The sequence below is a fragment of the Oncorhynchus mykiss genome, chromosome 13 (assembly GCF_013265735.2).
Source record: "Oncorhynchus mykiss isolate Arlee chromosome 13, USDA_OmykA_1.1, whole genome shotgun sequence".
Taxonomy (NCBI): Eukaryota; Metazoa; Chordata; class Actinopteri; order Salmoniformes; family Salmonidae; genus Oncorhynchus; species Oncorhynchus mykiss.
Window position 1 is genome coordinate 1,734,471 of NC_048577.1, and position 57,877 is coordinate 1,792,347.

Here is a 57,877-nt window from a genome sequence, read left to right on the forward strand (position 1 = left end):
TCCTACCTCCCTCTGCCCCCAGCTGTGCCCTCGATACTACACTGCTCAAAAAAATAAAGGGAACACTTAAACAACACAATGTAACTCCAAGTCAATCACACTTCTGTGAAATCAAACTGTCCACTTAGGAAGCAACACTGATTGACAATACATTTCACATGCTGCTGTGCAAATGGACTAGACAACAGGTGGAAATTATATGCAATTAGCAAGACACCCCCAATAAAGGAGTGGTTCTGCAGGTGGTGACTAGACCTGAATCCAATTGAGCACATCTAGGACATCATGTCTCACTCCACGTTGCACCACAGACTGCCCAGGAGTTGGCGGATGCTTTAGTCCAGGTCTGGGAGGAGATCCCTCAGGAGACCATGTGCCACCTCACCAGGAGCATGCCCAGGCGTTGTAGGGAGGTCATACAGGCACGTGGAGGCCACACACACTACTGAGCCTCATTCCTGGAATGACATTGACCTCATCCCGTCAGTAGATAATGCCTGGCTATTCTTTAAAAGTGCCTTCCTCACCATCTTAGCATGCCCCTCTCAAAAAATGTTGAACTAGGAATATAGTCCTTGGTTCACACCAGACCTGTCTGCCCTTGACCAGCACAAAAACATCCTGTGGCGTTCTGCATTAGCATCGAATGCCCCCATCGATGCTCAACAAACTGGATGCAGTCTATCACAGCGGCATCCGTTTTGTCACCAAAGCCCCATACACTACCCACCATTGCGACCTGTACACTCTCGTTGGCTGGCCCTCGCTTCATACTCGTCGCCAAATCCACTGGCTACAGGTTATCTACAAGTCTCTGCTAGGTAAAGCCCAGTCTTATCTCAGCTCACTGGTCACCAGAGCAGCACCCACTCGTAGCACGCGCTCCAGCAGGTATATCTCACTGGTCACCCCCAAAGCCAATTCCTCCTTTGGTCGTCTTTCCTTCCAGTTCTTTGCTGCCCTTGAACGGAACGAATTGCAAAAATTTCTGAAGCTGGAGACTCACATCTCCCTCACTAGCTTTAAGCACCAGCTGTCAGAGCAGCTTACAGATCACTGCACCTGTACATAGCCCATCTGTAAACAGCCCATCCAACTACCTCATCCCCATACTGTATTTATTTATTTTGCTCCTTTGCACCCCAGTATCTCTACCTTGCACATTCATCTTCTGCCGATCTACCATTCCAGTGTTTAATTGCTATATTGTAATTACTTCGCCACCATGGCCTATTTATTTCCTTATCTTACCTCATTTGCACTCACTGTATATAGACTTTTTGTTTTATTTTGTTCTACTGAATTATTGACTGTATGTTTTGTTTATTCCATGTGTAACTCTGTGTTGTTGTATGTGTCACATTGCTATGCTTTATCTTGGCCAGGTCACAGTTGCAAATGAGAACTTGTTCTCAACTGGCCTACCTGGTTAAATAAAGGTGTTCTCAACTGGCCTACCTGGTTAAATAAAGGTGTTCTCAACTGGCCTACCTGGTTAAATAAAGGTGTTCTCAACTGGCCTACCTGGTTAAATAAAGGTGTTCTCAACTGGCCTACCTGGTTAAATAAAGGTGTTCTCAACTGGCCATCCTGGTTAAATAAAGGTGTTCTCAACTGGCCTACCTGGTTAAATAAAGGTGTTCTCAACTGGCCTACCTGGTTAAATAAAGGTGTTCTCAACTGGCCTACCTGGTTAAATAAAGGTGTTCTCAACTGGCCTACCTGGTTAAATAAAGGTGTTCTCAACTGGCCATCCTGGTTAAATAAAGGTGTTCTCAACTGGCCTACCTGGTTAAATAAAGGTGTTCTCAACTGGCCTACCTGGTTAAATAAAGGTGTTCTCAACTGGCCTACCTGGTTAAATAAAGGTGTTCTCAACTGGCCTACCTGGTTAAATAAAGGTGTTCTCAACTGGCCTACCTGGTTAAATAAAGGTGTTCTCAACTGGCCTACCTGGTTAAATAAAGGTGTTCTCAACTGGCCTACCTGGTTAAATAAAGGTGTTCTCAACTGGCCTACCTGGTTAAATAAAGGTGTTCTCAACTGGCCTACCTGGTTAAATAAAGGTGTTCTCAACTGGCCTACCTGGTTAAATAAAGGTGTTCTCAACTGGCCTACCTGGTTAAATAAAGGTGTTCTCAACTGGCCTACCTGGTTAAATAAAGGTGTTCTCTACTGGCCTACCTGGTTAAATAAAGGTGTTCTCAACTGGCCTACCTGGTTAAATAAAGGTGTTCTCAACTGGCCTACCTGGTTAAATAAAGGTGTTCTCAACTGGCCTACCTGGTTAAATAAAGGTGTTCTCTACTGGCCTACCTGGTTAAATAAAGGTGTTCTCAACTGGCCTACCTGGTTAAATAAAGGTGTTCTCAACTGGCCTACCTGGTTAAATAAAGGTGTTCTCTACTGGCCTACCTGGTTAAATAAAGGTGTTCTCAACTGGCCTACCTGGTTAAATAAAGGTGTTCTCAACTGGCCTACCTGGTTAAATAAAGGTGTTCTCAACTGGCCTACCTGGTTAAATAAAGGTGTTCTCAACTGGCCTACCTGGTTAAATAAAGGTGTTCTCAACTGGCCTACCTGGTTAAATAAAGGTGTTCTCAACTGGCCTACCTGGTTAAATAAAGGTGTTCTCAACTGGCCTACCTGGTTAAATAAAGGTGTTCTCAACTGGCCTACCTGGTTAAATAAAGGTGTTCTCAACTGGCCTACCTGGTTAAATAAAGGTGTTCTCAACTGGCCTACCTGGTTAAATAAAGGTGTTCTCAACTGGCCTACCTGGTTAAATAAAGGTGTTCTCAACTGGCCTACCTGGTTAAATAAAGGTGTTCTCAACTGGCCTACCTGGTTAAATAAAGGTGTTCTCAACTGGCCTACCTGGTTAAATAAAGGTGTTCTCAACTGGCCTACCTGGTTAAATAAAGGTGTTCTCAACTGGCCTACCTGGTTAAATAAAGGTGTTCTCTACTGGCCTACCTGGTTAAATAAAGGTGTTCTCAACTGGCCTACCTGGTTAAATAAAGGTGTTCTCAACTGGCCTACCTGGTTAAATAAAGGTGTTCTCAACTGGCCTACCTGGTTAAATAAAGGTGTTCTCTACTGGCCTACCTGGTTAAATAAAGGTGTTCTCAACTGGCCTACCTGGTTAAATAAAGGTGTTCTCAACTGGCCTACCTGGTTAAATAAAGGTGTTCTCTACTGGCCTACCTGGTTAAATAAAGGTGTTCTCAACTGGCCTACCTGGTTAAATAAAGGTGTTCTCAACTGGCCTACCTGGTTAAATAAAGGTGTTCTCAACTGGCCTACCTGGTTAAATAAAGGTGTTCTCAACTGGCCTACCTGGTTAAATAAAGGTGTTCTCAACTGGCCTACCTGGTTAAATAAAGGTGTTCTCAACTGGCCTACCTGGTTAAATAAAGGTGTTCTCAACTGGCCTACCTGGTTAAATAAAGGTGTTCTCAACTGGCCTACCTGGTTAAATAAAGGTGTTCTCAACTGGCCTACCTGGTTAAATAAAGGTGTTCTCAACTGGCCTACCTGGTTAAATAAAGGTGTTCTCAACTGGCCTACCTGGTTAAATAAAGGTGTTCTCAACTGGCCTACCTGGTTAAATAAAGGTGTTCTCAACTGGCCTACCTGGTTAAATAAAGGTGTTCTCAACTGGCCTACCTGGTTAAATAAAGGTGTTCTCAACTGGCCTACCTGGTTAAATAAAGGTGTTCTCAACTGGCCTACCTGGTTAAATAAAGGTGTTCTCAACTGGCCTACCTGGTTAAATAAAGGTGTTCTCAACTGGCCTACCTGGTTAAATAAAGGTGTTCTCAACTGGCCTACCTGGTTAAATAAAGGTGTTCTCAACTGGCCTACCTGGTTAAATAAAGGTGTTCTCAACTGGCCTACCTGGTTAAATAAAGGTGTTATCAACTGGCCTACCTGGTTAAATAAAGGTGTTCTCAACTGGCCTACCTGGTTAAATAAAGGTGTTCTCAACTGGCCTACCTGGTTAAATAAAGGTGTTCTCAACTGGCCTACCTGGTTAAATAAAGGTGTTCTCAACTGGCCTACCTGGTTAAATAAAGGTGTTCTCAACTGGCCTACCTGGTTAAATAAAGGTGTTCTCAACTAGCCTACCTGGTTAAATAAAGGTGTTCTCAACTGGCCTACCTGGTTAAATAAAGGTGTTCTCAACTGGCCTACCTGGTTAAATAAAGGTGTTCTCAACTAGCCTACCTGGTTAAATAAAGGTGTTCTCAACTGGCCTACCTGGTTAAATAAAGGTGTTCTCAACTGGCCTACCTGGTTAAATAAAGGTGTTCTCAACTGGCCTACCTGGTTAAATAAAGGTGTTCTCAACTGGCCTACCTGGTTAAATAAAGGTGTTCTCAACTGGCCTACCTGGTTAAATAAAGGCGTTCTCAACTGGCCTACCTGGTTAAATAAAGGTGTTCTCTACTGGCCTACCTGGTTAAATAAAGGTGTTCTCAACTGGCCTACCTGGTTAAATAAAGGTGTTCTCAACTGGCCTACCTGGTTAAATAAAGGTGTTCTCAACTGGCCTACCTGGTTAAATAAAGGTGTTCTCAACTGGCCTACCTGGTTAAATAAAGGTGTTCTCAACTGGCCTACCTGGTTAAATAAAGGTGTTCTCTACTGGCCTACCTGGTTAAATAAAGGTGTTCTCAACTGGCCTACCTGGTTAAATAAAGGTGTTCTCAACTGGCCTACCTGGTTAAATAAAGGTGTTCTCAACTGGCCTACCTGGTTAAATAAAGGTGTTCTCAACTGGCCTACCTGGTTAAATAAAGGTGTTCTCAACTGGCCTACCTGGTTAAATAAAGGTGTTCTCAACTGGCCTACCTGGTTAAATAAAGGTGTTCTCAACTGGCCTACCTGGTTAAATAAAGGTGTTCTCAACTGGCCTACCTGGTTAAATAAAGGTGTTCTCAACTGGCCTACCTGGTTAAATAAAGGTGTTCTCAACTGGCCTACCTGGTTAAATAAAGGTGTTCTCAACTGGCCTACCTGGTTAAATAAAGGTGTTCTCAACTAGCCTACCTGGTTAAATAAAGGTGTTCTCAACTGGCCTACCTGGTTAAATAAAGGTGTTCTCAACTGGCCTACCTGGTTAAATAAAGGTGTTCTCAACTGGCCTACCTGGTTAAATAAAGGTGTTCTCAACTGGCCTACCTGGTTAAATAAAGGTGTTCTCAACTGGCCTACCTGGTTAAATAAAGGTGTTCTCAACTAGCCTACCTGGTTAAATAAAGGTGTTCTCAACTGGCCTACCTGGTTAAATAAAGGTGTTCTCAACTGGCCTACCTGGTTAAATAAAGGTGTTCTCAACTGGCCTACCTGGTTAAATAAAGGTGTTCTCAACTGGCCTACCTGGTTAAATAAAGGTGTTCTCAACTGGCCTACCTGGTTAAATAAAGGTGTTCTCAACTGGCCTACCTGGTTAAATAAAGGTGTTCTTAACTGGCCTACCTGGTTAAATAAAGGTGTTCTCAACTAGCCTACCTGGTTAAATAAAGGTGTTCTCAACTGGCCTACCTGGTTAAATAAAGGTGTTCTCAACTGGCCTACCTGGTTAAATAAAGGTGTTCTCAACTGGCCTACCTGGTTAAATAAAGGTGTTCTCAACTAGCCTACCTGGTTAAATAAAGGTGTTCTCAACTGGCCTACCTGGTTAAATAAAGGTGTTCTCAACTGGCCTACCTGGTTAAATAAAGGTGTTCTCAACTGGCCTACCTGGTTAAATAAAGGTGTTCTCAACTGGCCTACCTGGTTAAATAAAGGTGTTCTCAACTGGCCTACCTGGTTAAATAAAGGTGTTCTCAACTGGCCTACCTGGTTAAATAAAGGTGAAATAAAAATAAATACATTTTAAAAAGCTGTACCAAACGGCTAGCGTTGTCCTGGTAACCATAAAGAGGGGACACAGACACATATCATTATGGATGCTGATGTCACTGTTGACATAAAGTGCTTTACAGAAACCCAGCCCAGACCACGATAGAGCAAGCTGTATGCTAGACCAAACCAAAGCTGTATGCTAGACCAGACCAAAGCTGTATGCTAGACCAGACCAAAGCTGTACCGTCTGGTGTTCAGATCTGGAGAGACTCTCCTCTGCCTCGTCAGCATGTTGTTGAAGCTCCCCAGAGGATCCACGATAGTCATGTGTCTCTCCTGTGTGAACGAGAACATCAAACAGCTGGTAAATTTATGACCATCTACTGCAATCACAGAGTCTTACAAGAGGCATGAATATGTATTAAAAAAAGTGCCTATAATGGCCACTTTCCTCATGATTTCCTAAAATATTGTTTGTGTTGCAAATGTAAAAAGGGTCTTTCCACAAAAAGGGTGCCTCTTGCGTCCCTTTGACAATTTAAAGTAGAAATTATGCACCAATGTTGAATTCTGAAAAGCCTGTTAGATGAAGTGCACTTTAAACGTGGACTACACGAATATTTCACTAAATCTAATAGAAAAGTCACAAAAATATATGTACCAATGACGGATAGCACCGTTAACAATGTATTGAGTACTGAACAACATATTCAAGTGTAGAACTTCAGTAGAATGCCCCTTTCAAACCCCACATTAGTTCAACAAATGCATATTTTGTGCCCGTTTTTAAGTCAGTGCTCACTGGTCTTACTCGAATCTTCAGCCTCATCCTTTTTCACTCCCAAAACGTCTTCCTCCTCCACTTTAATTGAGATAGCCTCCTCTTCCTCTTTTACTCCAAAAGGTTCTTCCTCTTCTTTCAAAATTACGGCATCTTCCTCCTTTTTGATTCTGAAAGCTTCTACCACCTCCTCCTCTTCCACAACCTCTGTCCCATATTCCTCTTTCACTGTAATATCATCCTCTTCTTCTTTCAACGTGATAGCCTCCTCTTCCTCCCTTTTCATCCTGAAAGCTTCTTCCTCTCCTCTCACCAGAGCTTCTTTCTCCGTCGAGTTTAGTGAGCTCATGTTCCGGGCGATTAGCTTAGTGCAGTATAAATGTACCACATTAGCTAATTTAACAAGCAATCTACGTTTCAATGAACTAGTAGATAGGTAAACAGAATTGTGTTTAAAACACAAAGAGTAATATACATAAGATTTGTCTTAAACGCTTCAATGTTTCGGTTTAATGTTCGCTAGCAAACCACCACGTTGGTGGAAAAAGAAGCCTTTTGTCGTTGTTGAAGAAGCCTCCCGCCCGTCCACTAGATTGTACGTCACGCAAGAAGCATCACCTGAAATACTCATATCGCCATCTGCTGACTGGAGTGGGTAACGCAGTTTGGAAAAAATATTAATTACAATGTTTATTCTGGCAAGCAATGTCATAAGAAGTCATTTTAAAACAATCAGATGTTATGTTTTCTCTTCCTTCTTACAGCCAATACTTTAATCCAGGGCTGGCCTGCCCATTAGACAGGATTAGGTGACAGATTGACGAGGGTGGCATATTCCTAACTAAATTGGCTCATCATCATCGGTAAGAACACATAATAACACCTCACATTATGCTGCCCAAAAATAATGAAAACTTCTCTCACCCAGTGGCATATGGGCTATTGAGGTGAGTGTTGCTGTTGCCACATGAAGCAGTGCCCGCTTTGTTTAAGGACAGATAGGAGGTGGACAGACAGGGCTCTACCTTTGTAGAGCACAGGCCCCTTTGCCCTTCCAGTCTCTGAAGTGCCCTTTGGGTGGTGGTATAATTTGTATTCATTTTTGGTCATCAGTTATTCTGAACCCACTGCCTGCAAGTCATTGTTAAATTCACCTACCTGAATATCTTACAGGTAGACCCTCTCTCACTCTCTCTCATCATGTCACAAGCTGTCAGGCTCCAAGAGGAAGGGCAATAAAAGGCCCCAGCTCACTCAACTGCCCCTCCCCTCTCCAACAGCCATCAACCTAGAACATCCTAAAGACAGAACATCTAAAAGATAATCTGGGAATTGTAAGATTAGTGGAATCTGTGTGGGTAGCTGGACAGGTAGGATGACTGACAGTGAAGGTGAACAGGTGGTCACGTGTCAGGTGACAGAGGAATGGATGAGACTGAGGCAGGAATTCCTTTAACCATAAAGTGGCATATTTACTGAGTAGTGTGGATTCATGGACGCACAGAACTTCTGGATCAGATGGAGTTAAGGAAGAGAAAGCAGCGAGATCAGGCAATGGCAATTTCCTCCTTTTATGGAGTTGAGATCTGTCGGACATTTCCACCTGACCTAATTAAAGCGCCCCTGGCCCAGCTGAGTAAATGGCAATGAATGAAAGGAGTATTCCACCAAGTCCATGGGCCTTTTCTACAGGAATCCTTTTTTCCCTCATGGAGCTTTTCATAAGTGAGGTGAATATTCAATGTGATGTTTGTACAGTGCATTCGGAAAGTATTCAGACCCCTTGACTTTTGCCACATTTTGTTAAGTTACAGCCTTATTTTAAGATGGATTTAAAAAAATGACATATTCTGAACTGGTTCTCTATCAGCAATCTACACAATAACCCAATATGAGAAAGCAAAAACAGGTTTTTAGAAAATGTAGCTAATTTATTAAAAGATAAAAAGCAGAAATACCTTATTTATATAACAGTAAGTATTCAGACCCCTTGCAATGAGACTGTCAGAGCAAAAACCAAGCCATGAGGTAGAAGGAATTGTCCGTAGAACATCGAGACAGGATTATGTTGAGGCACAAATCTTGGGAAGGGTACCAAAACACTTCTGTAGCATTAAAGGACCCTAAGAACACACTGTGGCGAAGAAGGCGCAACAGAGCCTCTTCAACATCAGGAGGCAGAAGAAATGTGGCTTGTTGTCACGAATCCCGCCGAAGATGGTGCCTCTTCCTGTTCGGACGGTGCTCGGCGGTCGTCGTCGTCTACTAGCTGCCATCGATTCCCTTTTTTTGTTTCTGTTAGTTTGGTCTGATTGGTTACACCTGTTTTGAGTTGAGTTTTGTTTCAAATCAAATCAAATGTTGTGTCACATACACATACACATGGTTAGCAGATGTTAATGCCAGTGTAGCGAAATGCTTGTGCATTTAAGGGCACTAGGCCCATCGGCTTTTGTGCGGGCTGGTTTCTCTGTTCGTTTTGTGGATGTGTTATTGTCTGTATTTCTCCGGACTGTTTGTGTCCTGTTTTTTGGGCCGGTCATTGTATGCGCCTGGTGTTTTGGCGTGACCTACTTTTCTCCGGAATAAACACAGTGTTCCTTTACCCTCTGCTCTCTGCGCCTGACTCCGCACCCACTACTCCTAGAAGTCGTAACACTTGTCACCTAAAACCCTCACACAGTTTTACACAATGCACAATGAAAGCATCCTGTCGGGCTGTATTAACGCCTGGTACGGCCGAGCCTCTTCAACATCAGGAGGCACAAGAAATTTGGCTTGTCACCTAAAACCCCCACACAGTTTTACAGATGCACAATGAAAGCATCCTGTCGGGCTGTATTACCACCTGGTACGGCAGGCAAGAAATTTGGCTTGTCACCTAAAACCCTCACACAGTTTTACAGATGCACAATGAAAGCATCCTGTCGGGCTGTATTACCACCTGGTACGGCAGGCAAGAAATTTGGCTTGTCACCTAAAACCCTCACACAGTTTTACAGATGCACAATGAAAGCATCCTGTCGGGCTGTACTACAATACAAGCCATAGAATATTGGTTGTAATTTCAGTTTAATCCACCAGAAAAGACAGAACACATAAAACTTCAAAAATTCTGGTTATGCCTCCCGGGTGGCGCAGTGGTTAAGGGCGCTGTACTGCAGCGCCAGCTGTGCCATCAGAGTCCTGGGTTCGCGCCCAGGCTCTGTCGTAACCGGCCGCGACCGGGAGGTCCGTGGGGCGACGCACAATTGGCCTAGCGTCGCCCGGGTTAGGGAGGGCTTGGTCGGTAGGGGTCTCCTTGTCTCATCGCGCACCAGCGACTCCTGTGGCGGGCTGGGCGCAGTGTACGCTAGCCAAGGTGGCCAGGTGCACGGTGTTTCCTCCGGCGCATTGGTGCGGCTGGCTTCCGGGTTGGATGTGCGCTGTGTTAAAGAAGCAGCGGCTTGGTTGGTTGTGTATCGGAGGACGCATGACTTTCAACCTTCGTCTCTCCCGAGCCCGTACGGGAGTTGTAGCGATGAGACAAGATAGTAGCTACTACAACAATTGGATACTACGAAATTGGGGAGAAAAAGGGGTAAAATTAAAAAAAAAAATAAAAAAAAACAATTCTGGTTAAACTCAAATATACTAATTGGTAAAAAAAAATAATAATAATTGAATACGTAAATTATATCATAAATAGGAACTGGTGGAGTTGTCACACATGCAGCTAACAAAAATATATGGAAATGTCTGCACTACCCAAAATTACAACCAACTAATTGCAGCATTACCACAAAAATGGTGTCAAGGGGAAAAAGTAAGAAACTTGTCTGCATTAAAGACCAAAATTGGTTAAAGAAAACTATGAATGACGCAAGATTCAAAACTTGGAACTTTTCAATTTGAATTATTATACAAAATTATTTCAACCAATACAATGTTCTATATATATATACAATGAACCTCTGCAGATTTAGCTGCGAAGAGACAGAATCATTAGATCATTTGTTTTAGTACTGTAATTATGTAGCTTGTTTTTGGTCACATGTCAAGGAATGACAACATTTACCTGGAGCTAACTCTGCAGACAGCACTACTGGGGGATTTGAAAAGTCATAGTCAATTGATCAATAACATAATAATACTTTTAGCAAACATGTTTATTTTTAATTTACTATCCGCAGCAACTATGAGAATATAAAGGTCAATAACTTTTGTGAAACAGCACAGTTAAAAATATATGGCAAATAGAAATCAAACGGGGTGGTCTTCAGAGATAGATGGGAGAGGTTTAGGGTAACTGGATGATCTTCAGAGATAGATGGGAGAGGTTTAGGGTAACTGAAGGATAGGACTGGATGGTCTTCAGAGATAGATGGGAGAGGTTTAGGGTAACTGAAGGATAGGACTGGGTGGTCTTCAGAGATAGATGGGAGAGGTTTAGGGTAACTGAAGGATAGGACTGGGTGGTCTTCAGAGATAGATGGGAGAGGTTTAGGGTAACTGAAGGATAGGATTAAAAACAAACTAAATATAACTATTGTATAATACATTGTGTCTGTAAAATGTCCATAGTATGTATGAGCTGGACGTAGAAGCCTAATAGTTGTTGTGCATTAGTTTCCTCCAATCAGGGAAGGGGTGATAGGGTTAGTGGAAAACAAAGGAAAATATATGTCTATACATACAGTGCCTTTAGAAAGTATTACAAATGTATATGTATTTTTAAACAGAAATAACTTATTTACATAAGTATTCAGACCCTTTGCTATTCGAATCGAAATTGAGCTCAGGTGCATCTTGTTTCCATTAATCATCCTTGAGATGAGGTGGAAGGAATTGTCCGTAGAGCTCCGACACAGATCTGGGGAAGGGAGACAAAAAAAATACAATTATGACGCATTGAAGTTCCCAAAGAACACAGTGGCTACCATCGTTCCTAAAAGGAGAGGTTTGGAACCACCAAGGCTCTTCCTAGAGCTGGCCGCCTGGCCAAACTGAGCAATCAGGGGAGAAGGGCCTTGGTCTGGGAGGTTACCGAGAACCCGATGGTCACTCTGACAGAGATCTAGTGTTCCTCTGTGGAGATGGGAGACACCAACACTCACCTAAATAGCCCATATGCCACTGGGTGAGAGAAGTTTTCATTGTATTTGGGCAGCATTATATGAAGTGTTATGTGTTGTTCGTGATGAGCCTTGGTCAATTTAGCTTGGAGTATGGCACCCTATTCTATCTGTCACCTAATCCTGCCTAATAGGCAGGCCAATCCTGGAGGAAAGTATTGGCTGTAAGAAGTAAGAACATAACATCTGGTTATTTTTAAATGACTTCTCATGACATTGCTTGCCAGACAACATTGTAATTCATATTTTTCCAGTTTGCGTTACCCACTCCAGTCAGCAGATGGCGATATGAATTTTTCAGGTGATGCTTTCTAGTGGACGGGCGGGAGGATTCTTCAACAGAGACAAAAGGTTCCTGATTTACCCACGCGGTGCTTTGCTAGCAAACCTAAAAATTGAAGCTCTTTAGACCAATCTTGTGTAAATTACTCTTAGTGTTTTGAACATAATTACCTATCTACTGGTTCATTTAAACGTAATTTGCTTGTTAAATTAGCAAATGTGTTACATTGATACTGCACTAGGCTAATCTCCCGGAGCATAAACTCACTAATCTAGACGGAGAAAGAAACTGGTGAAAGGAGGCAAAGAAGCTTGAAGAATGAATAAGGAGGCTATCACATTGAAACAAGAGGATGATATTACAGTGAAAGAGGAATATGGGAACGAGGTTGTCAAAGTGGAAAAAGAGGTAGGGGCTTTCAGAATCAAAACGGAGGAAGAAACGTTTGGAGTAAAAGAGGCGAGTGTCTCAATAAAAGAGGAGAGTGTCTCAATAAAAGAGGAAGACGCTTTGGGAGTGAAAAACGAGACTGAAGATCCGATTACCACCAGTGAGTACTGTCTTGTAAACAGGGGCACTATGCAGTTGTTTAAATATATATTTTTTAAATGGGCATTATACCGAAGTTCTGCACTTTTAGTATGTTGTTCAGTACTGTAGGAATTGTTTAAGGGGCGTTCTGCCATTGGTACATATATTTTTGGAACTTCAAAATTAGATTTATTGAATTTTCCATGTGGTCTATATTAAAGTGCACTTAATCTAATACAACAGTCTTTTAAAATATAATATACAGTGCATCATTTATACTTAAAATGTCGAAGGGGCGCAAAAGGCATCCATTTTGTGGAACGGCCATTTAACATTTGCATCACAGTGGTGTGGGGGAAAAGTACGCAATTGTGATACTTGAGTAAAAGTAAAGATACCTCAATAGAAAATTACTCAAGTAAAAGTGAATCACCCAGTAAAATACTACTTGAGTAAAAGTCTAAAATGTACTTAAATATAAATCATTTCAAATTCCTTATATTAAGCAAAGCAGATGGTGCCATTTTCTTGTTTGTTTTTATTTTGATGGATAGCCAGGGACACACTCCAACCCTCTGACAATCTACAATTGAAACGTGTGTTTATTGAGTCCGCCAGATCGGAGGCAGTAATGATTTACCAGGGATGTTCTCTTGATTAGTGTGTGAAATGGACCATTTTCCTGTCCTGCTAAGCATTTGATGTTCTCGTTCACACAGGCGAGAGACATGACTATCGTGGATCCTCCGGGGAGCCTCAACAACCTCATGAAGCTGAAGAGGCAGAGAAGAGTCTCTCCAGATCAGAACACCAGATGGTACAGCTTGGTCTGGTCTAGCATACAGCTTTCTCTATCTGGGTCTGTGTTTCTGTAAAGCACTTCATGACAACAGTGACATCAGCATCCATAATGATATGTGTCTGTGTCCCCTCTTTATGGTTACCAGGACAACGCTAGCCCTTCCTCCCTCCTGGAGTCCCAGTGTCGTGCCTCTCCCGGGATGAAGAGGTTGTCTGTGCTGCTGGTGGACTGCAGGACAAGAACGGGGCTGAGTGGAACTGTGAGAGGAGGAGAAGAGAAGAAAGGATCAGATTTGACTCATCAAAGTAAGTGCTGTTGTTTAGTTTGAACAAATACAATAGATCTGCCCACTGGTATCTGTTACCAGGACAACCAGCAGAGTTCTGTTAGTTGATATGAAGATGGACTGGTATCTGTTACCAGGACAACCAGCAGAGTTCTGTTAGTTGATATGAAGATGGACTGGTATCTTTTACCAATAGGGCTGTCCCCGACTAATAAAAAATATTGTTTGACTTAGTCACCTGTTCTTTTGACCAATCGATTGGTACACATTTTAAACGTGTATTTCTATATATACACTACTGTTGAAAAGTTTGGGGTCACTTAGAAATGTCCTTGTTTGTGAAAGAAAAGCACATTTGTTGTCCATTTAAAATAACATCAAATTGATCAGCAATACAGTGTAGACATTGTTAATGTTGTAAATGACTTTTGTAGCTGGAAACTCCAGTTTTTTTTAATGGATTATCTAAATAGGCGTACAGAAACCCATTATGAGCAACCAGTGGGAGGCCCCGGTGCACAACTGAGCAAGAGTACAAGTACATTAGAGTCCAGTTTGAGAAAAACGCCTCACAACTGGCAGCTTCATTAAATAGTACCCACAAAACACCAGCCTCAACGTCAACAGTGAAAAGGCGACTCCGGGATGCTGGCCTTCTAGGCAGAATTGCAAAGAAAAAGCCTTATCTCAGACTGGCCAATAAAAATAAAAGATTAAGATGGGCAAAAGGACACAGACACTGGACAGAGGAACTCTGCCTAGAAGGCCAGCATCCTGGAGTCGCCTCTTCACTGTTGACGTTGAGACTGGACAGAGGAACTCTGCCTAGAAGGCCAGCATCCAGGAGTCGCCTCTTCACTGTTGACGTTGAGACTGGTGTTTTGCGGGTATTGTTGAGGACTTGTGAAGCGCCTGTATCTCAAACTAGACACTCTAATGTACTTGTACTCTTGCTCAGTTGTGCTCCGGGGCCTCCCACCCCTCTTTCTATTCTGGTTAGAGTCAGTTTGTGATGTTCTGTGAAAGGAGTAGGACACAGCGTTGTACGAGATCTTCAGTTTCTTGACAATTTCTCACATGGAATAGCCTTCATTTCTCAGAACCAGAATAGACTGACAAGTTTCAGAAGAAAGTTCTTTGTTTCTGGCCATTTTGAGCCTGTAATCAAACCCACAAATGCTGATGCTCCAGATACTCAACTAGTCTAAAGAAGGCCAGTTGTATTGCTTCTTTTAACCAGAACAACAGTTTTCAGCTGTGCTAACATAATTGCAAAAGGGTTTTCTAGTGATCAATAGCCTTTTTAAAGGGATAAACTTGGATTAGCTAACACAACGTGCCATTGGAACACAGGAGTGATGGTTGCTGATAATGGGCCTCTGTAGACAATAATGGGCCTCTACGTAGATAATCCACAAATAATCAGCCATTTCCAACTACAATAGTCATTTACAACATTAACAATGTCTACACTGTATTTATGATCAATTTGATGTTATTTTAATTGACAAAAGGGCATTTCTAAGTGACCCTGAACTTTAGAAGGGTAGTGTACCTCCCAACACGATCCATGTTGGAAACAGCATTCTGCATGAATTCCGACTCTTTCAACTTGCAGCAAAAACAATTCTCTGAAATCTAATTGGCTAAACGTTGTTTAACACGGTGAAGTTCGGTTTCTGTGCAAATCCTCAGACACTCGTTTCATCATTCTACATTCTGTATTGGCTATACAACACCTGGTGGTGTCCAATGGCCACTTATCGTTTTGAAACCTAGCTGGGTAGCCAATGAGCTGGGATTTCCAGCAGTATGTGAACGCCGTTTTGTAGGACAAACAGCCATCATGCTAGAGCTGTGCGCAACAGAGTTCATTCTCTGGTGAAAGGAAACCAGATGCACGGTAGTTTACGTTTCACAGCTGTTCGTTCTCTTCTACAGACTTCTCAAATCTGAGATAGTTAAACATGGCTACTAAGAGTGGAAAAGCTAAATCAACGTATAAACATGTTGATGATATTATTGCAGAAATTGAGAGTGACACAGAAGGAATGGATGAGGACTCTGTGAGTGATCTGAGTTTTGATTCCAGCGAGGATGACATGTTTTTGGAAGGAGAAGATCCAGTTTTCGATCAGTAAGTAAAACATGTTTTTGCTTCTCATGCTAATGCAGTTGTTTAAATGGTTGCATATTAATTAGAGATTTTTTTTATTGATTTATATACGGTGGGGAGAACAAGTATTTGATACACTGACGATTTTGCAGGTTTTCCTACTTACAAAGCATGTAGAGGTCTGTAATGTTTTATCATCGGTACACTTCAACTGTGAGAAACGGAATCTAAAACAACAAATCCAGAAAATCACGTTGTATGATTTTTAAGTAATTAATTTGCATTTTATTGCATGATATTAGTATTTGATCACCTACCAACCAAAAATATGAGAGAGGCCTGTAATTTTCATCATGGGTACACTACAACTATGACAGACAAAATGAGAAAGAAAAATGAGAAAATCACATTGTAGGATTTTTTATGAATTTATTTGCAAATTATGGTGGAAAATAAGTATTTGCCTCATCTTTTTAAGTGGGAGAACTTGCACAATATATATATGTTTACAAATTACAGGCCCCTCATCTTTTTAAGTGGGAGAACTTGCACAATTGGTGGCTGACTAAATACTTTTTTGGCCCACTGTATATACACTGCTCAAAAAAATAAAGGGAACACTTAAACAACACAATGTAACTCCAAGTCAATCACACTTCTGTGAAATCAAACTATCCACTTAGGAAGCAACACTGATTGACAATACATTTCACATGCTATTGTACAAATGGAATAGACAACAGGTGGAAATTATAGGCATTTAGCAAGACACCCCCAAGAAAGGAGTGGTTCTGCAGGTGGGGGCCACAGACCACTTCTCAGTTCCTATGCTTCCTGGCTGAGGTTTTGGTCACTTTTGAATGCTGACGGTGTTGGCTAGTCATTGTGAGTGAGGGTCTGTTTGTATGTATGAGAACGACCCATAGCCTATGTTTCTGTATATATGTATGTATATATAATATGTGTGTGTGTGTGTGTGTGTGTGTGTATATATATATATATATTTAATTGTATGGTGTAGAATGTAGGCAAACACAGCCAGCATGCTTCCTCCAATCAGTCTACATTAGAGGGAGCCTGGTCTACCAGCTGCTGCTCCACCCCACATGAAATAGCCTATTTGAGGCAGGCCCACAACACAGTGAAATGGAACAGCACTTTGTGCCCTGTACTCATATATATATATAAATAAAATGTGTGTGTTTATTATACCTGTTGATGCAGGGCTCATATGTGAAACTATTCTAACTGAACATTTTCTTTCACAGTGACACTGACTCCGACTGGGAGCCCCCAGTGCCAACTTGTCCATCCCCCTCTGAAGCTGGTTCATCCTCTGGCTCCACACCTCCCGAGCCGTCTAGAGGACCGACAAAGAAGAGGAAGAGGGGAAGTGTGCCACCCGATAACAGAGGGAAAAAAAGGCATTGGCACACCGTCCTAGAAGACGATGTGGAGCCACCCCAACCAACTTTTAGGCCGAAAAGGAAGCCAGGACCTCAGCTAAACATGACTGCTACGTACAGCCCCCTTCAGCTTTTTCAGCTGTTCTTCACCCAATCCGTTGTAGAGTCGCTCGTGTCTAACACGAATAAGTATGGGAAGATGAAGCAAGCAGGCAAAAGGGTAGCATGGAAGCCCATATCCACGTCAGAGTTTTTCTGCTACCTTTCACTGGTCATCTACATGGGGCTGGTGAGGCTGGAAAGCCTGAAGGACTACTGGAAAACGTCATCTGTCTACCAACTGCCTTTCCCCTCGACAGTTATGTCCTGCAAAAGGTTTCTGGATCTCTCCCAGGCGCTTCACATCAGTGACCCAAAGGTTGATGAAGAGAACGAGAAGAAGAAGAAGAGGGGCACAACGAGGTTCGATACGCTGTGCAAAATCAAACCTCTCTACCACAGCATCGTCGAGGCCTGCAAGACGTACTTTCAGCCAGCCCAGAACGTGTCAATCAATGAGAGGATGGTGGCCTCAAAGGACAGAATTGGCCTCCAACAATACATGATAAACAAACCAACCAAGTGTGGTCTCAAGCTGTTTGTGTTGGCTGACTCTGCGTGTGCCTACACGTGCAATTTCTTGGTCTACGAGGGGAAGAAGAGTTTTGCTACCGGTAAGGAACTCAGCTATGCCTCTGTAATGGTGTTATTGGATTTTCAACTGCTCGGGAAGGGCTACAAACTGTTTGTGGATTACTTCTACACAAGCCCTACCCTGTTTGTAGAGCTTAGGAAGCGGGGAGTGTGGGCTTGTGGCACCATTCGTACCTCCAAGGTGGGCTTCCCGAAGACGAAGGTGAACAACATGCCTAAGTGGGCTGAGCGGGGGACCATGAGATGGATCCGTAAAGATGGCCTGCTGTTTGTGAAGTGGATGGATGCCAAAGAGGTGGTGATGTGCTCCACTATCCACAAGTCCTTCAGTGGAGATCACGTCGTCAGGCGTGTGAAGGACGCTACAGGGGCATGGACCACCAAAAATGTCCCCATTCCAACTGCGGTAAAGGACTTCAACAAGAGCATGGAAGGTGTGTACCTATCAGATGTGCTGACGGGCTATTACAATGTTCTCCACAAGACAATGAAATGGTACAAGACCTTCTTCTATCATTTCATCGACATCGCCGTGGTGAATGCATTCATCCTACACAAGGAAATGGCGACGAGCTGTGGAAAGCCCTTCCTCTCACAGAAAGCCTTCCGAGAGCAGCTCATCAAGGAGCTGGCTGGCCACAGCACCACTGCACCAAGTCCTGTCCCTTCTGCTCGAGAGCAGCTCATCAAGGAGCTTGCTGGCCACAGCACCACTGCACCAAGTCCTGTCCCTTCTGCTCGAGAGCAGCTCATCAAGGAGCTTGCTGGCCGCAGCACCACTGCACCAAGCCCTGTCCCTTCTGCTCGAGAGCAGCTCATCAAGGAGCTTGCTGGCCGCAGCACCACTGCACCAAGTCCTGTCCCTTCTGCTCGAGAGCAGCTCATCAAGGAGCTGGCTGGCCACAGCACCACTGCACCAAGTCCTGTCCCTTCTGCTCGAGAGCAGCTCATCAAGGAGCTTGCTGGCCGCAGCACCACTGCACCAAGCCCTGTCCCTTCTGCTCGAGAGCAGCTCATCAAGGAGCTTGCTGGCCGCAGCACCACTGCACCAAGCCCTGTCCCTTCTGTCCCTCCTGCCACAAGTGTTCATCTGCCCAAATATATTTGTGCAGGCATGGATGTGCCTAAGGGTCAAAGGGGCTCAGCATGGAGGCGTTGCTGTGTTGTCTGCAAGATGAAGTCCCCTATCACATGCCCCACATGCTCAGTGACCCTCTGCTTTACATCGGAGAGAGACTGCTACGGCATCTGGCATCAGCAGCAGAATATTGTCTAGAGCTTTGGCAAAGTGGGTGGGGTTTTATCCTTCCTGTTTGGCCCAGTCTCATCGGATGGGGCCACAGTGTCTCCTGACCCCTCCTGTCTCAGCCTCCAGTATTTATGCTACAGTAGTTTGTGTCGGGGGGCTAGGGTCAGTTTGTTATATCTGGAGTACTTCTCCTGTCCTATTCGGTGTCCTGTGTGAATTTAAGTGTGCTCTCTCCAATTCTCTCGTTCTCTCTCTCGGAGGACCTGAGCCCTAGGACCAGGCGTCAGGCCTACCTGGCATGATGACTCCTTGTTGTCCCCAGTCCACCCGGCCGTGCTGCTGCTCCAGTTTCAACTGTTCTGCCTGCGGCTATGGAACCCTAAACTGTTCATTTTGACTCTTGAGGTGTGTAGAAAAAAGCCAAAAGAGATCAGACCCCTCCCCCAGTAGCCGGTCCAGATCCAGAGCCACATCCATGGGCTCTAAGACCAACTATTGACTGGGGAATGCGGGAAGAAACTGCCACAAACAGCAAGTGACCAGCAGAGGGAGCCAAATACACAGGAACTACAAGTACTGGACATTAAACAAGAACCAACCTACAGGAAGACTGAGGAGGAGTGGTAGGAACAGATCTACCAAACCAACGCCCCCAACGGAAGAATACTTATGGGCATCAGTGCTGAAGGAATTAACATTGGACTAAGTGCTACTTAATCTTGAGCTGCAAAGAAAAGTGGCAAGGACATAATGTAATGGCACACTGTGTTAAGATAGATTGCACTCCCGAACATCTTCCCCCAAACTGAGTGTCTAAAAGAGGTATAAAATGAGGAGAGATCAGTGCCTAGACATGATCCTCAACCCATATGATTTGGATATCATAGAGAATCATCAGACCAGGTAAATTACTTGTACTATACTCTGTTTGTATTGACTACTTTGACATCAAGGCACGAGCTAAACTATTGACTGGTATATCTTAAAGAATTGTGTTGTACACTGGAAGCTCACTCCACTTAAAAAGAGTAAGAGAACAGGGTTGTGGAAGAGAGAACTTCACCACCTCAACGGAGCGAGGCGTAGAGAACTCTTGGGAGCAACAACGTTCCATCTTTGGGAGTGCCAGAGACCATCGCAGTTTGGCGAGATTGGAAAAAAAAGCCCAGAAATAGTTAAAGCCTCGTAGTAGCCAAGGGTCGACAAAAGGAAATCAATATCTAAACAGTAGGCAGTAAAAACCATAGGAAATTCGGACTAAATAAGAAGATTATAAGTCGTATAAACACCAGAAAATATTACTACTCTTATAGAGACCAGGGGAATAGAGCTTCAAGGTGAATATTACTACTCTTATGGGGACCAGGGGAAGGACCAAGGGGAATAGAGCTTCAAGGTAAATATTACTACTCTTATGGGGACCAGGGGAAGGACCAAGGGGAATAGAGCTTCAAGGTAAATATTACTACTCTTATAGGGACCAGGGGAAGGACCAAGGGGAATAGAGCTTCAAGGTCAATATTACTACTCTTATAGACCAGGGGAAGGACCAGGGGAATAGAGCTTCAAGGTAAATATTACTACTCTTATAGAGACCAGGGGAAGGACCAAGGGGAATAGAGCTTCAAGGTAAATATTACTACTCTTATTACTACCAGTGGAAGGACCAAGGGGAATAGAGCTTCAAGGTGAATATTACTACTCTTATAGGGACCAGGGGAAGGACCAAGGGGAATAGAGCTTCAAGGTAAATATATGGCTGTTTGCTTTGTTTAAGAGTTATAAGAAGTGTTTTAAGCGAATTATATTTGTAATATTACTTGGCATAGCATAGCGCATTAAGGATTGATTGAGCATTATTGATGTATTAGGAAACTGTAGAACCATTGAATTGTAATAATGTGTATAGAGTGACTTAATAAAAGCTTGAAACTTTGACAACTAGGCCAGATTAACGATCTGGAGAGCAAACGCCTTTGACACTCTCACTGAACAGAAAGTGACCCTGGTTATAGGTTAAAGTGATTGCACTAAAGAATATTTCACTGTGTGGACAATAATATATTTTTAAGAGAGTCAAAACATATACCAATACTAGTTTCCAAGTGACTACTAGCTGACGAGCATAATAACTAACAGAAGATGAGTTATTAGGTATTGATATATAAAAGAAGACCCAAGGTAAGGGAGTATAGGAAGAATCGATAAACATAAAGTACTCCTCTATCCAAGACCCCACACTAGACCGGGAAAATAAGGGAGTGACAACGTGAACGAAGGAACAAACCCAACTCACGCGAAGGGCCATTACGAAGAAATAGAAGGGTTGGTAGGGCCGCACGGCTAGGCCCCTGTTACACCGCAGTAACTAAAATCCTAAAGTACTCTGCCCAGCCAGAGGACGGGATGGAGGCCTATGCTGCAGGCGACGGGCAAAAGTCAACACCTTGACAGCTGTCCTGTTGCACCCTCTACAACCACTGATCTCCACCCGGCACAGCCAGAAGAGGACTGGCCACCCCTCATAGCCTGGTTCCTCTCTAGGTTTCTTCCAAGGTTTTTGCCTTTCTAGGGAGTTTATCCTAGCCACTGTGCTTCTATACCTGCTTGCTTGCTGTTTGGGGTTTTAGGCCGGGGCTATATAAATAGATTTGATTTGATAGAGGACTGAGGGTCTTCCAAATATTATTTTGTAAATGTTTTTTTCCCCAAAACAATCCCGTTTTTTTTCCCCAAAATTGTTTTCAGATTTTTTTTGGGGGGGGGGTTGTATTAGAATACCATTATATATAGACTGAAGGAGCCGAGATGTGTGGGGATGATCACTTTGACGGAGACTGGTATAGCAGGTGTGGGGATGATCACTTTGATGGAGACTGGTATAGCAGGTGTGGGGATGATCACTTTGATGGAGACTGGTATAGCAGGTGTGGGGATGATCACTTTGATGGAGACTGGTATAGCAGGTGTGGGGATGATCACTTTGATGGAGGCTGGTATAGCAGGTGTGGGGATGACCACTTTGATGGAGGCTGGTATAGCAGGTGTGGGGATGACCACTTTGATGGAGACTGGTATAGCAGGTGTGGGGATGATCACTTTGATGGAGACTGGTATAGCAGGTGTGGGGATGATCACTTTGATGGAGACTGGTATAGCAGGTGTGGGGATCACTTTGATGGAGACTGGTATAGCAGGTGTGGGGATGATCACTTTGATGGAGACTGGTATAGCAGGTGTGGGGATGATCACTTTGATGGAGACTGGTATAGCAGGTGTGGGGATGATCACTTTGATGGAGACTGGTATAGCAGGTGTGGGGATGATCACTTTGATGGAGGCTGGTATAGCAGGTGTGGGGATGATCACTTTGATGGAGACTGGTATAGCAGGTGTGGGGATGATCACTTTGATGGAGACTGGTATAGCAGGTGTGGGGATGATCACTTTGATGGAGGCTGGTATAGCAGGTGTGGGGATGATCACTTTGATGGAGACTGGTATAGCAGGTGTGGGGATGATCACTTTGATGGAGGCTGGTATAGCAGAAGAGAATTGCAAAAGGAATAAAGTGTTGGAACTGTGGATGAGAACACGATGCGACACCCTTGGAAGGCCCAAATAGGGTGAAAGAGTGTAACAGTTTAACTTTCATCCGTCCCCTCACCCCGACCCGGGCTTGAACCGGGGTCCCTCTACACACATAGACAACTGACACCCACGAAGCATCGCTCCACAAAAGCCACGGCCCAAGCAGAGCAAGGGGAACAACTACTTCAAGGCCTCAGAGCGAGTGGCGTCACCGATTGAAACGCTATTAGCGCACACCACCGCTAACTAGCTAGCCATTTCACATCGGTTACAAGAGCAGTCTGATTCAGTCAGGCCACCTGATGGCACTCTGATATCCTGTTTCCATGGACACATCTGAAATCCGGCTACCTGATGGCACTCTGATATCCTGTTTCCATGGACACATCTGAAATCAGGCTACCTGATGGCACTCTGATATCCTGTTTCCATGGACACATCTGAAATCCGGCTACCTGATGGCACTCTGATATCCTGTTTCCATGGACACATCTGAAATCTGGCTACCTGATGGCCCTCTGATATCCTGTTTCCATGGACACATCTGAAATCCGGCTACCTGATGGCACTCTGATATCCTGTTTCCATGGACACATCTGAAATCCGGCTACCTGATGGCACTCTGATATTCTCTGATATCCGGGAATGAACCCGGGTCTGTGTTAACGTCTCTAGCACTGCGATGCCGATTAAGATGAGCAGTGTAAGGTGCTACCATGACCACTGCATCATCTACCTCCTGCCTATGATCAGTTTAATATCGAATTATTACTGTGCGTGTAAATGTCCTCGTTGATTCCTGCAGCTGAACTATTCCTGGAATTAAAATACTTAACATCTGAGGAGCTACATGGACTCTCACGCTGTCCCGCCCTCTCAGGCCCCACATAGGATTTTGAGGTTTTCGAATAACTGAGGGTTTAGGAATATGTACATATATTCCCCCATAGTGGAATTACTTTTCCTGAGTGAATTGTTTCAACCCCGTTCAATTGGTGGCGATAAAACAGCTTTAGAGCCAATAAACTCAAAGAATAAGTCAGCAACCTATCGGAGGTGTTCGGTGAGAGAAAGGCGGGTTGAGGTTGCCAGGGTTACAGTAGGACATAAAGTGTTGTATGCCGATAGCAGTGAAGAGAGTGGTAGAGGAAGATGGGTACAGGGTGAGGGATCCCGAGAGGATCCCTGTGAATAGGCAGAGATCAAGGGGAGAGTGATGGGAAGAATTTGTGCTTCAGTAAAGGTGGGCTTTTTTTTTTTATAGCATTCATAGCCATGGTTGTCAACTGTACTACAGAACTGGATCGGAGGTCACAGGAGGTTGTTGGGGGCTGCGACAGAGAAGTACTCTGGATTGCGAGGATTTACTGCAGAACAGTTGCAGGGGGTGTTGAGTGGTAGTGTTCCGTCCTCCCAGACCGTTGGCCTGGAGTACGATTAAATAGTGGAATGGGTTAATAGTTGTCAGGGAAACGTTCCTTTTACACAATTTGTGTTACCGAATCAAGAATTGAATGTTGGTTGGCCGTAAATGGCCTCACACACCAGTACAGCAGGTGGCGGTATACGCACCTTAAACCCGGATGAGCGCCGCCAACCAAATCCTAAAGAAGAAGAAGTCAACCACCTCGGTATCTTGCTAGGCAACAAAGCTGAAACATTGGTGCTCTTCAGACGCTTTCGGTGATTATTAGCCACTGTGTTTTAAACTCATTTTTTTGTCGTCTAGTTAGTTACTACCCCTTTCGTTTAAATATTCCGTTGTTAGTCATCTAGCTAGCTGGTTAAGTTAGGACTAGTATTAGACGAGTTGCTAATGCTAACTAGCTAGCAAGTTAGCATCCCCGACCATGAGCTCACTAAGCTATTCCACCCATGAGGAGGTCTGCTGGACGGAGAAAGAAACTCTGGTGAAAGAGGAGGAGGAAGAGAAATATGTTACAATACAAAAACAAGTAGAGGGTGAGGCTGTTGCCGTGAAAGAAGAAGAGAAAGACGTTTCAGTGAAAGAAGAGGAAGACGCGTTCAGAGTGGAAGAGGATGTTACAGTGAAAGAGGAGGATGTTACTGAAGAGATGGAGAATGCCGTTTTTGGAATGAAGAAGGATGAGGGGGAGGTTACTGTGAAGGAAGAGGAGGAAGACTATGCCGTTTTTGGAATGAAGGAGGGGGAGGTTACTGCTACTGTGAAGGAAGAGGAAGAAGCTTTCAGTGTAAAAGAGGAGGAGGATGTTAATCTGAAGGAGGAGAATGCAGTTTTTGGAATGAAGGAGGAGGGCGAGATTACTGTCTCAGCAAAAGAAGAGGAAGAAGCTTTCAGAGTGAAAGAGGAGGAGGATGTTACTCTGAAGGAGGAGAAAGAGGAGAATGCCGTTTTTGGAATGAAGGAGGAGGGGGAGATTACTGTCTCAGCAAAAGAAGAGGAAGAAGCTTTCAGAGTGAAAGAGGAGGAGGATGTTACTCTGAAGGAGGAGAAAGAGGAGAATGCCGTTTTTGGAATGAAGGAGGAGGGGGAGATTACTGTCTCATTGGAGGAGGAGGAGGAGGAGGAGGAGGAAGAGGAGAAAGAAGAAGAAGAGATGACAGGAGATCTGATTAACGACGGTAAGTACTGTCTTAATTGCAGGTTCAAACCCCCGAGCTGACATGGTTCAAATCCCCGAGCTGACATGGTTCAAATCCCCGAGCTGACATGGTTCAAATCCCCGAGCTGACATGGTTCAAATCCCCGAGCTGACATGGTTCAAATCCCCGAGCTGACATGGTTCAAATCCCCGAGCTGACATGGTTCAAATCCCCGAGCTGACATGGTTCAAATCCCCGAGCTGACATTGTTCAAATCCCCGAGCTGACATGGTTCAAATCCCCGAGCTGACATGGTACAAATCCCCGAGCTGACATGGTACAAATCCCCGAGCTGACATGGTACAAATCTGTCATTCTGCCCCTGAACAGGCAGTTAACCCACTGTTCCTAGGCCGTCATTGAAAATAAGAATTTGTTCTTAACTGACTTGCCTAGTTAAATAAAGGAAAAATAAAAAGAGTAAAGTTATTATTTTGTATTTATTATAGTTATTATCAATGGTAGTATTATTAGGTCCTTGGTTGTTTAGTTGTAAGGTAAGGCAGACTGATCTGGTTTAAAATGAAATATATATTGGACCTTTATTTAACTATTTTCAATGACGGCCTACAGTGGGTGAACTGGTCTAGGAACAGTGGGTGAACTGCCTTGTTCAGGGGCAGAATGACAGATTTTTACCTTGTGAGCTCGGGGATTCAAACTTGCAACCTTTCGGTTACTAGTTCCAACGCTCTAACCACTAGGCTGTTCTTAAACATGACGTGAAGCTGAGTTCCCGGGAAACGTCTCTAAAGAGTCTGTTATTATTCACAATAACATGGGTTTGACTGCTTTATTTATTTCGTAAAATGGTTACATGTTATAAAGTTGTTATTTTCTATGTTATTTTAATCTTTATTTAACTAGGCAAGTCAGCTAAGGACAAATTCTTATTTACAATTACGGCCTACCCCAGCCAAACTCTAACCCAGATTGTGTAGCATCCATATACTGGGTGGTGGTGGTGTAGCATCTATATACTGGGTGGTGGTGGTGTAGCATCTATATACTGGGTGGTGGTGGTGGTGTGTAGCATCTATATACTGGGTGGTGGTGGTGGTGTGTAGCATCTATATACTGGGTGGTGGTGTGTAGCATCTATATACTGGGTGGTGGTGTGTAGCATCTATATACTGGGTGGTGGTGTGTAGCATCTATATACTGGGTGGTGGTGTGTAGCATCTATATACTGGGTGGTGGTGTGTAGCATCTATATACTGGGTGGTGGTGGTGGTGTGTAGCATCTATATACTGGGTGGTGGTGGTGGTGTGTAGCATCTATATACTGGGTGGTGGTGGTGTGTATCATCTATATACTGGGTGGTGGTGGTGGTGTGTAGCATCTATATACTGGGTGGTGGTGGTGGTGTGTAGCATCTATATACTGGGTGGTGGTGGTGGTGTGTATCATCTATATACTGGGTGGTGGTGGTGGTGGTGGTGTAGCATCCATATACTGGGTGGTGGTGGTGGTGTGTAGCATCTATATACTGGGTGGTGGTGGTGGTGTGTAGCATCTATATACTGGGTGGTGGTGTGTAGCATCTATATACTGGGTGGTGGTGGTGTGTAGCATCTATATACTGGGTGGTGGTGGTGGTGGTGTGTAGCATCTATATACTGGGTGGTGGTGGTGGTGTGTAGCATCTATATACTGGGTGGTGGTGGTGTGTATCATCTATATACTGGGTGGTGGTGGTGGTGTGTATCATCTATATACTGGGTGGTGGTGGTGGTGTGTATCATCTATATACTGGGTGGTGGTGGTGGTGTGTATCATCTATATACTGGGTGGTGGTGGTGGTGTGTAGCATCTATATACTGGGTGGTGGTGGTGGTGTAGCATCTATATACTGGGTGGTGGTGGTGGTGTGTAGCATCTATATACTGGGTGGTGGTGGTGGTGTGTAGCATCTATATACTGGGTGGTGGTGGTGGTGGTGTGTAGCATCTATATACTGGGTGGTGGTGGTGGTGGTGTGTAGCATCTATATACTGGGTGGTGGTGGTGGTGGTGTAGCATCTATATACTGGGTGGTGGTGGTGGTGGTGTAGCATCTATATACTGGGTGGTGGTGGTGGTGTGTAGCATCTATATACTGGGTGGTGGTGGTGGTGGTGTGTATCATCTATATACTGGGTGGTGGTGGTGGTGGTGTATCATCTATATACTGGGTGGTGGTGGTGGTGGTGTAGCATCTATATACTGGGTGGTGGTGGTGGTGGTGTATCATCTATATACTGGGTGGTGGTGGTGGTGTGTAGCATCTATATACTGGGTGGTGGTGGTGGTGGTGGTGTGTATCATCTATATACTGGGTGGTGGTGGTGGTGGTGGTGGTGTGTATCATCTATATACTGGGTGGTGGTGGTGTGTATCATCTATATACTGGGTGGTGGTGGTGGTGGTGTAGCATCTATATACTGGGTGGTGGTGGTGGTGTGTAGCATCTATATACTGGGTGGTGGTGGTGGTGGTGTGTATCATCTATATACTGGGTGGTGGTGGTGGTGTGTAGCATCTATATACTGGATGGTGGTGGTGTGTATCATCTATATACTGGGTGGTGGTGGTGGTGGTGTGTAGCATCTATATACTGGATGGTGGTGGTGTGTATCATCTATATACTGGGTGGTGGTGGTGGTGTGTATCATCTATATACTGGGTGGTGGTGGTGTGTATCATCTATATACTGGGTGGCGGTGGTGGTGTGTATCATCTATATACTGGGTGGTGGTGGTGTGTATCATCTATATACTGGGTGGTGGTGGTGTGTATCATCTATATACTGGGTGGTGGTGGTGGTGGTGTGTATCATCTATATTCTGGGTGGTGGTGGTGTAGCATCTAGATACTGGGTGGTGGTGGTGGTGTGTAGCATCTATATACTGGGTGGTGGTGGTGTGTATCATCTATATACTGGGTGGTGGTGGTGGTGTGTAGCATCTATATACTGGGTGGTGGTGGTGTGTAGCATCTATATACTGGGTGGTGGTGTGTAGCATCTATATACTGGGTGGTGGTGGTGGTGGTGTGTATCATCTATATACTGGGTGGTGGTGGTGTAGCATCCATATACTTGGTGGTGGTGTGTAGCATCTATATACTGGGTGGTGGTGTGTAGCATCTATATACTGGGTGGTGGTGGTGGTGTGTAGCATCTATATACTGGGTGGTGGTGGTGATGTGTAGCATCTATATACTGGGTGGTGGTGGTGGTGGTGTGTATCATCTATATACTGGGTGGTGGTGTATCATCTATATACTGGGTGGTGGTGTGTAGCATCTATATACTGGGTGGTGGTGGTGGTGGTGGTGTGTATCATCTATATACTGGGTGGTGGTGGTGGTGGTGGTGGTGGTGGTGTGTATCATCTATATACTGGGTGGTGGTGGTGGTGGTGTGTATCATCTATATACTGGGTGGTGGTGGTGGTGGTGTAGCATCTATATACTGGGTGGTGGTGGTGGTGGTGTATCATCTATATACTGGGTGGTGGTGTGTAGCATCTATATACTGGGTGGTGGTGGTGTGTATCATCTATATACTGGGTGGTGGTGGTGGTGGTGGTGTGTATCATCTATATACTGGGTGGTGGTGGTGGTGGTGTGTATCATCTATATACTGGGTGGTGGTGGTGGTGGTGTAGCATCTATATACTGGGTGGTGGTGGTGGTGTGTAGCATCTATATACTGGGTGGTGGTGGTGTGTATCATCTATATACTGGGTGGTGGTGGTGGTGTGTAGCATCTATATACTGGATGGTGGTGGTGTGTATCATCTATATACTGGGTGGTGGTGGTGGTGGTGTGTAGCATCTATATACTGGATGGTGGTGGTGTGTATCATCTATATACTGGGTGGTGGTGGTGGTGTGTATCATCTATATACTGGGTGGTGGTGGTGGTGTGTATCATCTATATACTGGGTGGTGGTGGTGTGTATCATCTATATACTGGGTGGCGGTGGTGGTGTGTATCATCTATATACTGGGTGGTGGTGGTGTATCATCTATATACTGGGTGGTGGTGGTGTGTATCATCTATATACTGGGTGGTGGTGGTGGTGGTGTGTATCATCTATATTCTGGGTGGTGGTGGTGTAGCATCTAGATACTGGGTGGTGGTGGTGGTGTGTAGCATCTATATACTGGGTGGTGGTGGTGTGTATCATCTATATACTGGGTGGTGGTGGTGGTGTGTAGCATCTATATACTGGGTGGTGGTGGTGTGTAGCATCTATATACTGGGTGGTGATGTGTAGCATCTATATACTGGGTGGTGGTGGTGGTGGTGTGTATCATCTATATACTGGGTGGTGGTGGTGTAGCATCCATATACTTGGTGGTGGTGTGTAGCATCTATATACTGGGTGGTGGTGTGTAGCATCTATATACTGGGTGGTGGTGGTGGTGTGTAGCATCTATATACTGGGTGGTGGTGTGTAGCATCTATATACTGGGTGGTTGTGGTGTGTATCATCTATATACTGGGTGGTGGTGGTGTAGCATCCATATACTTGGTGGTGGTGTGTAGCATCTATATACTGGGTGGTGGTGTGTAGCATCTATATACTGGGTGGTGGTGGTGGTGTGTAGCATCTATATACTGGGTGGTGGTGTGTAGCATCTATATACTGGGTGGTGGTGGTGTGTATCATCTATATACTGGGTGGTGGTGGTGGTGTGTATCATCTATATACTGGGTGGTGGTGGTGGTGTGTATCATCTATATACTGGGTGGTGGTGGTGTGTATCATCTATATACTGGGTGGTGGTGGTGTGTATCATCTATATACTGGGTGGTGGTGGTGGTGGTGTGTAGCATCTATATACTGGGTGGTGGTGGTGGTGGTGTGTAGCATCTATATACTGGGTGGTGGTGGTGTGTAGCATCTATATACTGGGTGGTGGTGGTGGTGTGTAGCATCTATATACTGGGTGGTGGTGGTGGTGTGTAGCATCTATATACTGGGTGGTGGTGGTGGTGTGTAGCATCTATATACTGGGTGGTGGTGGTGGTGTGTAGCATCCATATACTGGGTGGTGGTGGTGGTGGTGTGTAGCATCTATATACTGGGTGGTGGTGGTGGTGGTGTGTAGCATCTATATACTGGGTGGTGGTGGTGTGTAGCATCCATATACTGGGTGGTGGTGGTGGTGGTGTGTAGCATGTATATACTGGGTGGTGGTGGTGGTGGTGTGTAGCATCTATATACTGGGTGGTGGTGTGTAGCATCTATATACTGGGTGGTGGTGGTGGTGGTGTGTAGCATCTATATACTGGGTGGTGGTGGTGTGTAGCATCTATATACTGGGTGGTGGTGGTGGTGTGTAGCATCTATATACTGGGTGGTGGTGGTGGTGTGTAGCATCTATATACTGGGTGGTGGTGGTGGTGTGTAGCATCCATATACTGGGTGGTGGTGGTGGTGGTGTGTAGCATCTATATACTGGGTGGTGGTGGTGTGTAGCATCCATATACTGGGTGGTGGTGGTGGTGGTGTGTATCATCTATATACTGGTTGGTGGTGGTGTGTATCATCCATATACTGGGTGGTGGTGGTGGTGGTGGTGGTGTGTAGCATCTATATACTGGGTGGTGGTGGTGGTGTGTAGCATCTATATACTGGGTGGTGGTGTGTAGCATCTATATACTGGGTGGTGGTGGTGGTGTAGCATCTATATACTGGGTGGTGGTGGTGGTGGTGGTGTGTATCATCTATATACTGGGTGGTGGTGGTGGTGGTTGTGTGTAGCATCTATATACTGGGTGGTGGTGGTGTGTATCATCTATATACTGGGTGGTGGTGGTGTGTATCATCTATATACTGGGTGGTGGTGGTGGTGGTGTGTAGCATCTATATACTGGGTGGTGGTGGTGTGTATCATCTATATACTGGGTGGTGGTGGTGTGTATCATCTATATACTGGGTGGTGGTGGTGGTGTGTATCATCTATATACTGGGTGGTGGTGGTGTGTATCATCTATATACTGGGTGGTGGTGGTGTAGCATCCATATACTTGGTGGTGGTGTGTAGCATCTATATACTGGGTGGTGGTGGTGTGTATCATCTATATACTGGGTGGTGGTTGTGTGTAGCATCCATATACTGGGTGGTGGTGGTGGTGGTGTATCATCTATATACTGGGTGGTGGTGGTGGTGTGTATCATCTATATACTGGGTGGTGGTGGTGGTGTGTAGCATCCATATACTGGGTGGTGGTGGTGTGTATCATCTATATACTGGGTGGTGGTGGTGTGTAGCATCTATATACTGGGTGGTGGTGGTGGTGTGTAGCATCTATATACTGGGTGGTGGTGGTGGTGTGTAGCATCTATATACTGGGTGGTGGTGTGTAGCATCTATATACTGGGTGGTGGTGGTGGTGTGTAGCATCTATATACTGGGTGGTGGTGGTGGTGTGTAGCATCTATATACTGGGTGGTGGTGTGTAGCATCTATATACTGGGTGGTGGTGTGTAGCATCTATATACTGGGTGGTGGTGTGTAGCATCTATATACTGGGTGGTGGTGGTGGTGTGTAGCATCTATATACTGGGTGGTGGTGTGTAGCATCTATATACTGGGTGGTGGTGGTGTGTATCATCTATATACTGGGTGGTGGTGGTGGTGGTGGTGTGTATCATCTATATACTGGGTGGTGGTGGTGGTGTGTATCATCTATATACTGGGTGGTGGTGGTGGTGTGTAGCATCTATATACTGGGTGGTGGTGGTGGTGTAGCATCTATATACTGGGTGGTGGTGGTGGTGGTGTGTAGCATCTATATACTGGGTGGTGGTGGTGGTGGTGTGTATCATCTATATACTGGGTGGTGGTGGTGGTGGTGTAGCATCTATATACTGGGTGGTGGTGGTGGTGTGTAGCATCTATATACTGGGTGGTGGTGGTGGTGGTGTGTATCATCTATATACTGGGTGGTGGTGGTGGTGTGTATCATCTATATACTGGGTGGTGGTGGTGTGTATCATCTATATACTGGGTGGTGGTGGTGGTGGTGTGTATCATCTATATACTGGGTGGTGGTGGTGGTGGTGTGTAGCATCTATATACTGGGTGGTGGTGGTGGTGTGTAGCATCTATATACTGGGTGGTGGTGGTGGTGTGTAGCATCTATATACTGGGTGGTGGTGGTGTGTAGCATCTATATACTGGGTGGTGGTGGTGTGTAGCATCTATATACTGGGTGGTGGTGGTGTGTATCATCTATATACTGGGTGGCGGTGGTGGTGTGTATCATCTATATACTGGGTGGTGGTGGTGTGTATCATCTATATACTGGGTGGTGGTGGTGTATCATCTATATACTGGGTGGTGGTGGTGTGTATCATCTATATACTGGGTGGTGGTGGTGGTGTGTATCATCTATATTCTGGGTGGTGGTGGTGTAGCATCTATATACTGGGTGGTGGTGGTGGTGTGTAGCATCTATATACTGGGTGGTGGTGGTGTGTATCATCTATATACTGGGTGGTGGTGGTGGTGTGTAGCATCTATATACTGGGTGGTGGTGGTGTGTAGCATCTATATACTGGGTGGTGGTGTGTAGCATCTATATACTGGGTGGTGGTGGTGGTGGTGTGTATCATCTATATACTGGGTGGTGGTGGTGTAGCATCCATATACTTGGTGGTGGTGTGTAGCATCTATATACTGGGTGGTGGTGTGTTGCATCTATATACTGGGTGGTGGTGGTGGTGTGTAGCATCTATATACTGGGTGGTGGTGTGTAGCATCTATATACTGGGTGGTTGTGGTGTGTATCATCTATATACTGGGTGGTGGTGGTGGTGTGTATCATCTATATACTGGGTGGTGGTGGTGTGTATCATCTATATACTGGGTGGTGGTGGTGTGTATCATCTATATACTGGGTGGTGGTGGTGGTGGTGTGTAGCATCTATATACTGGGTGGTGGTGGTGGTGTGTAGCATCTATATACTGGGTGGTGGTGGTGTGTAGCATCTATATACTGGGTGGTGGTGGTGGTGTGTAGCATCTATATACTGGGTGGTGGTGGTGGTGTGTAGCATCTATATACTGGGTGGTGGTGGTGGTGTGTAGCATCTATATACTGGGTGGTGGTGGTGGTGTGTAGCATCCATATACTGGGTGGTGGTGGTGGTGGTGGTGTGTAGCATCTATATACTGGGTGGTGATGGTGTGTAGCATCCATATACTGGGTGGTGGTGGTGTGTAGCATCTATATACTGGGTGGTGGTGGTGGTGGTGTGTAGCATCTATATACTGGGTGGTGGTGGTGGTGGTGTAGCATCTATATACTGGGTGGTGGTGGTGGTGGTGTAGCATCTATATACTGGGTGGTGGTGGTGGTGTGTAGCATCTATATACTGGGTGGTGGTGGTGGTGGTGTGTATCATCTATATACTGGGTGGTGGTGGTGGTGGTGTATCATCTATATACTGGGTGGTGGTGGTGGTGGTGTAGCATCTATATACTGGGTGGTGGTGGTGGTGGTGTATCATCTATATACTGGGTGGTGGTGGTGGTGTGTAGCATCTATATACTGGGTGGTGGTGGTGGTGGTGGTGTGTATCATCTATATACTGGGTGGTGGTGGTGGTGGTGGTGGTGTGTATCATCTATATACTGGGTGGTGGTGGTGTGTATCATCTATATACTGGGTGGTGGTGGTGGTGGTGTAGCATCTATATACTGGGTGGTGGTGGTGGTGTGTAGCATCTATATACTGGGTGGTGGTGGTGGTGGTGTGTATCATCTATATACTGGGTGGTGGTGGTGGTGTGTAGCATCTATATACTGGATGGTGGTGGTGTGTATCATCTATATACTGGGTGGTGGTGGTGGTGGTGTGTAGCATCTATATACTGGATGGTGGTGGTGTGTATCATCTATATACTGGGTGGTGGTGGTGGTGTGTATCATCTATATACTGGGTGGTGGTGGTGTGTATCATCTATATACTGGGTGGCGGTGGTGGTGTGTATCATCTATATACTGGGTGGTGGTGGTGTGTATCATCTATATACTGGGTGGTGGTGGTGTGTATCATCTATATACTGGGTGGTGGTGGTGGTGGTGTGTATCATCTATATTCTGGGTGGTGGTGGTGTAGCATCTAGATACTGGGTGGTGGTGGTGGTGTGTAGCATCTATATACTGGGTGGTGGTGGTGTGTATCATCTATATACTGGGTGGTGGTGGTGGTGTGTAGCATCTATATACTGGGTGGTGGTGGTGTGTAGCATCTATATACTGGGTGGTGGTGTGTAGCATCTATATACTGGGTGGTGGTGGTGGTGGTGTGTATCATCTATATACTGGGTGGTGGTGGTGTAGCATCCATATACTTGGTGGTGGTGTGTAGCATCTATATACTGGGTGGTGGTGTGTAGCATCTATATACTGGGTGGTGGTGGTGGTGTGTAGCATCTATATACTGGGTGGTGGTGGTGATGTGTAGCATCTATATACTGGGTGGTGGTGGTGGTGGTGTGTATCATCTATATACTGGGTGGTGGTGTATCATCTATATACTGGGTGGTGGTGTGTAGCATCTATATACTGGGTGGTGGTGGTGGTGGTGGTGTGTATCATCTATATACTGGGTGGTGGTGGTGGTGGTGGTGGTGGTGGTGTGTATCATCTATATACTGGGTGGTGGTGGTGGTGGTGTGTATCATCTATATACTGGGTGGTGGTGGTGGTGGTGTAGCATCTATATACTGGGTGGTGGTGGTGGTGGTGTATCATCTATATACTGGGTGGTGGTGTGTAGCATCTATATACTGGGTGGTGGTGGTGTGTATCATCTATATACTGGGTGGTGGTGGTGGTGGTGGTGTGTATCATCTATATACTGGGTGGTGGTGGTGGTGGTGTGTATCATCTATATACTGGGTGGTGGTGGTGGTGGTGTAGCATCTATATACTGGGTGGTGGTGGTGGTGTGTAGCATCTATATACTGGGTGGTGGTGGTGTGTATCATCTATATACTGGGTGGTGGTGGTGGTGTGTAGCATCTATATACTGGATGGTGGTGGTGTGTATCATCTATATACTGGGTGGTGGTGGTGGTGGTGTGTAGCATCTATATACTGGATGGTGGTGGTGTGTATCATCTATATACTGGGTGGTGGTGGTGGTGTGTATCATCTATATACTGGGTGGTGGTGGTGGTGTGTATCATCTATATACTGGGTGGTGGTGGTGTGTATCATCTATATACTGGGTGGCGGTGGTGGTGTGTATCATCTATATACTGGGTGGTGGTGGTGTATCATCTATATACTGGGTGGTGGTGGTGTGTATCATCTATATACTGGGTGGTGGTGGTGGTGGTGTGTATCATCTATATTCTGGGTGGTGGTGGTGTAGCATCTAGATACTGGGTGGTGGTGGTGGTGTGTAGCATCTATATACTGGGTGGTGGTGGTGTGTATCATCTATATACTGGGTGGTGGTGGTGGTGTGTAGCATCTATATACTGGGTGGTGGTGGTGTGTAGCATCTATATACTGGGTGGTGATGTGTAGCATCTATATACTGGGTGGTGGTGGTGGTGGTGTGTATCATCTATATACTGGGTGGTGGTGGTGTAGCATCCATATACTTGGTGGTGGTGTGTAGCATCTATATACTGGGTGGTGGTGTGTAGCATCTATATACTGGGTGGTGGTGGTGGTGTGTAGCATCTATATACTGGGTGGTGGTGTGTAGCATCTATATACTGGGTGGTTGTGGTGTGTATCATCTATATACTGGGTGGTGGTGGTGTAGCATCCATATACTTGGTGGTGGTGTGTAGCATCTATATACTGGGTGGTGGTGTGTAGCATCTATATACTGGGTGGTGGTGGTGGTGTGTAGCATCTATATACTGGGTGGTGGTGTGTAGCATCTATATACTGGGTGGTGGTGGTGTGTATCATCTATATACTGGGTGGTGGTGGTGGTGTGTATCATCTATATACTGGGTGGTGGTGGTGGTGTGTATCATCTATATACTGGGTGGTGGTGGTGTGTATCATCTATATACTGGGTGGTGGTGGTGTGTATCATCTATATACTGGGTGGTGGTGGTGGTGGTGTGTAGCATCTATATACTGGGTGGTGGTGGTGGTGGTGTGTAGCATCTATATACTGGGTGGTGGTGGTGTGTAGCATCTATATACTGGGTGGTGGTGGTGGTGTGTAGCATCTATATACTGGGTGGTGGTGGTGGTGTGTAGCATCTATATACTGGGTGGTGGTGGTGGTGTGTAGCATCTATATACTGGGTGGTGGTGGTGGTGTGTAGCATCCATATACTGGGTGGTGGTGGTGGTGGTGTGTAGCATCTATATACTGGGTGGTGGTGGTGGTGGTGTGTAGCATCTATATACTGGGTGGTGGTGGTGTGTAGCATCCATATACTGGGTGGTGGTGGTGGTGGTGTGTAGCATGTATATACTGGGTGGTGGTGGTGGTGGTGTGTAGCATCTATATACTGGGTGGTGGTGTGTAGCATCTATATACTGGGTGGTGGTGGTGGTGGTGTGTAGCATCTATATACTGGGTGGTGGTGGTGTGTAGCATCTATATACTGGGTGGTGGTGGTGGTGTGTAGCATCTATATACTGGGTGGTGGTGGTGGTGTGTAGCATCTATATACTGGGTGGTGGTGGTGGTGTGTAGCATCCATATACTGGGTGGTGGTGGTGGTGGTGTGTAGCATCTATATACTGGGTGGTGGTGGTGTGTAGCATCCATATACTGGGTGGTGGTGGTGGTGGTGTGTATCATCTATATACTGGTTGGTGGTGGTGTGTATCATCCATATACTGGGTGGTGGTGGTGGTGGTGGTGGTGTGTAGCATCTATATACTGGGTGGTGGTGGTGGTGTGTAGCATCTATATACTGGGTGGTGGTGTGTAGCATCTATATACTGGGTGGTGGTGGTGGTGTAGCATCTATATACTGGGTGGTGGTGGTGGTGGTGGTGTGTATCATCTATATACTGGGTGGTGGTGGTGGTGGTTGTGTGTAGCATCTATATACTGGGTGGTGGTGGTGTGTATCATCTATATACTGGGTGGTGGTGGTGTGTATCATCTATATACTGGGTGGTGGTGGTGGTGGTGTGTAGCATCTATATACTGGGTGGTGGTGGTGTGTATCATCTATATACTGGGTGGTGGTGGTGTGTATCATCTATATACTGGGTGGTGGTGGTGGTGTGTATCATCTATATACTGGGTGGTGGTGGTGTGTATCATCTATATACTGGGTGGTGGTGGTGTAGCATCCATATACTTGGTGGTGGTGTGTAGCATCTATATACTGGGTGGTGGTGGTGTGTATCATCTATATACTGGGTGGTGGTTGTGTGTAGCATCCATATACTGGGTGGTGGTGGTGGTGGTGTATCATCTATATACTGGGTGGTGGTGGTGGTGTGTATCATCTATATACTGGGTGGTGGTGGTGGTGTGTAGCATCCATATACTGGGTGGTGGTGGTGTGTATCATCTATATACTGGGTGGTGGTGGTGTGTAGCATCTATATACTGGGTGGTGGTGGTGGTGTGTAGCATCTATATACTGGGTGGTGGTGGTGGTGTGTAGCATCTATATACTGGGTGGTGGTGTGTAGCATCTATATACTGGGTGGTGGTGGTGGTGTGTAGCATCTATATACTGGGTGGTGGTGGTGGTGTGTAGCATCTATATACTGGGTGGTGGTGTGTAGCATCTATATACTGGGTGGTGGTGTGTAGCATCTATATACTGGGTGGTGGTGTGTAGCATCTATATACTGGGTGGTGGTGGTGGTGTGTAGCATCTATATACTGGGTGGTGGTGTGTAGCATCTATATACTGGGTGGTGGTGGTGTGTATCATCTATATACTGGGTGGTGGTGGTGGTGGTGGTGTGTATCATCTATATACTGGGTGGTGGTGGTGGTGTGTATCATCTATATACTGGGTGGTGGTGGTGGTGTGTAGCATCTATATACTGGGTGGTGGTGGTGGTGTAGCATCTATATACTGGGTGGTGGTGGTGGTGGTGTGTAGCATCTATATACTGGGTGGTGGTGGTGGTGGTGTGTATCATCTATATACTGGGTGGTGGTGGTGGTGGTGTAGCATCTATATACTGGGTGGTGGTGGTGGTGTGTAGCATCTATATACTGGGTGGTGGTGGTGGTGGTGTGTATCATCTATATACTGGGTGGTGGTGGTGGTGTGTATCATCTATATACTGGGTGGTGGTGGTGTGTATCATCTATATACTGGGTGGTGGTGGTGGTGGTGTGTATCATCTATATACTGGGTGGTGGTGGTGGTGGTGTGTAGCATCTATATACTGGGTGGTGGTGGTGGTGTGTAGCATCTATATACTGGGTGGTGGTGGTGGTGTGTAGCATCTATATACTGGGTGGTGGTGGTGTGTAGCATCTATATACTGGGTGGTGGTGGTGTGTAGCATCTATATACTGGGTGGTGGTGGTGTGTATCATCTATATACTGGGTGGCGGTGGTGGTGTGTATCATCTATATACTGGGTGGTGGTGGTGTGTATCATCTATATACTGGGTGGTGGTGGTGTATCATCTATATACTGGGTGGTGGTGGTGTGTATCATCTATATACTGGGTGGTGGTGGTGGTGTGTATCATCTATATTCTGGGTGGTGGTGGTGTAGCATCTATATACTGGGTGGTGGTGGTGGTGTGTAGCATCTATATACTGGGTGGTGGTGGTGTGTATCATCTATATACTGGGTGGTGGTGGTGGTGTGTAGCATCTATATACTGGGTGGTGGTGGTGTGTAGCATCTATATACTGGGTGGTGGTGTGTAGCATCTATATACTGGGTGGTGGTGGTGGTGGTGTGTATCATCTATATACTGGGTGGTGGTGGTGTAGCATCCATATACTTGGTGGTGGTGTGTAGCATCTATATACTGGGTGGTGGTGTGTTGCATCTATATACTGGGTGGTGGTGGTGGTGTGTAGCATCTATATACTGGGTGGTGGTGTGTAGCATCTATATACTGGGTGGTTGTGGTGTGTATCATCTATATACTGGGTGGTGGTGGTGGTGTGTATCATCTATATACTGGGTGGTGGTGGTGTGTATCATCTATATACTGGGTGGTGGTGGTGTGTATCATCTATATACTGGGTGGTGGTGGTGGTGGTGTGTAGCATCTATATACTGGGTGGTGGTGGTGGTGTGTAGCATCTATATACTGGGTGGTGGTGGTGTGTAGCATCTATATACTGGGTGGTGGTGGTGGTGTGTAGCATCTATATACTGGGTGGTGGTGGTGGTGTGTAGCATCTATATACTGGGTGGTGGTGGTGGTGTGTAGCATCTATATACTGGGTGGTGGTGGTGGTGTGTAGCATCCATATACTGGGTGGTGGTGGTGGTGGTGGTGTGTAGCATCTATATACTGGGTGGTGATGGTGTGTAGCATCCATATACTGGGTGGTGGTGGTGTGTAGCATCTATATACTGGGTGGTGGTGGTGGTGTGTAGCATCTATATACTGGGTGGTGGTGGTGTGTAGCATCTATATACTGGGTGGTGGTGGTGTGTAGCATCTATATACTGGGTGGTGGTGGTGGTGTGTAGCATCTATATACTGGGTGGTGGTGGTGGTGTGTAGCATCTATATACTGGGTGGTGGTGGTGGTGTGTAGCATCTATATACTGGGTGGTGGTGGTGGTGGTGTGTAGCATCTATATACTGGGTGGTGGTGGTGTGTAGCATCCATATACTGGGTGGTGGTGGTGGTGGTGTGTAGCATCTATATACTGGGTGGTGGTGGTGGTGTGTAGCATCTATATACTGGGTGGTGGTGGTGTGTATCATCTATATACTGGGTGGTGGTGGTGTGTATCATCTATATACTGGGTGGTGGTGGTGGTGTGTATCATCTATATACTGGGTGGTGGTGGTGGTGGTGTGTATCATCTATATACTGGGTGGTGGTGGTGGTGGTGTAGCATCTATATACTGGGTGGTGGTGGTGGTGGTGTAGCATCTATATACTGGGTGGTGGTGGTGGTGGTGGTGGTGGTGTGTAGCATCCATATACTGGGTGGTGGTGGTGTGTAGCATCTATATACTGGGTGGTGGTGTGTAGCATCTATATACTGGGTGGTGGTGGTGGTGTAGCATCTATATACTGGGTGGTGGTGGTGGTGGTGGTGTGTATCATCTATATACTGGGTGGTGGTGGTGGTGGTTGTGTGTAGCATCTATATACTGGGTGGTGGTGGTGTGTATCATCTATATACTGGGTGGTGGTGGTGTGTATCATCTATATACTGGGTGGTGGTGGTGGTGTGTAGCATCTATATACTGGGTGGTGGTGGTGTGTATCATCTATATACTGGGTGGTGGTGGTGGTGTGTATCATCTATATACTGGGTGGTGGTGGTGTGTATCATCTATATACTGGGTGGTGGTGGTGTAGCATCCATATACTTGGTGGTGGTGTGTAGCATCTATATACTGGGTGGTGGTGGTGTGTATCATCTATATACTGGGTGGTGGTGGTGGTGTGTAGCATCCATATACTGGGTGGTGGTGGTGGTGGTGTATCATCTATATACTGGGTGGTGGTGTGTAGCATCTATATACTGGGTGGTGGTGGTGTGTAGCATCTATATACTGGGTGGTGGTGGTGGTGTAGCATCTATATACTGGGTGGTGGTGGTGTGTATCATCTATATACTGGGTGGTGGTGGTGGTGTGTGTCATCTATATACTGGGTGGTGGTGGTGTGTATCATCTATATACTGGGTGGTGGTGGTTGTGTGTAGCATCTATATACTGGGTGGTGGTGGTGTGTATCATCTATATACTGGGTGGTGGTGGTTGTGTGTAGCATCTATATACTGGGTGGTGGTGGTGTGTATTATCTATATACTGGGTGGTGGTGGTGTGTATCATCTATATACTGGGTGGTGGTGGTGGTGTGTATCATCTATATACTGGGTGGTGGTGGTGGTGGTTGTGTGTAGCATCTATATACTGGGTGGTGGTGGTGTGTATTATCTATATACTGGGTGGTGGTGGTGTGTATTATCTATATACTGGGTGGTGGTGGTGTGTAGCATCTATATACTGGGTGGCGGTGGTGTGTAGCATCTATATACTGGGTGGTGGTGGTGTGTAGCATCTATATACTGGGTGGTGGTGGTGTGTAGCATCTATATACTGGGTGGTGGTGGTGGTGTGTATCATCTATATACTGGGTGGTGGTGGTGTGTAGCATCTATTTACTGGGTGGTGGTGGTGGTGTGTATCATCTATATACCGGGTGGTGGTGTGTAGCATCTATATACTGGTTGGTGGTGGTGTGTAGCATCTATATACTGGGTGGTGGTGGTGTGTAGCATCTATATACTGGGTGGTGGTGGTGGTGTAGCATCTATATACTGGGTGGTGGTGGTGTATCATCTATATACTGGGTGGTGGTGGTGTGTAGCATATATATACTGGGTGGTGGTGGTGTAGCATCTATATACTGGGTGGTCGTGGTGTGTATCATCTATATACTGGGTGGTGGTGGTGGTGTAGCATCTATATACTGGGTGGTGGTGGTGGTGTATCATTTATATACTGGGTGGTGGTGGTGTATCATCTATATACTGGGTGGTGGTGGTGTATCATCTATATACTGGGTGGTGGTGGTGATGTGTATCATCTATATACTGGGTGGTGGTGGTGATGTGTATCATCTATATTCTGGGTGGTAGAGGTGGTGTGTATCATCTATATACTGGGTGGTGGTGGTGGTGTGTAGCATCTATATACTGGGTGGTGGTGGTGGTGTGTTACATCTATATACTGGGTGGTGGTGGTGGTGTGTTACATCTATATACTGGGTGGTGGTGGTGGTGTGTAGCATCTATATACTGGGTGGTGGTGGTTGTGGTGTGTAGCATCTATATACTGGGTGGTGGTGGTTGTGGTGTGTAGCATCTATATACTGGGTGGTGGTGGTGGTGGTGGTGGTGGTGTGTAGCATCTATATACTGGGTGGTGGTGTGTATCATCTATATACTGGGTGGTGGTGGTGGTGGTGTGTAGCATCTATATACTGCGTGGTGGTGGTGTGTAGCATGTATATACTGGGTGGTGGTGGTGTGTATCATCTATATACTGGGTGGTGGTGTATCATTTATATACTGGGTGGTGGTGGTGTATCATCTATATACTGGATGGTGGTGGTGTATCATCTATATACTGGGTGGTGATGTGTATCATCTATATTCTGGGTGGTGGTGGTGGTGTGTATCATCTATATTCTGGGTGGTGGTGGTGATGTGTAGCATCTATATACTGTGTGGTGGTGGTGTGTATCATCTATATTCTGGGTGGTGGTGGTAGTGGTGTGTATCATCTATATACTGGGTGGTGGTGGTGTGTATCATCTATATACTGGGTGGTGGTGGTGATGTGTATCATCTATATACTGGGTGGTGGTGGTGATGTGTATCATCTATATACTGGGTTGTGGTGGTGATGTGTATCATCTATATACTGGGTGGTGGTGGTGTGTATCATCTATATACTGGGTGGTGGTGGTGGTGTGTAGCATCTATATACTGGGTGGTGGTGGTGGTGGTGTGTATCTATAGTGGGTGGTGGTGTGTATCATCTATATACTGGGTGGTGGTGGTGGTGGTGTGTATCATCTATATACTGGGTGGTCTTGGTGTGTATCATCTATATACTGGGTGGTGGTGGTGGTGTGTAGCATCTATATACTGGGTGGTGGTGGTGGTGGTGTATCATCTATATACTGGGTGGTGGTGGTGGTGTATCATCTATATACTGGGTGGTGGTGTATCATCTATATACTGGGTGGTGGTGGTGGTGGTGTGTAGCATCTATATACTGGGTGGTCGTGGTGTGTAGCATCTATATCCTGGGTGGTGAGGGTGTGTAGCATCTATATACTGGGTGGTCGTGGTGTGTATCATCTATATACTGGGTGGTGGTGGTGGTGTATCATCTATATACTGGGTGGTGGTGGTGGTGTATCATTTATATACTGGGTGGTGGTGGTGTATCATCTATATACTGGGTGGTGGTGGTGTATCATCTATATACTGGGTGGTGGTGGTGATGTGTATCATCTATATACTGGGTGGTGGTGGTGGTGTGTTACATCTATATACTGGGTGGTGGTGGTGGTGTGTTACATCTATATACTGGGTGGTGGTGGTGGTGTGTAGCATCTATATACTGGGTGGTGGTGGTTGTGGTGTGTAGCATCTATATACTGGGTGGTGGTGGTGGTGTGTAGCATCTATATACTGGGTGGTGGTGTGTATCATCTATATACTGGGTGGTGGTGGTGGTGGTGGTGTGTAGCATCTATATACTGCGTGGTGGTGGTGTGTAGCATGTATATACTGGGTGGTGGTGGTGTGTATCATCTATATACTGGGTGGTGGTGTATCATTTATATACTGGGTGGTGGTGGTGTATCATCTATATACTGGATGGTGGTGGTGTATCATCTATATACTGGGTGGTGATGTGTATCATCTATATTCTGGGTGGTGGTGGTGGTGTGTATCATCTATATTCTGGGTGGTGGTGGTGATGTGTAGCATCTATATACTGTGTGGTGGTGGTGTGTATCATCTATATTCTGGGTGGTGGTGGTAGTGGTGTGTATCATCTATATTCTGGGTGATGGTGGTAGTGGTGTGTATCATCTATATACTGGGTGGTGGTGGTGTGTATCATCTATATACTGGGTGGTGGTGGTGATGTGTATCATCTATATACTGGGTGGTGGTGGTGATGTGTATCATCTATATACTGGGTTGTGGTGGTGATGTGTATCATCTATATACTGGGTGGTGGTGGTGTGTATCATCTATATACTGGGTGGTGGTGGTGGTGTGTAGCATCTATATACTGGGTGGTGGTGGTGGTGTGTATCTATAGTGGGTGGTGGTGTGTATCATCTATATACTGGGTGGTGGTGGTGGTGGTGTGTATCATCTATATACTGGGTGGTCTTGGTGTGTATCATCTATATACTGGGTGGTGGTGGTGGTGTGTAGCATCTATATACTGGGTGGTGGTGGTGGTGGTGTATCATCTATATACTGGGTGGTGGTGTATCATCTATATACTGGGTGGTGGTGTATCATCTATATACTGGGTGGTGGTGGTGGTGTGTAGCATCTATATACTGGGTGGTCGTGGTGTGTAGCATCTATATCCTGGGTGGTGAGGGTGTGTAGCATCTATATACTGGGTGGTCGTGGTGTGTATCATCTATATACTGGGTGGTGGTGGTGGTGTATCATCTATATACTGGGTGGTGGTGGTGGTGTATCATCTATATACTGGGTGGTGGTGGTGTGTATCATCTATATACTGGGTGGTGGTGGTGTGTATCATTGATCTCCACTATAAAAATCATAACTTATTTTATTAAGACTTCCTGATGTCATTAACCAGCATTTCTCTCCTGTTCTATTGGTTTCCATATCAACTCTCTTTCATTGTCCAGAAGGCACCATACTGTGTGTGTCATCTATATACTGGTCATGTTAACAACCCATCCTGGTCATGTTAACAACCCATCCTGGTCATATTAACAACCCATCCTGGTCATGTTAACAACCCATTCTGGTCATGTTATCAACCCATCCTGGTCATGTTATCAACCCATCCTTGTCATGTTATCAACCCACCCTGGTCATGTTGACAACCCATCCTGGTCATGTTGACAACCCATCCTGGTCATTTTAACAACCCATCCTGGTCATGTTAACAACCCATCCTGGTCATGTTATTTACCCATCTTGGTCTTGTTAACAACCTTGCCTGGTCATGTTAACAACCCATCCTGGTCATGTTAACAACCCATCCTGGTCATGTTAACAACCCATCCTGGTCATGTTATCAACCCATCCTGGTCATGTTAACAACCCATCCTGGTCATGTTAACAACCCATCCTGGTCATGTTAACAACCCATCCTGGTCATGTTAACAACCCATCCTGGTCATGTTAACAACCCATCCTGGTCATATTAACAACCCATCCTGGTCATGTTAACAACCCATCCTGGTCATGTTAACAACCCATCGTGGTCATATTAACAACACATCCTGGTCATGTTAACAACACATCCTGGTCATGTTAACAACACATCCTGGTCATGTTAACACATCCTGGTCATGTTAACAACCCATCCTGGTCACGTTAACAACCCATCCTGGTCATGTTAACAACACATCCTGGTCATGTTAACAACACATCCTGGTCATGTTATCAACACATCCTGGTCATGTTATCAACCCATCCTGGTCATGTTAAAAACCCATCCTGGTCATGTTATCAACCCATCCTGGTCATGTTAAAAACCCATCCTGGTCATGTTATCAACCCATCCTGGTCATGTTATCAACCCACCCTGGTCATGTTAACAACCCATCCTGGTCATATTAACAACCCATCCTGGTCATGTTAACAACCCATCCTGGTCATGTTATTTACCCATCTTGGTCTTGTTAACCCATCCTGGTCATGTTATCAACCCACCCTGGTCATGTTAACAACCCATCCTGGTCATATTAACAACCCATCCTGGTCATGTTAACAACCCATCCTGGTCATGTTAACAACCCATCCTGGTCATGTTATTTACCCATCTTGGTCTTGTTAACAACCTTGCCTGGTCATGTTAACAACCCATCCTGGTCATATTAAAAACCCATCCTGGTCATGTTAACAACCCATCCTGGTCATGTTAACAACCCATCCTGGTCATGTTAACAACCCATCCTGGTCATGTTAACAACCCATCCTGGTCATGTTAACAACCCATCCTGGTCATGTTAACAACCCGTCCTGGTCATGTTAACAACCCATCCTCGTCATGCTAACAACCCATCCTGGTCATGTTAACAACCCATCCTGGTCATGTTAACACCCCATCCTGGTCATGTTAACAACCCATCCTGGTCATGTTATCAACCCATCCTGGTCATGTTAACAACCCATCCTGGTCATGTTATCAACCCATCCTGGTCATGTTATCAACCCATCCTGGTCATGTTATCAACCCATCCTTGTCATGTTATCAAACCATCCTGTTCATATTAACAACCCATCCTTGTCCTGTTAACAACCCTTCCTGGTCATGTTATCAACCCATCATGGTCATGTTAACAACCCATCCTGGTCATGGTAACAACCCATCCTGGTCATGTTGTTAACCCATCCTGGTCATGTTGACAACCCATCCAGGTCATGTTGACAACCCATCCTGGTCATGTTGACAACCCATCCTGGTCATGTTGACAACCCATCCTGGTCATGTCGACAACCCATCCTGGTCATGTTGACAACCCATCCTGGTCATGTTGACAACCCATCCTGGTCATGTTAACAACCCATCCTGGTCATATTGACAACCCATCCTGGTCATGTTATCAACCCATCCTGGTCATATTAACAACCCATCCTGGTCATATTAACAACCCATCCTGGTCATATTAACAACCCATCCTGGTCATGTTATCAACCCATCCTGGTCATGTTATCAACCCATCCTGGTCATGTTATCAACCCATCCTGGTCATGTTGACAACCCATCCTGGTCATGTTGACAACCCATCCTGGTCTGTGCTACTGTGTTCATATCCTAGCAGCCTTTTAAATATGAGGTTGGAAAATATTTAAGAATATATGGGAATATTCTTGCCAAGACGAGGAGAGTTGAAGAAGAAAGTATAATTACAAAGATCACCTGTCTCGTTCAAAAGTCTGTTGAAAGTCTCTCAGAGGAGGACACATCTGTTCTGTTTGAGCTACAACACAAGTTGGATCATATGTATAAACTGAAAGCAGAGGGGGAGCCTTTGTCAGATCTAGGAAGAAGTGGCTGGAGGAGGATGAACAAAATTCATCTTGTTTTTTTTCAGGTTAGAAAAAGACCACTCTTAAAAATAATACATTTCAACAATTAAATATTAATGGTCTCATCACAGACGATCCCAAATTAGTCTCTAACTTTAGTTCCAACTTCTACAGGAATTTATATACACTGCTCAAAAAAAATAAAGGGAGCACTAAAATAACACATCCTAGATCTGAATGAATGAAATATTCTTATGAAATACTTTTTTCTTTACATAGTTGAATGTGCTGACAACAAAATCACACAAAAATTATCAATGGAAATCAAATGTATTAACCCACGGAGGTCTGGATTTGGAGTCACATTCAAAATTAAAGTGGAAAACCACACTACAGGCTGATCCAACTTTGATGTAATGTCCTTAAAACAAGTCAAAATGAGTCTCAGTAGTGTGTGTGGCCTCCACGTGCCTCTATGACCTCCCTACAACTCCTGGGCATGCTCCTGATGAGGTGGCGGATGGTCTCCTGAGGGATCTCCTCCCAGACCTGGACTAAAGCATCCGCCAACTCCTGGACAGTCTGTGGTGCAATGTGGCGTTGGTGGATGGAGCGAGACATGATGTCCTAGATGTGCTCAATTGGATTCAGGTCTGGGGAATGGGTGGGCCAGTCCATAGCATCAATGCCTTCCTCTTGCAGGAACTGCTGACACTCCAGCCACATGAGGTCTAGCATTGTCTTGCATTAGGAGGAACCCAGGGCCAACCGCACCAGCATATGGTCTCAGGTGGTCTGAGGATCTCATCTCGGTACCTAATGGCAGTCAGGCTACCTCTGGCGAGCACATGGAGGGCTGTGCGGCCCCCCAAAGAAATGCCACCCCACACCATGACTGACCCACCGCCAAACCGGTCATGCTGGAGGATGTTGCAGGCAGCAGAACGTTCTCCACGGCATCTCCAGACTACGTCACGTCTGTCACGTGCTCAGTGTGAACCTGCTTTCATCTGTGAAGAGCACAGGGCGCCAGTGGCGAATTTGCCAATCTTGGTGTTCTCTGGCAAATGCCAAATGTCCTGCACGGTGTTGGGCTGTAAGCACAACCCCCACCTGTGGACGTCGGGCCCTCATACCACCCTCATGGAGTCTGTTTCTGACCGTTTGAGCAGACACATGCACATTTGTGGCCTGCTGGAGGTCATTTTGCAGGGCTCTGGCAGTGCTCCTCCTTGCACAAAGGCGAAGGTAGCGGTCTGGGTTGTTGCCCTCCTTGTTGCCCTCCTACGGTCTCCTCCACGTCTCCTGATGTACTGGCCTGTCTCCTGGTAGCGCCTCCATGCTCTGGACACTACGCTGACAGACACAGCAAACCTTCTTGCCACAGCTCGCATTGATGTGCCATCCTGGATGAGCTGCACTACCTGAGCCACTTGTGTGGGTTGTAGACTCCGTCTCATGCTACCACTAGAGTGAAAGCACCGCCAGCATTCAAAAGTGACCAAAACATCAGCCAGGAAGCATTGGAACTGAGAAGTGGTCTGTGGTCGCCACCTGTAGAACCACTCCTAGCCATTAGTTATTCACAATACTACCCGGGTAATGGCTGTTAACCCATTATTTACCATTCTAGTAACAACCCAACAATTAACCACTAGCTGTCACTATAGCAAGTAAATGTTGGAAACAAACATTCTAGCCCCATCTAAACCCCTTATGTACCTTTCTAGCCCCATTTTAACCCCTTGTGTACCTTTCTAGCCCCATTTTAACCCCTTATGTACCATTCTAGCCCCATCTTAACCCCTTATGTACCATTCTAGCCCCATTTTAGCCCCTTATGTACCGTTCTAGTAACAAACCAACAATTAGCCACTATCTTTTCATTATAGCAGGTAAAGGGAGATTACATATGAATAAATACATATTTTCATACATTTCTATCGAATAATAAATCACCAGAATACGTTCTATACATATTGTCTGTACGAATGCAGAGGTCAGAGGTCAGAGGTCAGATAGCAAGGTTCAGAACAAGTCCCTTCTGTTACAAACCAAATGCTGGACTAGGGGTAATAATGTTGAGTTTCTTTTTTCCAGTGGAGATTAGTTGATGAATTGCCTGGCTGGGCTGTGGAACAGTGGAGATTAGTTTATGAATTTCCTGGCAGGGCCGTGGAACAGTGGAGATTAGTTTATGAATTTCCTGGCAGGGCCGTGGGACAGTGGATGTGTAGGAATGATTCAAATGGAACTGTTAAGAGCCATTCCCCGAGTAGTATTGTGAATAACTAGTGGCTATTAACCAATCGGCATACAGGATCCAAGTGTACTGTTTTATAATGAAGGATCTAGTCTAGATTAAACCTCATAGAAAGACAGTTTTATCATGTGGAGGTTTCATTCAGGTCTCTCTGTTTAACCAAATACTCTGTCTTTGGCAGGAGAGAGACCAGTCTGTCACTCTGACGGCAGTAAGAGTCCTTCAGAGGAACCAGACCCAGAGACTCCCAAACCAGTGAGACGACTCAACTGCTCCCAGTGTAATAAGAGTTTCAAGTTGTCATGGAACCTAAAAGAGCATGAGAGGGCACACACAGGAGACAAGCCTTTCCACTGCTCCCAGTGTGGAAAGAGATTTCCACGATCACAGAACCTGAAAATACATCAGAGGACACACACAGGAGAAAAGCCTTTTCTCTGCTCCCAGTGTGGAAAGTGTTTTACCCAGTTATGGAGCCTGAACAAACACAATCGAATACACACAGGAGAAAAGCCTTACCGCTGTTCCCATTGTGGAAAGACATTTAGGTTGTTAGATAAGCTGAAGGAGCACGAGAGGACACACACAGGAGAGAAACCTTACCATTGCTCCCTGTGTGAAAAGAGTTTTACCCAATTAGCTTACCGAAAAGAGCATGAAAGGAAACACACTGAAGAAAAGACTTACCAATGTTCCCAGTGTGGAAAGAGATTTTCACGATCACAGGAACTAAATTCACATGAGAGGACACACACAGGGGAGAAACTTCACCACTGCTCTCACTGTGAAAAGTGTTTTACGCAGTTAGGGAGCCTGAACAAACATAATAGAGTACACACAGGAGAAAAGCCTTACCCCTGTACCCATTGTGGAAAGAGATTTTCTAGATCACAGGACCAAAAATCACATGAGAGGACACACACCGGGGAGAAACCTTACCATTGTTCCCTATGCGGAAATGATTTTACCCATTTAGGGAGCCTGAACAAACATAAGAAGAGAATACACTCTGGAGTGAAGCCTTACTCATGTTCCCATTGCCTAATGAATTTCAGGTTGTTAAATAACCTTAAGGAGCATGAGAGGACACACACATCTTACCATGGTTTTACCAATTTAGGGAAACTATGAGATCATGAGAGGACACATGGGAGAAATCACCCAGTTGTTCCCAGTGTGGAAAGAGTCTTACCCAGTTAGGGAGCCTGAAAAGGAACACACAGGGGAGGAAAAGCTCACAGTTTGGAAAGAGTTTTAGTTAGGGAACCGAATTGTGGAAAGACATCTTCCCAGAGGACCTGAAATCACATGATAGAATAGACAGGCTGTGTTCTGATGAGTCACTGTGTTCTGATGAGTCACTGTGTTCTGACGAGTCACTGTGTTCTGACTGATGTTTGACTTGTTTTATGCCACATTAAATCATATTGTTTATATGAAATCTTAATCAACAATAGGCCTGTTTTAGTTTTTTTCTCTAGAGACATGATTATGTCTAAAATCAGAATACAATTTGAAAATGTTTTTTTTGTTTTTATTCTACACTTTGATAGATTGGACACATGTTAGAACCCTTAGATGTTATTAATGCCATGATTTAGATATTTTAAAATGTAAATTATGAATTGCATATTGTGTGTATTTCTTGATTCTGACCTTAAAACCTCAAGAAACGTAGTTGTTTTGGTTTCATGTAGTTAATTTGTGTTCTAGTCTCCAAGCTAAAGATGTATGAAAATGTGGTGATGTTCTGATGACGTTGTTAACATGGAAAACATTCACAACCTCTTGAATGTTCCCGTCAGTATTATTCCACCATGTTAGAGAGAGAACACAGGTGCTGATTGTTAAAACACATTTGATTAATGCAACTAGTGGACATTGATTATGTACATCGATGTACTTACAGAAATGAGCTCTTCTGAGTTTTGAAATTTGAAATTTGAAATACAGATATGTTTATCCCCGTTTCGTAACGTTTTTCAACAGAATCATTGGGATAAACTCACCCCTGAATCACCCGCACACACAGTTCACTTTCATAGCAGCCACATACAAACAGCATGACCCCTTTTCTCATGGTATAATTCTTACTCCCGTCTACACGCTCTCCACTTCTCACCTTTTCCCTTCGTTTGTGGACTTCAGTGCACAACACATCAGCTGTATGTCACCAGGAGGAAAAAACCTTTCCAAGCCAAACCACATCATAACCGCTACACACAGCCTATATCATTGTCACCATAATAGCTAAAGTAACGTCGTAGTCAACAAAACTAATAGGACTAACACGTTAGTAAACCTGCTACAATCATGCAGTAGCTTCATAGCGCAATAAATGAGTAAAACCAAAAGCTTCCTTGACTTGGAAGAGTTCCAGTGTTGGATAGCCAGCTAGCTAACTTAGCATCCCTCTCTGTTGGATAGCCAGCTAGCTAACTTAGCATCCCTCTCTGTTGGATAGCCAGCTAACTAACTTAGCATCCCTCTCTGTTGGATAGCCAGCTAGCTAACTTAGCATCCCTCTCTGTTGGATAGCCAGCTAGCTAACTTAGCATCTCTCTCTGTTGGATAGCCAGCTAGCTAACTTAGCATCCCTCTCTGTTGGATAGCCAGCTAGCTAACTTAGCATCTCTCTCTGTTGGATAGCCAGCTAGCTAACTTAGCATCCCTCTCTGTTGGATAGCCAGCTAGCTAACTTAGCATCCCTCTCTGTTGGATAGCCAGCTAGCTAACTTAGCATCCCTCTCTGTTGGATAGCCAGCTAGCTAACTTAGCATCCCTCTCTGTTGGATAGCCAGCTAGCTAACTTAGCATCCCTCTCTGTTGGATAGCCAGCTAGCTAACTTAGCATCCCTCTCTGTTGGATAGCCAGCTAGCTAACTTAGCATCCCTCTCTGTTGGATAGCCAGCTAGCTAACTTAGTATCCCTCTCTGTTGGATAGCCAGCTAGTTAACTTAGCATCCCTTTCTGTTTGAGCCGGGTGTCTGAGTAGGTTAAACTAGTAGGCTAAACTAGCTAGCTGCATTCGCTATTAAGTGAAAGTAAAAAAACATACTATGAAATATAGCTAGTTTTCGCTTCTCCTTAATTTTTGAATAAATTATTTGTTAAAAAATGTTCAACTATTGTGTCTTTCTCTCTTTGAGTAAACTACTCACCATATTTTATGCACCGCAGTGTTAGCTACCTGTAGCTTATGCTTTCAGTACTAAATTAATTCTCTCATCCTTTGATTGGGTCAACAACATGTCAGTTAATGCTGCAAGAGCTCTGATATGTTGGAGGACGTCCTCCGGAAGTTGTCATAATTACTGTGTAAGTCTATGAAAGGGGGTGAAAACCATGAGCCTCCTAGGTTTTATATTGAAGCCAGTGTACTAAGAGGAGGACGGAAGCCAGCTGTCCTCCGGCTACACCATGGTGCTAACTTACTAGAGTACTGGTGCTAGAGTACTGTTGAACCTACTGTAGACCTTCATTGATGGAGGAGTGTGGCGACCAATCAGGGGAGAGCTTGTCTGTAAATTGAAGGGGTTTCAGGGTATTGAAACAGGGTGTGTTCAATTTGATTGAGTTTGTACTGAATAACACTATTACCAACATTTTCTTGTATGTTCTTGAACTGACTATGAGGTACGTTTTGGTTTGCTCCAGTTGGTGGGTGTGTCGGTGTGTGGCTAGAGTCTAAGGCATTTTGGGCCGTTTTCCACTACTGTCATAACTCTCCTGTGATGATCTGAAGGATCAGGTTACAGTGGGTCTCTCTCGTAGAGATGGAATGTCATGACTCTCCTGTGGCGATCTGAAGGATCAGGTTACAGTGGGTCTCTCTCGTAGAGGGGGAATGTCATGACTCTCCTGTGATGATCTGAAGGATCAGGTTACAGTGGGTCTCTCTCGTAGAGGGGGAATGTCATGACTCTCCTGTGGCGATCTGAAGGATCAGGATACAGTGGGTCTCTCTCGTAGAGGGGGAATGTCATGACTCTCCTGTGATGATTTGAAGGATCAGGTTACAGTGGGTCTCTCTCGTAGAGGGGGAATGTCATGACTCTCCTGTGATGATCTGAAGGATCAGGTTACAGTGGGTCTCTCTCGTAGAGGGGGAATGTCATGACTCTCCTGTGGCGATCTGAAGGATCAGGTTACAGTGGGTCTCTCTCGTAGAGGGGGAATGTCATGACTCTCCTGTGGCGATCTGAAGGATCAGGTTACAGTGGGTCTCTCTCGTAGAGGGGGAATGTCATGACTCTCCTGTGATGATCTGAAGGATCAGGTTACAGTGGGTCTCTCTCGTAGAGGGGGAATGTCATGACTCTCCTGTGGCGATCTGAAGGATCAGGTTACAGTGGGTCTCTCTCGTAGAGGGGGAATGTCATGACTCTCCTGTGATGATCTGAAGGATCAGGTTACAGTGGGTCTCTCTCGTAGAGGGGGAATGTCATGACTCTCCTGTGGCGATCTGAAGGATCAGGTTATAGTGGGTCTCTCTCGTAGAGGGGGAATGTCATGACTCTCCTGTGGCGATCTGAAGGATCAGGTTACAGTGGGTCTCTCTCGTAGAGGGGGAATGTCATGACTCTCCTGTGGCGATCTGAAGGATCAGGTTACAGTGGGTCTCTCTCGTAGAGGGGGAATGTCATGACTCTCCTGTGGCGATCTGAAGGATCAGGTTACAGTGGGTCTCTCTCGTAGAGGGGGAATGTCATGACTCTCCTGTGGCGATCTGAAGGATCAGGTTACAGTGGGTCTCTCTCGTAGAGGGGGAATGTCATGACTCTCCTGTGGCGATCTGAAGGATCAGGTTACAGTGGGTCTCTCTCGTAGAGGGGGAATGTCATGACTCTCCTGTGATGATCTGAAGGATCAGGTTACAGTGGGTCTCTCTCGTAGAGATGGAATGTCATGACTCTCCTGTGGCGATCTGAAGGATCAGGTTACAGTGGGTCTCTCTCGTAGAGGGGGAATGTCATGACTCTCCTGTGGCGATCTGAAGGATCAGGTTATAGTGGGTCTCTCTCGTAGAGGGGGGAGAGCGGGAAGGTGGCTGTTTTATGGTCGGTCATAAAATATCTTAACCCCTTATGTACCAGTCCAGCCCCATCTTATCCCCTTATGTACCATTCTAGTCCCATCTGAACCCTGTATGTACCATTATAGCCCCATCTTAACCTCTTATGTACCATTCTAGTAGCAAACCAACAATTAGCCATTAAGTGGAGATTAGTTTATGAATTGCCTGGATGGGCTGTGGGACAATGGAGATTAGTTTATGCATTTCCTGGGAGGGCTGTGGGACATTGGAGATTAGTTTTATGAATTTCCTGGCAGGGCTGTGGAACAGTGGATGTGTAGGAATAATTCAAATGGAACTGTTAACAGCCATTAATTGGAATTAATGTGAATAACTAACAGCTATCAACCAATCAGCATCCAGGATCCACATTTTGTGTTTCATAATGAGGGATCTAGTCTGGATTAAACCTCATAGGAAAACAGTTTTATAATGGTCCGTCAGGTCTGTCTGTTTAACTAAATACTCTGTTTAACTAAATACTCCTTTTGTCTTTGGCAGGAGAGAGACCAGACTCTCCATCTGACAGCAGAAAGAGTCCTTCAGGGGAACCAGACACTGAGACGCCCAATCCAGCGATGCAACACCACTGCTCCCAGTGTAATATGAGTTTTAAGTGGTTATGGAAGCTAAAAGAGCATGAAAGGAAACACACAGGAGAAAAGCCCTTCCAATGCTCCCAGTGTGGAAATAGATTCTCACGATCACATGACCTAAAATCACATGAGAGGACACACACAGGGGAAAAACCACACAATTGCTCACAGTGTGGAAAGCTTTTTTCCCATTTAGGGAACCTGAACAAACATAAGAGAATACACTCTGGAGAGAAGCCTTACCCCTGTTCCCATTGTGGAAAGAATTTTAGGTTGTCAGGTAACCTGAAAACGCATGAGAGGACACACACAGGGGAGAAACCTTACCATTGCTCCCTGTGTGGTAAGGATTTTACCAAGTTAGGGAACCTGAAAGATCACGAGAAGAAACACACAGGAGAAAAGCCTTACCACTGCTCCAATTGTGGAAAGAGATTTTCAACATCATCAGACTTAAGAAAGCATGCGATGACGCACACCGGGGAGAAATCTTACCATTGCTCTCAGTGTGGAAATAGTTTCTTACGATCACATGACCTGAGATCACATGAGCGGACACACACAGGGGAAAAACCACACAGTTGTTCCCAGTGTGGAAAGTGTTTTTTGCATTTAGGGAACCTGAACAAACATAAGAAAATACACTCTGGGGAGAAGCCTTACCCCTGTTCCCATTGTGGAAAATTCTTTAGGTCGTTAGATAACATGAGGGAGCATGAGAAGACACACGCGGGGAAGAAGCTTTACCATTGCGCCTTGTGCGGAAAGAGATATTCACGATCACATGACCTAAAATCACATAAAAGGAAACACACGGGGGAAGAAAACACACAATTACACACACAGGGGAAAAACCACACAGTTGGTCCGAGTGTGGAAAGAATCACACGCAGTTAGAGAACCGTTCCCGTTGTGGAACTATATTTTCCCGATCACATGACCTAAATTCACATCACATCTAACCAAGCTATATTTATTCAGCACATGTCAGACATGGAGTGGAACACAATGGGCTTCACAGGAAAAAACTATGAAAACAGAAACTGAAATATTTACAAGAAACAGAAGAGGAAATAAAAAAAACTAAAGATGAACAATAAAAAAAATTTGTGCCCAGCTGTGGATAAAACACTGCTAGCATTTGTCTGCTCCATTTTCATGATGGCTAGCAGCTAATTGCTACTTAACAGGAATCCAGGACACAAACTAAAGGCTGTCTGCATTGCGGAACCAATAGCAATTGTTTTTTTTTCTTGTGGAGTATTACAACATACAATCTACCTGCAGCGAAGCCGTTCAACATTTACATTACATTCAGTCATCTAGCAGACTCCCGTCCAGAGTGACCCACAGGAGCAACCAGGGTCAAGCGTCCAACGGGATGTCGACAGATCTCCCAACAAGTCAAATCGAGAACTCAAACCATTTATATATATTTTTTTTTTGTGAAATTAATATCAAGTATTTCTACTTCACCATCAGCCCATTTTACAGGTAAACTACAGGATCATGTAAAAGCTGTTTTTTGTAAAGGTCCAATACGTAATATTGTAGACTTGTCATAATTAGGAGTCCAGAAAAGTTATCTTCAATGAGACAGTGAGATGCTTGAGGACTTAATATAAAACTTGAGTCATCGGACACCTTTTTGTTTTTTAAGCCTTGGATTTCTAAGCCTCTAATGTTGTTGTTATGATGTCATGATTTATGATGTTAGAGCCGATTTCCTCTAATGTTGTTGTTATGATGTCATGATTTATGATGTTAGAGCCGATTTCCTCTAATGTTGTTGTTATGATGTCATGATTTATGATGTTAGAGCCGATTTCCTCTAATGTTGTTGTTATGATGTCATGATTTATGATGTTAGAGCCGATTTCCTCTAATGTTGTTGTTATGATGTCATGATTTATGATGTTAGAGCCGATTTGGACATGTTGGTATAAAAGACCGAACATACAGAGCTCCATGTACGTGTGTGTAAATATATGAAATATTAATGTATATGATGTATTAGTATTAGGTACCTTTTATACAGTGCCTTGCGAAAGTATTCGGCCCCCTTGAACTTTGCGACCTTTTGCCACATTTCAGGCTTCAAACATAATTTGATTTTGCACGCCCAATTTTTCAGTTTTTGATTTGTTAAAAAAGTTTGAAATATCCAATAAATGTCGTTCCACTTCATGATTGTGTCCCACTTGTTGTTGATTCTTCACAAAAAAATACAGTTTTATATCTTTATGTTTGAAGCCTGAAATGTGGCAAAAGGTCGCAAAGTTCAAGGGGGCCGAATACTTTCGCAAGGCACTGTATATGAAATATGAGTGTATATGGTCTATTAGTATTAGGTACCTTTTAATGATTTACATTTATCTGATTGGGATATGTTCCTTTATTAGTGTAACTTAGTGTTTGGCTCCTCCCCCTCCCCTCTCGCCCATTCATTGTACTGTGGTAAGTGTGTTAGTGATAGGATAAAGGCAGGAAGTTGGGACTTCGGGGTGAGGGGAGTCCTAGCTAGACGCGGGTGCGGTATAGTCTTTTCACCATACAGACATATGAACAGGCCGTTTTTATGTGTTTTTCACATCAAGTATTCTATGCTTTTAAGTTGATTGGAGAATCATTTATTTGTTGGATATAAGAAGAATAAACCTTTTTTTGTTGCACCATATCCCTGGATGTCATTGGATG

General features: G+C 45.0%; 3 protein-coding genes across 4 annotated transcripts; 2 read left to right on the forward strand and 1 right to left on the reverse strand.

The window, feature by feature from the left end:
* Nucleotides 1–6,027: 6,027 nt before the first annotated feature.
* On the reverse strand, nt 6,028–7,642 carry LOC118938418 (trichohyalin-like). Of its 2 annotated transcripts, none has more exons than XM_036942300.1 (2): nt 6,656–7,642; nt 6,028–6,189 (listed from the first exon to the last, which is right to left on the reverse strand). In XM_036942300.1, exons 1-2 carry the CDS (start codon nt 6,981–6,983, stop codon nt 6,053–6,055), a joined length of 465 nt encoding a protein of 154 aa, XP_036798195.1. In that variant the 5' UTR covers nt 6,984–7,642; the 3' UTR covers nt 6,028–6,052. The 2 variants fall into 2 exon arrangements, with proteins under 2 accessions (XP_036798195.1, XP_036798196.1); XM_036942301.1 differs by having other exon boundaries at nt 6,665–7,638.
* A 4,435-nt stretch (nt 7,643–12,077) lies between these two features.
* Nucleotides 12,078–19,671, forward strand: LOC118938392. Its single transcript, XM_036942173.1, has 5 exons — nt 12,078–12,581; nt 13,282–13,379; nt 13,510–13,669; nt 15,679–15,787; nt 17,035–19,671. Exons 1-5 carry the CDS (start codon nt 12,350–12,352, stop codon nt 19,139–19,141), a joined length of 2,706 nt encoding a protein of 901 aa, XP_036798068.1. The 5' UTR covers nt 12,078–12,349; the 3' UTR covers nt 19,142–19,671.
* Nucleotides 19,672–25,259: 5,588 nt separating this feature from the next.
* LOC118938415 (zinc finger protein 239-like) lies at nt 25,260–57,283 on the forward strand. The gene is made up of 2 exons (XM_036942287.1): nt 25,260–25,309; nt 55,086–57,283. The coding sequence occupies exons 1-2, from the start codon at nt 25,285–25,287 to the stop codon at nt 56,075–56,077; spliced, it is 1,017 nt and encodes a 338-aa protein (XP_036798182.1). The 5' UTR covers nt 25,260–25,284; the 3' UTR covers nt 56,078–57,283.
* The last annotated feature ends 594 nt before the right edge of the window (nt 57,284–57,877 follow it).

Excerpts from the sequence above, each read along its gene's own strand:
- LOC118938418 (XM_036942300.1), bottom strand. The coding sequence starts at position 6,983 with ATGAGCTCACTAAACTCGACGGAGAAAGAAGCTCTGGTGAGAGGAGAG. Across the intron at positions 6,190-6,655 it reads TGAAGATTCGAGTAAGACCA|GAGAGACACATGACTATCGT; the intron begins GTGAGCACTGAC and ends TCGTTCACACAG.
- LOC118938392 (XM_036942173.1), top strand. The coding sequence starts at position 12,350 with ATGAATAAGGAGGCTATCACATTGAAACAAGAGGATGATATTACAGTG. Across the intron at positions 13,380-13,509 it reads CCAGATCAGAACACCAGATG|GACAACGCTAGCCCTTCCTC; the intron begins GTACAGCTTGGT and ends TATGGTTACCAG. Across the intron at positions 13,670-15,678 it reads ATCAGATTTGACTCATCAAA|AAATTGAGAGTGACACAGAA; the intron begins GTAAGTGCTGTT and ends ATATTATTGCAG.
- LOC118938415 (XM_036942287.1), top strand. The coding sequence starts at position 25,285 with ATGACAGGAGATCTGATTAACGACG. Across the intron at positions 25,310-55,085 it reads AGGAGATCTGATTAACGACG|GAGAGAGACCAGACTCTCCA; the intron begins GTAAGTACTGTC and ends TGTCTTTGGCAG.